A 61,778-nucleotide genomic window follows, 5' to 3' on the forward strand; every position below is an offset into this window, starting at 1 on the left:
TTCCGGTGACAGAAGGAGGAATCGCGAGCCATGGAGACTCGTTCATACGGCGTAGGTCGGCGCGATCATCGCCGGCGCGGTGGTGGTCGACACGGCGGTCGCGCCGGCGGACGAAACAACAACCGTCCCGTACTGGACGACCAAGAGCAGGAAGCTTCCTCGGAGGGGGTCCACTCAGTGGCGCCGTCGCCGGCGTCATTGGTGAATGCAGCTCCGGGAAGACCTTCAGATCTGATCGCTAAATCAGATCCAGGTGTTCGGCGGCGTTCAACGCCGCCTGACTACGTGAACTTGGAAGATCTTAAAACAACTGCTCCACGGAGAGCGCAAGAGGCAGTGACAGGTATCACGCCTGCGGCTTTGCAACAAATGTTAGATACCTTGCAGAAGGTGCAGTCCCAAAACGAGCAGTTGCAAGCCCAAGTTGAGTATCTTACTCAGCGGCAGAATTTTAAGCAAGAACAACGCCTGGAGGCGGAGGATGTAGTTGAATTCCAACCTTTTGTTCCAGCCATCACTAGGGTGGACATTCCAAAGCACCTGCAAACCATGGCATTAGACGCCTTTTCGGGCGAATCTGATCCTATGGAGCATCTTAGATACTTCAATACTAAAATGGTGATCGGCGGGGCGTCGGATGCGGTAAAATGTCGATTATTGCCTTCCACGTTCAAGGGCATGGCGATGCAGTGGTTCATTCGACAACCGCCCTTCTCCATTGATAATTTCACTGATCTGTCCACTAAGTTTCTGACTCAATTTTCCGCCAATAAAACCACAAAAGCAACAATGTTTGATCTCATCAGCATACATCAGCAACCAGGCGAGAAATTAAAAACCTACATGGCACGCTTCAGCAAGATGGCGGTGCAGTTGGAGGATGAAAATCCAGATGTCTGTTTGGCGTCATTCAAAAATGGCCTTCGGGCGGGAGATTTGAATAGAGACTTAACAAGGCGACCGGCGAAGGATATGATGGATCTTCGCGCTCGTGTTCAAGAGTTCATATTGATTGAGCAAGATGACCAGAAGAAACAAGAAAGAGAGGAAGGACGTAAGCAGTCTCAATCTGGCGGTGTTTCACAAGACAAATCTAAGGCGGGGAAGGAAACCAGGATAGCGCAAACCCCCCGTGTACCAAGACCGGGACCATACCACAACTCTAAACCTGGCTTTCAAAATACATGGCACAGAAACTCACAAGGTCCCGCTGCTGCCACAGCTGGTCAGCCTGGTGCTTCGCCAACGCCAATCCCACTTACTAAGTTGAATGCACCCTTAAGTACCATTTTAAGGGCGGTTGGACAGACCAACGTTGTGCAGTACCCACCACCCCCACGGCGGCCGCCAGCTAACGTGGACACCAATAGGTGGTGCGAGTACCACAGAGCGTTGGGGCATACGACAGATAATTGCTGGAATTTAAGACGGGAAATTGATCGCTTGATTAAAGCTGGCCATTTGGCAAACTTTGTCAAAGACACAGCAGCGCCGGAGGTAGCTAAAATCACTCAAGGGGACAAAGGTAAAGGTAAAGAGATAGTTGAAGAGTTGGGCGATCCTGCTGGGGAATGCTTATCTATTGCAGGAGGATTTGGCGGGGGTGCAATTTCAAGTAAGGCTAGAAAACGCTACGTGGCGGCAGTACACTCAGTACAGGAGTCGAACGAAGGCGAGTGTTGGGTGAATCATTCCCCTATTATATTCACCCCTCAGGATTTTGCGCATGTAATTCCCCATGACAACGATCCAATTGTGGTAACAATTAGGGTTAACAATTATGTGACAAAGAAGGTATTCTTAGACCAGGGATCTTCGGCAGATATCATCTATGGAGATGCCTTTGATCGCTTGGGACTAAAGGAATCAGATTTGAAACCATACAGGGGAACTTTGGTGGGATTTACAGGAGACCGTGTCAGTGTGCGGGGATACGTCGAAATTCCGACTGCCTTTGGAGAAGGAGAGTTTGTCAAGAAGTTTCAAGTAAAGTACTTAGTATTGGCGTGTAGAGCCAATTACAACGTACTCTTGGGGCGAGACACCCTCAACAAGGTCTGCGCGGTCATCTCAACTGCTCATTTAACTGTTAAATATCCCGCCTGCAACGGGAAGGTCGGGATATTGCGTGTAGACCAGAATGCAGCAAGGGAATGCTATTTGAGGAGCGTGGCGCTCTATGGGCGGAAGGCCGCCAAGGAGAGCCACCGAATTACAGAAATCTTCCCACAAGAAGGATTTAGCTTGGACCCAAGAGATGATGCTGATGATTTTCGCCCACAACCGCTGGAGGAAACCAAGCAGGTGCAAGTCAAGGACAAGTTTCTAAAGATTGGCAGTGGTTTGACAACAGAACAAGAGGACAGACTAATCACCCTTCTGGGTGATAATCTAGATCTCTTCGCATGGACCATCAATGATGTACCAGGGATTGATCCCAAGGTGATCACTCATAAACTAGCCATACGACCAGGGGCGACCCCGGTCATCCAACCAAGGCGAAGAATGAGTGAAGAAAAGAACAAGGCTGTACAAGTAGAGACTGAAAAATTGATCAAGGCCCGCTTCATCCGTGAGGTACAGTACCCAACGTGGCTCGCCAATGTGGTAATGGTCAAGAAGGCCAATGGGAAATGGCGAATGTGCACGGACTACACGAGCCTGAACAAAGTGTGTCCCAAAGATTCGTACCCACTTCCCAATGTTGACAAGCTTGTGGATGGAGCTTCAGGGAATGAACTTTTAAGTCTCATGGACGCTTATTCGGGCTATAATCAGATTATGATGCATCCCTCGGATGAGGAAAGTACAGCATTCATGACCAATCAGGCGAACTATTGTTACAAGACAATGCCTTTTGGTTTGAAAAATGCAGGAGCTACGTACCAACGGCTCATGGACAAAATTTTTTCAAAGCAAGTAGGCAGGAATATGGAGGTGTATGTGGATGACATGATTGTAAAATCCGCCAGGGCTAGTGATCATGGTGGCGACCTTAAAGAAGCGTTTGATCAGTTAAGAACATATCAAATGAAGTTAAACCCTGAGAAGTGTTCTTTTGGGATCCAGGGAGGAAAATTCTTGGGATTTATGTTAACATCAAGAGGAATAGAAGTAAACCCAGATAAGGGAAGGGCGATCTTGGAAATGAAAAGCCCAACAAGTGTAAAGGAGGTTCAGCGTTTGACAGGGCGAATGGCCGCCTTGTCACGTTTCTTGCCAATGGCGGGTGACAAAGCAGCCCCGTTCTTCACATGTTTAAAAAAGAATTCAAAGTTTCAGTGGACAGAGGAATGCGAACAAGCTTTTACCAAATTGAAAGAAACATTGGCCACATTACCGGTACTCTCCAAGCCAACACCAGGCGTTCCATTAGTGCTCTATTTGGCGGTTACTGACAAGGCGGTAAGTACGGTTTTGCTCCAGGAAGAAGGAAAAAAGCAGAAAGTTATATATTTCGTGAGCCATACTTTACAGGGGGCAGAATTGCGGTACCAAAAAATTGAAAAGGCGGCTTTGGCGATTCTGAAAACTGCAAGGCGCCTCAGACCTTACTTCCAAAGTTTCCAAGTCAAAATTAAAACTGATGTTCCCTTAAGGCAAGTACTTCAGAAGCCTGATTTATCAGGGCGATTGGTTAGCTGGTCAGTTGAGCTGTCAGAGTATGACTTGCAATATGAGCCAAGGGGCCAAGTCACAATCCAGAGTTTAATTGACTTCGTGGCGGAATTAACACCCACTGAAGGAGAGAAGACTCAAGGAGAATGGGTCCTGTCTGTGGATGGATCCTCTAATAACACTGGAAGTGGGGCGGGAATAACAATCGAAAGTCCAGATAAAATGATCATTGAACAGTCTCTCAAGTTCGAGTTCAAGGCGAGCAATAATCAATCTGAGTACGAGGCTCTGATTGCCGGCTTAAGGTTGGCCATTGAATTGGGAGTCCAGAAGTTATTTATCAAAGGAGATTCGCAGTTAGTGGTTAAACAAGTGAAAGGTGAGTACCAGGTGAAGGATCCGCAACTGTCCAAATATTTGGAAGTGGTGCGCAGATTGATGATGGAGGTCAAAGAAATCAAAATAGAACATGTCCCGAGGGGACAAAATGAGAGGGCTGATGTATTGGCGAAGTTGGCAAGCACAGGGAAATTGGGCAACTACCAGACAGTCATTCAAGAAACCCTGCCTCGCCCGAGCATTGATTTGGTAGAAATAAAGTTGAAAGCTGTAAAGTCAGTCAATGAGGGCGAGCTATCTTGGATGGAATCGATTAAAACCTTCTTAGAGAACCCACCAAAGGAGGATGATTTGAACACTAGAACAAAACGCAGGGAAGCCAGTTTCTACACACTGGTGGATGGTGAGTTGTATCGGCGAGGAATCATGTCTCCCATGCTCAAATGTGTCGATACCAAGGACGCCCTCGGAATAATGGCGGAAGTCCACGAAGGCGTGTGTTCTAGTCATATTGGCGGGCGATCCTTGGCAGTTAAGGTGATAAGAGCAGGATTCTATTGGCCAACCATGAAGAAGGATTGTTTGGAGTATGTTAAGAAATGTGAAAAATGTCAAGTCTTTTCTGACCTGCACAAGGCTCCACCAGAAGAATTAACAACCATGATGGCGCCTTGGCCGTTCGCCATGTGGGGGACCGATATCTTAGGACCATTCCCTGTGGCGAAAGCACAAATGAAGTACATCATCGTGGCGGTTGATTACTTCACTAAATGGATAGAAGCCGAGGCGGTGGCGACTATCACAGCTGCCAAGGTCAGGAACTTCCTGTGGCGAAGGATCGTTTGTAGATTTGGGGTCCCCATGGCGTTAGTAATGGATAATGGGACCCAATTCACAAGTAGTGTTACCCGGGAATTCTGTGCAGAAATGGGAATCGAGATGCGATTTGCCTCTGTAGAACATCCACAGACCAATGGGCAGGCTGAATCGGCTAACAAAGTTATCCTGAAGGGTTTAAAGAAGAAACTGGATGAAGCAAAAGGGCTTTGGGCGGAGGAACTACCAGGCGTTCTTTGGGCATACAACACCACGGAGCAGTCAAGCACAAAGGAAACCCCGTATCGTCTAACTTATGGAACTGACGCCATGCTCCCAGTGGAAATTGAAAACCAAAATTGGCGAGTGGCTCGGTTTAATGAAAATGACAACGGAGAAAACTTAATAGCAAATCTAATTATGCTGCCCGAGGAACAACGAGAGGCCCACATAAGAAATGAGGCGGGAAAAGTGAAGGTGGCAAGAAAGTTCTCAACAAAAGTGGTGCCAAGAAAAATGAGGGTAGGAGACTTAGTGCTCCGAAAAAATACAATACCCGATAAACACAACAAACTCTCACCCAACTGGGGCGGGCCTTACAGGATTATTGGCGATGTTGGAGGAGGAGCTTATAAGTTGGAACAACTAAGCGGTCAAAAGGTTCCACGAACATGGAACGCCTCTCATCTAAAGCAGTATTTTAGTTAGTAGAAACAACAAATGTGAATGAAGTCGCACTCTTTTTCCCTTTCTTTGGAAAGGTTTTTAATGAGGCGACAATTGTAATGAAGGGACAATTGTTCCCATACGAAGGAAAATTAATGAAAAGATCATTTCAACAGAATCGTATGTTTTTTGAATTTTTATTACGAGTTCATGCAATGCAAATCGTATCAAGGTATGCAAATACCGCGAGTAAACCTTTCGGAATAAGAAAGTATCGCCTTCAAAAGTTAAAAGCCTTGGCAATTCTAGTGGCCACTAGAAACCAAGCCTCGTCGAAAAATCGGCTAAGGTATATAACAACGAAAGTTGGGAACAACTAAAAACAACGAATGAACTTAAGATGATATCCATTTAAAGTAGAGAAAAGGGGGCGATGCCCATACATGATTTGGAATGAAAATAAAACGGGGCAATGCCCAAAGAAAAATTTCAACTTCATAAAATAAAAACAAATTCAAGCCAGGTTCTCGTTGTTGGCGTTGTTGCCCTGGCTTGTCCCAGCTTGAGGATCTTCCTTCCCTTGATCCTCATTCCTGTGCTGCTCATTCCCATCCTCACCATCTTCTTCAGGCTCACTCTCATCATTGAATTGGGGAAGGAGATCGAGGCTAATGTCATCATCACCAACTACTTGACCATCCTTGATCTCCTTCAGCCACCCAATGCGGGAAAGATCAAAGCCCGGCTCAACTACACTGATCTGCTCTTTGGCCGCCAGAAAGCCTTGAGCATATTGGAGAGAAGCACGCCCTAGGATGGAAGCATTCAGGCGATCATGTTTCTTCTCCAACTTTTGATATTTGGCTTGAATGGCAGTGTGCTTGTCATTTATGGCTTCTTTAAGAGACTTGGTCTTTTGAAGAAGCAGGTCCGAAGCAGCCAAGTCTTCAGTTAATTTCGCACACTTCTCCTCAGCAGATTTCAGCTTGTTGTTGGCGGTCTCAGCATCAGTTTTAGCCTGTTCATAGGCTGCCTTGTAATCAGCTACCTTCTTCTCAAAACGGTTTTTGGCTGAGATCAACTCTTTCACACACTGAGCCATTCCCGCTACAGTACTGGCGGCAGAAAGCGCGTGATGGATCGCCATGGAAGCAATGTTGGGGGGACCTTGACCGGAAATGTCCTTGTGAATCCGGTTGTCAAAAGTACGGGTCATGAATTCCAGCCCATTGAAGTGAGGATCCGACAAGCTCAGCAAGGGGGGAGGAGCTTCGCCACCAATGGCTGAACTAGGGCCAGCCTGGCCAAATGGAGTTGATGGGCGGTTGATCAGCGTGCTTGGATCTTGTTGAGGGGGCGGGACATTGTCATGTCCCTTCTTTTTCTCAGCTGGACGAGTTTTTGAATCAAGAGTTGATTGGTGGAGAGGCTTACCACCAGCAGCACTTGAAGTTTTTTGACGTTTAGGGTCCCTGACGTTGTCAGAACCCGAGGTACCTTCATTCTTCTTCTTCTGCTCAGTTTCGGCGGCCCTCTTTTTCGCCGCCGCAGCAGACTGGGCGAGGTACTCCTTCATCTTGAGTGGGTTCGCGTCAACCTTGCCTTTTCCCATCGTAGCTGTACGGAAAACATCAATTAGACGAGATACATGAACAAAAAGAAAAAGAAGTTACGTACAAAGATTATAAACTTACTAAAAAATTGATTTAAAGTGCCGGACTTCGACGCCTCAATCAAGTCATGACCGGAAATTACTGGTAGTGTGCGGAGGTAATCGGCGACGCCTTGTTCAGATTCATCCAAGGCGTCGTATGAAACAGATATTTTTCGGCGAGGGTTCTTTGTCCAGTAAAAAGGGAAGAGGGGGTTATTGTCAGAATCTCGGAACAAGTTCTTTATTTCGGGCGACTCCACAACTTTAAAGTATTTCTTCTGCCATACTTTGTAATGGCTTTTAAGGGCGGTAAACCGACTCATGTTCTTACGGGCTAATAGTGGAACCCATTTCACAGAAGTAGGTTTAGTGGTGACTGATTTATAGAAAAGGAAGAACAAGGGATAGGTTGGAGTGAAACTCAAGTGTTCACAAAGAATTTCAAAGCAGCGGAGGAAACCCCAGGCGTTGGGCTGGAGTTGGCAAGGCGCCACATTCAGAAAAGAAAGAACGTGACATATAAACGGCGAGAAAGGAAGTTTAATGTTTAAATCTAAGAAGAAATAGCCATAAACAAAGAAAAAATCGGGCGATCCATCGTCTGGTTCTTTACGCAACAGAACACAGTCATCTTCGCCACATGGGAGGACATTCAACAGATGATCTTCATTATTCGAGGTGGCGGGATCTATCTTCGTGAACCCTTGAGCAGAAATTCGAAGCGAACTAATGCTCCCAACGCTGCTCCAGATAGAATGCAACAGACATTTATCTTCAACTAAATGCACGTCAGAGCGCCATTCAGGTGAAGACAAATCTCCATTAGAGGAGAGAATTGAGTCTACAGAGCCGGCGGGACCGGAATCATCATGGGTAGAAGGCGAGGAATGAATTTCAATTATAGAGGGGGCGACAACTTCCTCCTCCGTGGAGGGTGAAGAAAGTTCTAGGGAAGAAAGGCTAGCGTTTGGTAAAGACATGCGAGGCAGTTTCATAAAAAGAAGATGAACAGAGTTAAAAGAAGAAAGAAGATGAACAGAGTCAGAGAAAAAAGAAGTAAACGAAGAGTCTCAAGAAAGAGAAAAACTAACCAGAGGGAGAACCGTGAATTTGAGAAAGGAGAACGTCGGCGATAGGGGAGCACCGCGCAATGACGACGGCCGGAGGAAGAAAAGGTTCACCGGAGTTCAAAGAAGAGAATGAAAGCTGCGGTGAAAAGGGTTTTCAGAGCAAAAGTTTTAAGAAAGTGAAAAATGAAAAGTGAAAAGGGGATTTTATAGAGAGAAAGGAAGAGAGAGAATGAGTGGGGGAAGATCGTGGGATCGTGGGATTTGAAATTCGAAAAGTTAGGAAGCGAAAAGACATTACTCCTCGAGACGCGCAACTGAAGATTGCATTTATAACAAATGATGACGAAATCCCGGAAAATAAGGATACGTGCGTCAGTTGAAAAGACGTGGTTGGCGGTTATGATTAATGGCGACATATCTTTGAAACGGCAACAAAGGTGGCGAAGCGTGAAAATGGCGATGTAACAACGAAGGTAAAATGGCGATGAACGAATAAACAATAGCGGCGAACTACTAGGTAACATGATGAAGACATTTCAACTCTCTACTCGAGTCTCATGTCTTGGGGGCATGTGGACTGGGCGGGACATAAAGAAGATTATGTCCCGCCCAAAATGAACAAATAATCATTGAAGATAGCCATGGCGGGAAAGGCAACATGACGAGCTTCATTGCCCTCCCTTAGGTGATGGACCCACAAGCCAGCTGGAAGATTCCTTTGGATTTGTCTTATATGTACGGGGATTTGGGCCCTGATTGTCAGGCCCAAATATAGGAAAGATCCATATCATGACCACCCCCTCTATAAAAGGGGAGGTCATCCACTTGTACGAAACCAACTTTTTCAGCATTAATGAGAATATTCCTTTTATGGTAGTTTTGCTATTTTAGTGCTCTGCTAGGGTTTACTTTTTGTCTCTCTTACATAAGCTTGCCCTAGTACAGAACAGGTGTACATAAGAAAGGAAAGGTTCTAGAACAAAGGAAATTCAAACTCCAACCTAGAGGGGATGATCCATTTCAAGTGCTGAGAAGATCAATGACAATGCCTACAAGATAGAACTTCCCGGTGAGTATAACATAAACTCAACTTTTAATGTGGCTGATTTGTCTCTCTTTGATGCAGATGGTGGAGACTTTGATGTGAGGTCAAATCCTCTTCAAGAGAGAGAGGAAATGATGAGGAAAAGATCAAGGGCAAGGACCAAGGGGAACTTAAGGGACTTGGAGGAACAATGACGAGGTCCAGAACCAAAAAGACCAAAAAGAGGCTCTTCAGCAAGTTTTGGCAACAATTCTTGAAGTTGGAGTCAATTTGGAAGATGTGAAGCTCAAATTAGTTAATTGTCTCATGGCAAATGAAAAGAAGGGGCGAACCATGGAGGCTGAGTTATGTTGAATAAAGGCCCAAATGAGAGTAAGAGTGGCAGCCAAATTCCTTGTGAATTGCTCCGCTGAGACTGTTTGTTTTAATTTGAAGTTGTTAAGTCCAATAAAGCCTAAACCATCAAGGGTTGATTTCGGCCTATGCAACTGATGGGGAGGGCGACATGGCGTGAATGAGACTTCTTAAGGCTTAGAATTTCAGTTTCCATTGGGGTTATTCAGCACCATGAATTTCCATCATTGGAGTTAATGCTTTGTCTTGTTTTTTAATGTAATAATGGTCCAACCATTAAGGCTTTCATTCAGCCTTTGTAGCTGATGATGAGGAGCCAATTAGTGTCTTAAAGAGTTAGTTTTCCAGTTACAAGTAGGAATAATTGGCTCCATGAATTAGTCTTTCCAGGAATAATAGTGTCTTATTGTCTTGTGTCAAGTTTGTAACCAAGAAAGCACAATGGCAGGCACCTTATAAGCTGCGCCCTCTTTCCTTGTTGAACACATCATGAATTTTTTTTTGAGTTTTCAAATTCAATTCTTGAGAGTGATTCTCTTGTTTCTTGAGTGATTCAAGAAAATTGACTCGGCAAAGGATTGTCATCTCTTTTGTGTGACGTCTTCACCTTCCATTTCATGAAGACGTACTCCTTCCTTACCACTTTCAGCCCTAGCACGTTACAAGACCATCACCTTCCTTTATTTTCTGTGCTTTTTCTGGCAAAGACCAATTCCTAGGCAATCCCTTTCAGCCCTTGAATCTTCTTAGGGCATATCAAAGGTCGAAAATTCATGATATTTAAGTCTAGCCAATTAAACTTGCCCTTTAGCCTCTACACAATAAGGTAGAGGTGCTCCACTTATCTTTTGCAACTCATCGTTTATTTCTTCCCAAATTGTTGTCTTAAATGTTGAACTTTGCAACTGCCCCTTTTACACCAGATTATAAATTATTTCAACGAATGCCTTTGTGTTTTGGTTTGTCCATTCGATGGTCTCTCCCTTCTTACTTTTTCCTCCCTATCTTATGCAAATAATTTCATATTAAACCAATACACTAATGATTTTTTAATGATTTTTTTCATCCAATAGACAACAAAGCATACTAATATATCAAATCATACCGACGCCGCAATGAAAATATTTCAGTTAACAATAGCAAAGCAAGGAAAAAATGAGACAATAATACCAAACCATCAGATCTATAGCATGTTCAGTACATGACCTCTGGTATTTACATCGGCCTAAAAATCAACTTCTTAAATTTCAAGTCTGTATTATACCCATGATTAATGTTTCACAGCTATTGGCAATAATCCACTGGAAATATTTGAGTGACTAATGAATTTCAAAACATTGCTCAATGACAACATGACTCTTTTAGAAACACAATTTTCCTCTCAAAATAGATGGGAAGGCACAGCACCCAAATAAACGTGCGTGAAATCGAGCAGTACTGCAGAGGTCACACCATCAAATATACACATTCCAGGTAACACTTGAGCAGATTCAAAATTATAATGTGCAGACTTCTACTGCAACTCTCAATAGAACAGTACTGCAGAGGTCACACCATCATAATTCTTTTTTCAGACAACACAACATTATTCAATCAGACATAACATAACACACTAAGCCTATAGGAGAGTTTCTGCTCACTTCATAAATGGGTTTGATGGATTACATACAAAGGTGGTGAGAAACTTTTAATTCAGTTTTGAGATGAATAATTTGACAGTGAGACATAGACTAACAATACCTAAACTAAATAGCCCACAGATATAAAGATATTGATTGCATAAAAAAATGAAAGGCATGTGATTTGAAATTGATTGCATAAGAAAAGAAAAACATGTGTTAAGACTGCCTTAAAATATTTTCCTGGCCAAGAAAATAGAAACCCCCAGGATAAACATTAACTGTCGACTAAAGCTATGGAAAACATCTTTGTGGAATGGTTTATGAAATATGGAAAATAGTCAAAGAGAATGATCTCATATTAGTCCAGTGTCTGATATGTTCATCAAACTCCAACCTTCCAGTCCACCACTAGATCTGTAACAAAACAAACAAGCTCCCTAACCCAAAGAAACATTAGAAGAAAAAGGGGAACACAAACAGGAAAATAAATTGTGGCCACAGGTTTAGTAGGGAGAACGTATATGCGATCACATATTTGAAGAGAAGGTCCATTCGTTATAACAGTGAGACAGTTAAATAGTTCAAATAAAATCACACTATGGCCTTCAAAATGCTAAATTAATCTCATAAATGGCATTAATTTGAGGTGAAGTAGTTAAGATTCTCGACCAGATAACAAAGTTTACTATCATGTAAAAAGTTCACAACCTCTTAACTTACATGCACCCTTTAGGCTGTGCCAACTACTCAATTTCTCTTAATGATCTAAATATGAGAACAGGAGAACCCAAAGACGTTCAGATTTCTCAACCCAAAAATATTGGCAGCAGATTGGAGAGACTGCTAGGACATGGACAAAGCTGCAACTAGTTGTCATCATCATAGTCCAATATGTGGTGCAGAGGCAAAGCTTGAAGGACGTATCTAAAATAGTGAATATTGTAACATGCTTCCAGAAAATATTTGTCTAAACTATCATGAGAAGGACCCTGCTAAATGTGACCCCATATTTTCCAAACAGGTAGCACAAACTCAACTGAGAAGTTTCTCAGGATTACCTCTCTCTCAAACTTATGCTCTTACGCTTCTGACTTATAGCATAACGTCTTGCCATGGCAGGATTATAGAATTTCCTCATATGATCTGAGAGCTTATGAATGGCATGAAGATCACCAAGATCTGAAAGTTGGATCAAAAAGGAATCAAACTTTTTATAAGGCAATTTTATTCCCTTGTTTATCACTTCTTCTAAAAGAGAACAAGCTTCTTCTGTTTTATTGCAGTTAAATAGCCCCTCGATCATCACGCAATATGTGTCAGTGTCCAGATTGCAGCCCCTCTTTTCCATTTCCTGCCAAGTCTCAAATGCCCCATCAGGATCATCCATCTCAAAAAACATTGAGATCAGCATATTGTAAGTCTGGACACTAGGGATACATCTCAATTCAATCATTCTTCCATATAGTTTAAGGGCTTCCTCAGACTTTTTATTGTCACAAAGGACCCTGAGGAAACAATTATAAGTAACAATATCAGGTGGGTAACCTTTGTTTCCCATCTCTTCCAAGAACTTGTAAGCTTCATCTATCTTTCCACACAAACACACTCCTTCAATTATATCCTTGTATGTTGTGACATCAGGAAGACAACCACTGCTGATCATATACCCCATAAGTTTAAAACATTCCTCCATTCTATCATTTTGAGCAAGAGTGACAATCATAATTGCATAAGTCTTGGCAGTGGGAGATGATATGGTTGAACCTTTTGTCCTCATGAACTCAAAAAGATCCACTGCCTCTGTAATCATTCCTGCTTTGCAGTAGGTATCAAGGGCTGTGTTATATGTGAAATTGTCAGGCCTATGACCCAGTTGAATCATTTCTTCCAGCAATTTCATTCCTCTAGTTGGGCTTCTAACTCTACACCACCCGAAAACCAATATATTATATGTTTCTGCATTAGTGTTGATTATCTTTCTCATTTTCTTATATAGCCCTTCAGCATACTCAACCAAGCAACACTTGCAAAGTGCATCCAACAGCAAGTTAAATGCATTTATTTCCGGTTGCGTCTTCACTCTTATCCTCTTCTTCTTTGCAAACTTCTGCACATGAGTTAGATACTTCTCAGTATATTTTCTCAAAATGGTCATGAGAACTTCAACCGGAACTGTACTCTTGTTCTTCCTCTTCATATAATCCAACATATCACAAACTATCCGAAACTGTTTCACCTTGTACTTCGTGCTCGACAAAATGTCCATCATATCATTGTAAGCACAAGGCTCATGTGAATAATTTTCTTGATTACCAGCCCATGTGAAAAACCTAAATGCAATTTTCTCATCATATCGGAGCCTATGCAGCACCCCCGTAACCAATGGGGTGGACAATGGGATGGCTAATTGGTCAAGAGCTTTCTCCAAATTGTTAAATCCATGTAAGTTATCCATCATGGTATTACACACCTTATCAACATCACTGTCTAACTGAACAACATTACTCATACCAGAACCAAAATCTGTGGTTGTGGTCGCGGTCGTGGTCGCGGGGACAGTCTCCGAGCAATAACAGCGCATGGAAAAATGATATGCAACAGAGGAGTTCATGGGAAACGAAGATTGAATCAAGGGATTACTAGAAGCATATGATAATGGTATTATTTGGCTATAAGTAGAGGAGTAGTGAAAAACAGAAAACCTTGATGATTGAAGTGTGGTTTCAATTTGTGGCAGAACTTTATTTCTAAAGAGACAATAATAATGATGGGTGGATGATGAAAATGAAGGGTTATTTAGAGAATTTATGTACCTATGAAACATGCCCATCAACATCATTTTGCTATTTGGAATTGAAGGCGTTGTTCCAAACAAGAGGCAGGCGAAGAAGATGCACTTTTGAGTTCTGGATGTAGGTTGATTTTGTCAGGAACGGAGGAAGGAGCTTAGTGTGGTGTTGGTAATGGTGGATGATGAATTGTTGGGAACCTTGTGCCCTTATGTTCAGACCCGAGAACGGCAACCGGGGTGAATAATGGAAAATGAAAAGTTATGGGTGTTCAAGGGAATTAGATTTCCCACCCCTGGTTTAGAATTCCCACCCCATTTAAAAGTGGGGAAAAACCAATATTACCCCTCCGTGTTTTAGTCCGAATGTTATACATTCGGACTGTTATACATTCGGACTCCTCCGAATGTTCAAATGTCGGACTCAGTTAATAATAGAACAAAACTATCAATTCAGATTCACATTTGTAACGGGACAGAACATCAACTCTCGGAGGTCTCAAGAGAAGCGACCCAGAGGCACCCAAATCGACCCACACATCACGACCAAAAGCGACCAAGAATCATCTGTGTTTCAAAACCGACCACACTGAGGTAATTTGTTGGAATCCACGACCAAGAATCATTTGTATTTTGAATCATGTGTATTTTGATGAGTTGGTGTTGTGATTTCAAATTTAGGGTTTCAAATTTAGGTATTTCAGATTAGGTTAGGTTTCGAATCCCTTTTTATGAGTTGATTTGGTGAAATTTCATTCCTATTGTGATTTATGGAGTATTTGGGGTTCTGAGGTGCGAATTTGGGGATATTCGTACTCCGAATCTTGAAGATTCGGAATGGTTCAGGACTTCAAGATTCGGACTGGTTCAGGACTTCAAGATTCGGACTTGAGAGATTCAGTACTGTCTCTCATATTGCTTCTGTTATTGTTTTTCATGATAAGATGAATGGGGTGAAGATAATTTCCATGTTTTTGGCTATCTTAGGGTAGTGGTTAAGGACATAACCAACTTGAGATTTCACATTTGAATTTCATAACATTATTTGAATTGTATTGAAATTTCATAACATTAGTTTACTGTGTATACTTGTGGATTGCTTCAACTAGTTAGTTACTCATTACATAGCTATTAATCTGTTTTCCTTATTTTTTCTGATAGATTATGGCGAGGACAAAGCAAACTAAGAGGGTATCGTCTGAAGAGTTGGCCGATCGTCGTGCCTATCTCCACGCTTCTCATAGGCGAGGTGATCATGATACAGATGTGTCGACTTCTCGGAAGGGGGCTCCGAAGGCGACCACTGAGGTTCCTGCCCCTGCCACTGAGGTTCCTGCCCCTGCTACTGAGGTTCCTGCTACTGAGGTTCCTGCTACTCAGGTTCCTGCTACTCAGGTTCCTGCTCTCTCGACGCCTGAGGTTACTGCTACTGAGGTTTCTCCTCAGTCGACGCCTGAGGTTACTGCCCACGATACTGTTGAGCCTTCCACCTCTTCACTTGATATTGATGCAGTTGAGGAGCCGGAGTCGGAGTCGGGGTCTGAGTCGGGGTCGGAGTCGGGGTCTGAGTCTGAGATTGAGGGTGAGGATGTAGAGGTAGAGGATCCGAATATGCCGCCGCTCCAGAGAGATCCACTGTTTCCTGGTGGGCCGGTTGAGTTGTCACTTCTGCAGCATTACCCGGATCACATAGCGCCGTGGACGTGGCATACCCTACTAGGCACCACTGACCCTCGTTATTCTGAGCGAGGTGATTTGAGGCTTGCCACTGCTGGTACGAAGCTCGGGCTGATGACGTGTGATGGGGACAATTACAGGGAGGTCCGCTTGATTGTGGAGAGGAGCGGACTGTATCCACTGGTCAGGTGCAGCTATGTAGAGACGGATCTAGGGCTTATATCGGCCCTTGTGGAGAGGTGGCACGAGGAGACTAGTAGTTTCCACATGCCATTTGGGGAGATGACTGTCACCCTTGACGACGTCTCCGCTCTTCTTCACATCCCGGTTGGTGGGAGATTCTACACTCCAGGAGTGGCCTCGAGATATGATGTGGCAGAGACCTGCGCTTTGCTGTTAGGGGGGGATGCAGATTTGTACATGGCTGAGTTTGATAGGCTTAGGGGTCCGACTATGAGGTTCAGCTTCTTGCGAGACCTTTACCCGAAAGCTGTTGCAGGTTTGTTTCATTCATTATCTGAACTTTTTCCAACTATTATTTATATTTACTTAATCATAATTGGTATTACATTGTAATGTAGAGGGGCGGTACGAGCATGCAGCCAGGATGTACCTGATGCATCTTGTTGGCGCGACATTGTTCGCCGACAAGAGTGGGGGGCACTCATTCTCCGCCCGTTGGATCGGCATGCTACATGATCTTGAGCGGGTGTCGGAGTTCGCGTGGGGCGCCATGGCCCTTGCCACGTTGTACGACCAGCAGGGACAGTCTTCTCGCAGCGGGGTCAAACAGATGGGCGGTTACACTTCCCTGTTGATGGCCTGGGTCTTTGAGCACTTTCCAGACAGGCTCGTTCGCCGGTATGCGAACCCGGCTTACACAGAGGACCAGCCCAGAGCTCGTAGGTGGACAGAGTCACGGTCGGGGCATGCTAGGCTTGACGAGAGGCGAGTACTACTTGATGAGTTGACGGCCGACGACGTCACTTGGACTCCATATGAGGCCCACAGGGAATGGCGACAGCGGGATGAGAGGGCTTTGTTCTCAGGCTACATTCGGTGTCCCTATCCCCCTGCTGTGCGACCTCATCTTCCGGAGCGGGTCATGCGACAGTTTGGGTATATACAGACGATCCCGCGCCACCCTAGTGAGATGGATAGATCTCCCGCAACTGAGGCTGTTGATGCGGCATTCGCAGATTATGTGCAGTACTTGTTCCCTGAGGGCGACCCTGCTATAGAGGAGGGACATGCTCTGGGCGGTTACATGGATTGGTACGCTAGAGTGTCTCATTGTTTCATCATACCGGATGAGAGGAGGATTGATCTCAGTGCCGTGGTAAATTTTAAATTTTATTTCTATTTTCTTTATGCACTTGTGGTTTTCTGTATGTGATTTACTAACAACGTTTTTTTTATTATTTACTTTCAGGCTGCTTTGCATAGGGCTTTAGAAGTCCTTGAGTTGTCACTTGAGGTGGATGATGCTTTGCTGCCAGGCACACAGGCCCGCGCTTTAACGGAGAGAGCACTTCGCATCCTCCAGGACTTGGCTGGGACACAGGGCATTGCTTACGCTGCTGGGAGAGGAGGTCTGGGAGCAGGTGGCCGAGCAGGTGGCCGAGCCGGTGGCCGAGCAGGTGGCCGGGAGGGCGGCAGGGCAGCAGCTGGCCGGGAGGGCAGGAGCCAGGGGAGGCCGTAGGGGTAGGGGAGGTCGTCGGGGTAGGGAACAGTAGGGGACATTAGTTGTATGAGCATTTTGTTGACATTACTATTACGATATTAGGGGACTATGTATTTTTCACTACTATTTCGGATTAGTATGAGTTTTATGTTCACTTTAACGTATGTTTTTTTTTTTATTTTTCACTTTTACCCTAAACCCTAATAATTTGTGAGCTTTATCTTCACTTTAACATTTTTTTTTCTTTTCACTTTTAAAATCTATTACTTTTATAATCAACCCTAATAATCAACCCTTGTAATGGAAGCCAAAACCTGGCACTCAACAACACAAACCCTTGTAATGAAGTTTAATCTTCAAGATATAATCTGAAACTTCAACCTTCGGATCAGTATGAAACTTCATCCTTCAGATTAGTATGAAACTTCAACTTCCGGACACCTCTGACAGATTCTACCACCTTTTTCAGCACCATTACTCCATAGCTTCACCTACCTCACCACCATTATGGCCTCCATAAACTCCTCAACCACCAAACCACCCCCCATTACATTTCACTTCTGATCACCCTCACTCCCTCACTTCCTCTTTTCTTACTACCCCTCAACCCCCCACCACCATCATTGCACCACCAACAACAACCTTCATGCACCACCAACAACAACCTTCATCAACCAGCACCACCTTGGTATGTATCATTGCATCCATTATAATTTGCCAATAATATACGTTTGTTTATATTTTCTACTATTTAAATTTCTCTTCATTTTTTGCCACCACCATCACTTCAACTTTTCTGCCTCGACATAAATCCGAATGTTCAAGTCTCGGATTAGTACGAAAGTTATAGTCTCGGATTAGTACGAGAGTTATAGTCTCGGATTAGTACGAAAGTTACAGTATCGGATTAGTACGAATGTTCATTATACGGACTGTTAACCAGTGGCAGATTGGTTTATGCAGGCAGTATGACGAGCACATTTTTCTATGATGATGAAATGCTGCTTCTAAAACAAGATAATGATGTCAGTGAAGGAATGTTGCTTCAACAACAAGATAATGTTCAGCCTATAAGTGTGGATACCACTCATTTATGGTCGACCGATCAGGTATTCATTGCGTATACCATAATGACATTATTGTTTAGTGATGCTTGAATTGATTACTAATTTTAAAATGATATGTTACCACTGTACAGATATTTGAAACGGTTGATGACCTTAAACAATGGGCTAAGAATGTTGGGAAGGACAATGGATATGCGATTGTGACTGGAAGGTCTGATTATTCCAGAAAAGGTGGAAATATGTATATTATTCTGCGGTGCTCGAAGCATGGTGTGTATATCCCGTACAAGGACCCTAAGTCCTTCAAGTACAACTCCACCGGATCACAAAAATGTAATTGTCCTTTTAAACTTAAAGGACGACCTACGGAGGGTGATAGAAATTGGTGGCTGAAAGTGTTGGAAGGGGTACACAACCATGAACCAGCTAGATCTTTGGTTGGCCATTCCTATGCTGGTCGACTGACAGAAGAAGAGAAGGTTCAAGTCGACAACATGAATAACAATTGGGTCCCACCGAGACACATGTTGGCCACTTTGAAGGAAAATAATCCGGGTAACTTGTCTACCATCACTCAAGTGTATAATCGCATCAAAAAAGTTAAAGAACTAGACCGCGGGCCACTTACAGAGATGCAATATTTGCTGAAGAAGTTGGCAGAAGCCAACTATGTTCACTTTGAAAGACATGAAGAAGATTCGGGTGTCATTATGGAACTTTTCTGGGCTCATCCTAATGCTATTAAACTCTTCAACACATTCCCTCACGTGGTAATCATGGATTGCACATATAAGACAAACAAATTTCAAATTCCATTGCTTGAAATGGTTGGCCTCACTTCTACTGGTCTGACTTACTCCATTGCATTTTGCTACATGACTCGTGAGCGCACACCTGACTATGTTTGGGCCTTGGAGTGCATGAAATCTCTACTTGCTGACCCTGCCCGATTACCTGGAGTGATTGTGACTGATAGGGAATTGGCTTTACTCAGTGCTGTTCGGAATATTTTTCCTAAGGCTACCCATTTACTATGCCTATTCCACATAAACAAGAATGTTGAGGCAAAGTGCAAATTGTGGGTTGACACAACGGATTTTAAAGCCTTAGTGATGCAAAAGTGGAATGAAGTGGTATATGCGGAAACAGCTACACAATTTGAGGAGGAATGGAGCGACATGTGTGATATGTGTAAGGATCATCCAAGGTTCACATCGTACATTTATGACACTTGGTTGGTTCACAAGGAGAAATTTGTGAAGGCATGGACAAACAGAGTGAAGCATTTTGGAACGACAACAAGTAACAGGTACTACGCACATGCAATCTTGATAGACTTGCTTCATTTGATAGTATTGATTCATTTGATAGGCTTGTTTCATTTTTTGTATGCATTTGATAGACTTGTTTCATTTGATAGAATTGATTCATTTGATAGGCTTGTTTCATTTTTTGTATGCATTTGATAGGCTTTGATAGACTAGCTTCATGTTTGTATGCAGGGCTGAAAGTGCACATGCAAGCTTGAAGAAGATGCTTAGGAACGGCAAGGGTAACCTGTGCGATTCATGGGAAGCAATTGATAGGTTGACCATTGTACGCCACAATGCAATACAAGCATCGTTTGAGCGCAGTATTAACATTGTAGAGCACCGTTTCAAGTCTCCAATGTATAAGAATATGAGAGGATTCGTTGCTAAACATGCACTTCACCTAATGTATGATGAACAAAACAGATTTTGGGGTCATGGTGAGAAATGCGGTTGCGTGATGAAAGTCACTCATGGACTACCTTGCGCTTGTGCACTTCAGAGTATGGCCTCAATTCCGTATGCAGCAGTTGATCCATTCTGAAAGATACTTTCTTGGGAACAAGTGCCTGTTGTGGAGAGTCAAACCTCAAACAGTGGATGCATGCCGCTAGAGATTGAGGCTTTGTGGGCTCATTTCAATACCTTGGATGATGCGGGCCAAAGTATGCTGAGAAGGAAGCTTAAAGAGCTTTATTGTCCTCAAATCAGTTCATTGTGTCCTCCTGAAGTGAAGATAAAGCACAATCAATCGTCCAAGGAGAGGAAAACCAAACCTCCCAGAGGTCAATCAATAGGATCCACCTAGCGTGACCTTTCACATTGGGAACTTGTTGACAATCAGACCAAAGAACAAGAAGCGAAAGCTAGCAAGAGGAAACCTAGGCTCACCAAAACTCCTAAAACAACTCCAACATCGCAAGCTCCTAAGTCAAAGAACAAGAAGGTTATGACAGCCACCGGCTCCAAAATCTACTTACCGGAGTTGCCATCTTTTTTATGGCCATATATACATGAAGTGATAGATGTTGTCGGGGATGGTAATTGTGGATACAGAGCCGTCGCTGCATTGCTGGACCTTCAGAACGGTCAGGACGGTTGGCCTCGGGTTAGGGAAGAGCTGATTGTAGAACTCACACTCTATGAGAAACACTATACACGCATGTGGGGTTATGATGTGGTACAAGCCATGCACAATCGTCTCACTCTCCCTCCTGATGGTAGAGCCACTAAAGCCAAATGGATGCATCTACCGGAGATGGGGTACCTTATTGCTAACCGGTTTCGGGTGGTTTTCATCTCCATCTCGTTAAAATCTAGTTACACTTACCTTCCGATGAGAGGAGGTGCCCCACCGTTAGAACATCCTGTCATAGCTATTGGTCATGTGACCAATCACTTTGTACAGGTATATCCTCAATTAAATACATATCTTCTTTTTTATTAATACACTCTCTTGTCACGTTAAACAATTTATATTGAAATATATCTAATTTTACTATTATACTCTTAAATGTAGCTGAAGTTGGTGTCTGGACATCCTATGCCGCCAATTGCTCCCCAATGGGAATACAACGTTGAAGAACCCGAGTCCGAATGGTGTAAACCGTATAAAGAGCGTTTGGATAGATTTATGGCTGAACACACTGTTTGGATTGGTCCTCGTGTTATTACCAACTTTGATTTAACAGACATAACAGAAGATTGATAATATGATTCATGTTTGTAATGTTGTAACCATGTGTGTAACCATATTATTAGCAAGAATATTTTCCTACATGTATTAAGACAATGCTCCAGTATTGTTACGAGGTCTGTTTGTCCCATATTATTGTCACTGCATTTTCACGTTTCTGTCTGTGACAGTATCTGGTTTGAGAGGTACGAATCTTGAAGTTTCATATTAATCCGGGTTTTCAACTCTCGGACGTCTTAAAAAGGGGGGGTGGTAAATTTAATTATGAATCAGTCCGGAACTTATAGTCCTGGATTGATCCGGAACTTATAGTCCTGGATTGATCCGAAACTTAAAGTCCTGGATTGATCCGAAACTTATAGTCCTGGATCACCCTTACCAAGCAGCAGAATGCCTACACAACCAACTCTGACCACCATCAATTACAATCTCAACCACCATCACTGCCTACACAACCAACACTGACCACCATTAATCTTCACCACCAACCCCATTACTCATTCATCCTACACCATAAATCCCTTTACTTCCTATATTAGTCCCCTATGCACCAAAGGCATCCTACACCATTACATTACTTCCCTTCTTCCCTTGTTGCAGGAAATAACCAAAAGAAATGGAACAAGATCCACCATCAACCTTCATCCGCCCTTGCAAACGCCAAGACAACCTTGCCTCCAGCTCTCGTCCTCTCATTCCCGGCCCAGCTGGCGCCGTCCAGGCCGCCATGATTCACCGCAGATCCACCGACAACAAACCAAACATTTCAACCCAACAATTCGTTAGGCAAGTCCTCCAAGACGGCCACGACACCGATCCCGATTTCCAATCCAATGCTTGGCTTTCAGCCCTGCAATTAAACGGATCTGCCACTCCTCTGGGCGCAATCACTCACCATCATGAAAGAGTAGATCACGTCATCGGTGTTATCAAATCCTGCAATCCCAATGGGTTTGGAGATGCAACAGTTACACTCAAGGTATTTCCTTATTCCTCCTTATATTTCAGTGAAATGTTATATTCATGTTTCTCTCATGACATCTGAGATTGAGATTCAGGACCCTACGGGCACTGTTGGCGCTAGTATCCATCACAAGGTCTTCACTGAAAGCGTATTTGCGAAAGACATAACTGTTGGATCTGTTCTGCTTCTCCAAAAGGTTAATCTATAGGCAACTTTAACATTTTAAGCTTCTTTGGACAACTTGGACATCACATCGTTTCTTCACTTTACTTTCAGGTCGCTGTGTTCTCTCCTAGAAAGTCTAATTGTTATCTGAATATAACCTTGTCCAATGTAGTCAAGGTATGATAATCTTCTTCCACATCTAAAATAAAGCATTTGAATCTTTTCCACATCTACAACAAAGCATTTGAATTTGTTTTCATTATACAGGTATTTCCAAAGGACAGTGCACCTCCACCTGGAAGCTTCACAAACATAACAGAAGATTAATATTAGTTCTTTACTAATTCTATAGGCTAAAAAACACTTTTGACCCCTAATGTTTTAAGTTTGTGCAAATTCTGCCCCTGCTCTATTTTTGTCGATGTTTCTACCCCTCATGTTTTCAAACAGTGCACCGTCTACCCCTCCGTCAGTCAGACGTTAAAAAACTAACGGAATGAGCTGATTTGACTTTTTTTTATATTTTTTGAACCTGCCACATGAAAATTACAAGTGAAATTGGAAAAAATGAGCATGGGAGATTCAAACTCAAGACCGGTAAGTAGCAAAACATGCATTTAACCAGCTCAATTACATACATAATTGATATATACATCAAGCAAATTTAATTTATATCATTTCATTAATCATCATCAACTTCATATACTCCTCTTCATCTCTCCAATTCATTCAGGAACATCTCCTGAGAAAACCTGACTGACTGAGGGGTAGACAGTGCACTATTTGAAAACATGAGGAGTAGAAACGTCGACAAAAATAGAGTAGGGGCAGAATTTGCACAAACTTGAAACATCAGGGGCCAAAAATGCTTTTTAGCCAATTCTATATTAAGGACTATTTGTGTAACTTTTGAAATGCTGAACTTAGATTATGTATTGTTATTTTGCTTTACTTTTCCATTGCTTAACTTGGATTATGTATTGTAATTTTGTTTAAATTGGATTATGTAACTTTTCAATTTTAAAGTCATGTTATATTTGCTGCAATTGGACTATAGTCATGTTATTTTAACTGTAACTAAAGAATCCGAACTTTTAACTCTCGGACTAGTCCAGAACATCAACCTCTGGACTGGTATGGAGGTTTAAGTCCCGGAGGGTATTCCCGACATTTTTTTAAAAAGGCTAGGGTGGCAATTCTAAACCAGGGGGTGGGAAATCTAATTCCCGGTGTTCAATTGTTCGGAGGTGCGTACCACAATTATATCATAACTTACTTAAATGATGTGGACCAATAGGAGTTGCTTTGAGTGTAAACTTTGACTTCTTTATTTTTCTTTTTTTTAAAAAAAGAAAAACAGAAAAAAAATATATGTATTAATTATGTTATGGTCCTAACATTTTTGTAATTTCGTTAAGTGGTAATCCAATTTCATGAAATTTCTTTTTTGTACGTTTTAGGGTTTTCACATTCTAAAAAAGAGATTAAGCTTTATCTTAACCCAGAAATTCATCCTTCATCATCATCTTCTTCATCAACATCTCCCTTACCAAAGTCAAAACCCCATTGAACCGGGAAAGATGAACCGGAGTGCTTCAGAGTGGGCTTTTCAACAGTTTCTGAAGGAAGCTTCTTCTTCTGTGGCGGCTGAACAACCTTGTTCTTCTACTTCTCCTTCTTCCTCTTCTTCATCTTCAATGGTTGATGTTAAAAATAAAAATGATCCAACCGTTCCAGTTCCTACTGATTCTGAGGATTACCATGCTATTCTCAAGACCAAGCTCAATCTTGCTTGTGCTGCCGTGGCTATGACTCGGGTATGTATGCCTTGGCTTGATGATTTTTCTGTTCTTTCATTTTTGCCAATTCTTCTAGCCCACATGTTGTTTGTTATTATGCTTAGTCCAAAATCAATAAGAATGATGATTTTTCTGTTTAATGCGATCGAGTTGTTTCATTAGAATCTAAAGGCGACTCTTAGCACTTCAGAGCTTGGATTCAGTGGCCATCAAAGCTCTAAACAATGATTTGACCTTGGATTCAGGAAGAGGAGATCAAGAGCTCGAGAAATTGGCCTCCTTTATCAGAACAAAGCTCGCCGGAGAAGACGCCAGTGGCGGCGGCGGCGGTCGCCGGACTGACGGTGGCCGATCATCGAATTGATTGAGGGGTTTTGTTGCGGACGGTGAGGGGAGTTCAATTGCGGTGTTGGTTTTTCCAAAAACTGAATGGTTCGCCGGAGATCGGGTGAAAGGTGGCGGTTTTAGGGTTTTGTTTTTCTCCCTTGCGACGGCAGTGGTGGTGCGTTCGCGACAGAGGAAGCAAGAGGGACAATGGTGGCGGCTGGTGAGGTGGGCATGGTGGTAGCGGTTGCCATGGAAGGAGAAGAAGATGAGGTTGATGTGTTTTTGTTGCAGAGGAAGTAAAATGAAGAAGAAGATGGTAGTGAGGGAGGAGAGGAAAGGTCGAGTGGAAAGGAGAGAGTGAGGGTCATTCTTAATTGATACATTAACTGAGGACTATTCAGTAAATAATGAAATTAAAAATAATATTTATTTCATAAAAAAAAAATAAAAGGAGAAAATGATTAATTAATGCCACCTAGTTGATTCTAATTGGTCCCTATCATTTCATGTATCATACCCAAACTAAATGTTTTGGTATGGTAATTTAGATGTTAGCGAAATAAGATATAAAAGCACATAGCTTGATGAAGAATGTTAGTTGTTTTTATTTCAACTTACCACTCCACCATGTTGTGCACGCACATACCTCGGTATGATGAACTAGTGTGATACTTAGTCATACCAAACATATAACCCTCGACCTGCTCTGCGGGAAAAGCAACCCGAGGGTCGAGTGGGATGACTGATACGTTATCCTCAAGTATACGGTACGCTAGAGGTAATATAGAAGATTGTCGAACTACATTGATTGTGGGAAATACCAATTCACACAAAGTAAGAGTTGTTTAGAGCACAAGTAAATAGAAGATAATGTATATTTGATTGGTAGATGAACTAGTTTTAGAAGCAAACAAGTGATTATGGCGATGTTTGTTTTTCTGTTTGCACACCTCAATGTGCTTTTGATCTGCACTGAACATTGTGTCATTTTGTTTGGGTAGCTTAAACCCACTTTCATCCTAACTCAGTTTTGGTTCAAAACCACTTTAACCCAACTTGACACAACTCTTACTTCTACATTAGATGAATGTTGGTTGGTACATTGATGTTAAACTTTTATAGTAATTATACACATGAAAGTGCTTTTGATTAAAATTATCCAAACATGATTAACTCATCAAACTTACTTTTAAAATAAAAGTATCCAAACATAAATCACATTACAACAAACTCACATTCACCCAAACTTTATTTTGCAAACCCACATTGACTCAAACTCTGTTTTGCAAACTGAAATCCAAACACACATTGTGTTTAAAGACTAGCACTTGAGTTTAGTTTCACCAAAACAAGTTATGTTTTAAGTAAAAGAGAGTATATATAGTTCATGAAATTCATTCTATGGTTTATCTACCCTAATTCTTTAAGTGTTGATTTCGTAAGTTAAATAAAGCTTTCAATCAAATCTCATTAGTCTAATTCCTTAGGTACCTATGAAAAATTCAATTGAAGATTAAGTTCTGATTTTCAGGCCATCAACTACCAACCCTCGCCCTCATTCCTAAGGCGCAGCCAACTAATCAATTCAATCTCAAGTCCCTTTTTCAAAACCAAACTTCTATTTGTTGAAAAGAATAAGTTAAACAACTTGCATGCATTCAAGCTAATATTAAAACAAGAATATGAACTCATAGAAGAAACCTTTATTCCATTAATGAACTCATAAACTAAAACATAACAAAGTTAAGGATTCACATCCCAAGTGCTAAAATGAAATTAGCTAAGCATGGCTAAGAAAGACATAATTTGTGGTGAATGCCTTTGTATAATGCATAGAAAGTGGCTCGTCTTACACATCCTCAGCGTTTACTAACTTCTCAGATAATGACTTCTCTTTCGGGCTGTCAACTTCATAGGACTTAACTGGACTCATGGTAATACCTTTTACAATGGCAAAAGAAAAAGGTAAACAAACATACAATTTTTTTCTGTATTCTACTACACCGCGCACTTTAACATGTGTTAACTACGCACTTTAAGCACACTTTAAAGTGCATAGTTAACGCAATGTATATTCACACCTAACACACTTTAAATTGCGTAGTACACACACTTTAAAGTGTGAAACATTGCAGAAACGAACGCGAAAGCAGTACTTTCAACAGAGACGATGATGACGAAGGCAACGGTGAGGGAATCGACGACGGGTGTGAGGTGGAGGAGGAAATGGAGGATGAGTTTGGAGAGAGAAATAGAGGATAATGGGAGGTGTTGGTATCTTGGTGAAGGAAGAAGAAAGATGAGAGGGGATATGAGGAAGAAGGGGTGGTGGGTGGAAGGGGGAAGTTTTTTTATTAAAGGGTTTTTTTTGTCTTTTCACCATTTTAAGGGAGTGGAACTAGATGAAAGGGAGGTGCGAATAACAATTACCTTAGTATTTTTATTGAAGGTATGCAACATTACAACTAGAATTAGGCTCGTATCCCTCATTGTATCCTAGTTTTGTTTATTATCGTAGTGCTAAAAGCAAATCCATAAAAATATATGGTGCAAAGCAAAAAAATTGGATTTCTTAGATGACCAATTTTGAAGATTTCTATGAAGACATTCATCTACTTATTGGAGAGAAATCATGTATACATGATTATAGGGTCGCTGAAATTTAATTCTCTTATCATTTGTTAACTATTGTTGTTTCATGTTGAAATCTTCAATTTGGAATATTTTTTTGTATTTGTTATATTGAAATTATAAAAGTTTTATCTTCATTCTTAGACTACCCACAATGGTGTTGAAAGTGGGTAGCTGAAAGTTGAAATGGGGTTTTAATGGTGTTGAAAGTGGGTGTTGAAAATTGGAAGGAGGAGAGAGGTGTTGAAAATTTTCAACACAGCTGAAACCTGCCCGCGGTGACACGTGGCACGGCCTGGTTGGCGAATGCCAGGCGCGTGCTACACACGCGCATACAAGGCGCGTCTCTGCAGGCCGTGGCAGCAGGCGGGTCCCAACCCATCCGGTGGTGGGACGCGTGGCACGCGTCGGTTAGGCACCGACAGGCGCGTGCCACGCACGCGCGTGAGGAGAGAGAGACGGTCTGACGAGTGACGCGTGTCGCGATTTGATTGGTCCGGGCGATTTTCTTTTATCCTAATCTTTCCAACTCAATTATTTCATTCAAAAAAAAATTTTAAAAAATATAAAAAAAATTACCAAAATTCATGATTTTTTTTTCTCTATAAATAGAGACTTGGTTCGTTTGATTTGGACACAGAAAAAAAAACCAAGTTTTCCATCATCTTATTCATCTTATTATCTTTCTACTATCCCCTTTGCTTTGAAATGGATCCCAACAAGTACCATTTCAACACCCAGAATTCTTCTAACCAAATTCCCAACAATTATCAACATCCAAATCAGTTTCCCAACAACCAAATTCCCAACAATTATCAACATCCAAATCAGTTTCCCAACTACCAAAATCCCAACATTTATCAACATCCAAATCAAATTTCCAACTACCAAAATCACAACAATTATCAAGATCCAAATCAATCCAACTACCAAAATTAAAACAATTTTCAAGATCCAACCCAATTTCTCAACCAACGTCCTCATCCCCATCATGGATCTATGTTCAGATATCCATCTCCAACACCGCCGTCTAATGATGGTGCACCTGAATTTCCCGAGTTTTCAACACAAATGAATCTTGCTGGCATGACAGCTGGTAATGAAGCCACTCTAAATTATGAGGATTCAACTCCTACGAGCAGGAGAAGTCACTTACCAGCATGGAACACTGATCAAAATAAATTTAATTTAAATAAATAAAAAAACATTAAATTAAATTAAATCGATAATAGTTTATTTAATTTAATTTTTATCGTAAATTTTAATTTTATGAAATCATAAAAAGAAAAATATAAAATTAAATCAAAATATGAAATAAAAGTGGTGAGGTAGGGGGTAGGGTGTTGAATAAAAAACCATTGGAGTGGGTAAAAGTTGAATGAAGTGTTGAACTGGAGAGAGAAGGTGATGTGGAGTGTTGGGAAGAGAAAAAGTGGAGTGTTGAGGGTGTTGAATGTTGAAACCATTGTGGGTAGTCTTATTCAAACATTGTTTTCTCAATTTTTTTTTTTAAATCCTCAAATATTAATCTATTCACACATGGTTTAAATCAAAGAGCAAAATTCACCGATGCACATACATGTAAGCACACTAGTCATCATACATATAAAAAAGTAAACGGCAATATTTGTAAAAATAGGTCACCTCAGCAAAAAATTAAAAGGAACATTTGCAACAAAATTATATTTTAACAGTTAAAACAAACGAACTGCAATTATGAAAGTAAGAGAAATGATAGCAGCTCTTTGTTACTCCCTCCGGTCCTATTTATAAGCATGAAAGAGAAGAAAAATCTTGGTCCTTTTTATAAGAACCAAATGAAAGTTTGAGCTATATTAATTATTTTTTTCCAATGATGCCCTTATTAATTCTAACTTGTAAAATGTGTCTCATTAATTATTCTCTCTCTTTCCCACTTTCCAATACTAATAATAAAGGGTAATTTTGGAAGTTTATTTTAATTCAAGACAAATTTAATGCATTTTATCTACTTTAACTACATTTCTTAAACTATGTGAATTTTTTTTTTGTTGCTTATAAATAGGACCGGAGGGAGTACCAGATTTGGCGTGCCCGCAATATCCTGTGTTTCGGTGGGAAGAACTCTTCTGAACTTGATGTGGTTTCTCAAGCTATGGGAACTATGCATTCTTATCAGCAATCTCAGAGACAGTTACGGGGTGAGGGTTCTGGAGTGGCGGTGAGAGTAGAGCAGCAATGGAATGCTCCTCCGAGCCCCATTTGTTAAAATTAGTGTTGATGCTTCTGGGTCCGGCTCGTCTTGGGGTTTGGCTGTAGTTGTTCGAAACCATTTTGGCAATGTGCTAGCTGCTGCAACAATGTCACTCAGCTGGGTTTGGAGCAGAATATGCGGAAGCGTGTGCTCTGAAATTTGGCCTTGAATTTGCTCTAAATCATGGATTTCAATCAGTTATGGTGGAATCAGATTGTAAGAAAGTAGTGGATGCTGTGTTAAATAATCAGTCACATGGTTCAAATCAGTACTATATTATGCAGGATATTATGTTCTTAAGCTGTAGGTTCTTATCCTTTTCCCTTACTCATATTAGTAGAAATGCAAATATGGTAGCCCATCACCTCTCTAAGTTCTCTTTGGAGAATGATAATTGTGTTTGGGTTGGGTTCACTCCTTTTTGCATTCAATCCTTTGTACTCAAAGACATTATATCTCTTGTTAATTAATGAAATGTTTATGTTGACTGTCAAAAAAAAAAAAAACAAACGAACATCTTGGGTACTGAAGCTGAAGAGCCCGTTTGTTACCAGGTTTTCTCCCTCAAACGCGCCTAATTGGAGAATCTATAATCTATAAGACGAAGGTTTGGAAAACAATACGCTTATATATCACGACCGTTAGAAAGGTAATCTTATGTGAGAAAATGAGAATAAATCACGACCGTTAGATCTAACAATCAACTGTTAAGATTAAAAGAATTTAATGGTCATGTGATTGTCACATGATCACTTAAAAAGTCACATGACTTAATGTTTTAATCTTGACCGTTGATGGTTAGATCTAATGGTCGTGATTTATTCTCATTTTCTCACATAAGATTATCTTTCTCATAAGATACATCCTATATATATATATATATATATACACATATATCATACCAACACGTATACAACAGGCAAGAAGTATTTTTGAAGCGCGAGGTTTACTGGACAATGATTCACTTGTCACTGAAAATAAAAATAAAGCCATAATCATATTAAATTAAATACAAATGATATATCCTTTCTTTATTCATGAGCTATTAAAAAAAGAATACTGCTCAGTTATCAAAAAAAGAAAAGAAAAGAAAAGTGTACAGCTCAAAAAACTTGTCGGATATTGATATTGATTCTTGAAGTTTGAATGTAATTTAAGATACACAGATCATCTTGGTGTGCTAGCAATGTCTCAAGATGGCCTATTTCAGAATTCTCTTTATCTGTGAATATCCGAGGAACACCTGCAATCGATACCAGACCCATTTTCAACAGTTAAATGGAAATTTGAAACTAAGCGAGTCAGCACTAGAATATAGCTGGATAATTAAGTGAATTGCCAATAATCATCTTCATCAGTGACATACTTCAATTGATCATATAAATCACTATTTGATTCATGGTGCATTTAGGCAAAGAGTTTAATTAAGCATGATAAGCGCTTATTCATAAGATTATTCAAGAAGCTTATTGAAATAAGCTCAAAATAGATCACAGGTAATTTAAGTGCTTATCCATAAGTTAATCTAAGAAACTTATGAATATTAGCTCAAAGTAATTTACAGGTAGGCTATTCACATAAGCTCTCGCAAACACTTGCATCAACGCTTATGCTAAAGTTAAACTAAAATAAGCTCCGCCAAACAGAGCTGCAATATTTACTAAATGGAGCCACAGTACTTACCATGAAAGCATTCCCTTGCTTCTCCAGCCATGAGTACAACATCACCGCTTCGAAGGAACATTGCCAGGGGAAGATCCTCTTTCGATTTTCCTCCCAAAAGAAAAATAGCTTTGCAGCCCAAACTGAGGAAACGAGAACAATAAAGTAATTAGAACAAAGCATCCAGGTACATGTTCAACCTTTCCTTTGATATGTTTGTATCTAGAAACCAAAAGACAAAATAGTCAAAAAGAAATCGGCATATTACCTTAAACTAACTATCGGCTTGCTCCAATCTGCTTCCATGTCATCAAGGTGACCGCCAAGTGTGTCCCCTGAATTAATATATAAATCAAGTGAGAGGTTAATCAGTGAACTATGTGGTGCTGACTCTTTAAAAAAATAAAAGTTTTTTTAATAACAGAAAAACTCATTTGTTATTACAATAATATGCCAGAATATAGTGTGAAAAGTTTTATGATCACACCGTAGCAAAATTAAACTCAAAAGGGGAGTAAAGAAAAGAGACATGGAATCATAACAAAAGCAAATTTATAATTAAAATATGCTTTAATCATACCTGATGTGAAATAATTCACAATTGCAGCTTCAGGCCGGAATTCAACACCAGCAGGCAATGCAGGTTTCGCTAATTGTTTAGCAAGCTCACAGAGTGCTTCAGGAATTTTGTTATGCAGGAGAGAGACATCATAATTCCTCTATACACAAATATAATTCTTGAATTGTGAGTGATTTCCCCGAATATTAGTTCGAACAAACTTTTTTCCGAAGTTGAAATTATACCTTCCAACAAAGACCTAATGCACAACTATGGGGCACACAACTATAATAATAACCTTAGCAAAACATGTTTAGTTTTTCTTTTTCGCAACGGGGTAGAATGAATATCTAATAATAAATCTATTATCTTAGCCAGGCACGGATCTACTTAGGAGCATGTGGGGTCAAATGCCCCCATGTGATTGTGAAAAAAATTACTAGTAGTAGTATTAAATATTATGATATTTAGTGTTATTTGTTTTACACACTAGAAAATGCCCCCACATAATAAAAATTGCCCCCACATAATAGAAAGTATCCCACACAAGAAAATACCCCACATAAATATGATGATACGCCCCCACATAATAAAAATTGCCCCCAAATAATAGAAAGTATCCCACACAAGAAAATACCCCACATAAATATGATGATACTAAGGATTATTATTCTTATTTTTATGTAATTATTTATATTTCCGTTAACTTAGACTTACTATTTGCGAACAAGAAATTAACCATGTTATAATTATTTAATTTTAGTTATGAAAAAATGTTTAATGGCTTCAAAAATCAAGTGCATGTTTTGATAAATGGTGAAAAGTCACGGTGAAGTTTTGTCATAACTTTCTTCATACAAGTTTTTTTCTAATTGTTGTTTATCGAATTCGACTTTCGAAGGGAAAAGTTTACATCTACTGTAATTTTATCTTCATTGTGATTTCTAAATGTGTATCAAAACATGCACCAAAACTCGTAGAGTACAACTATAATACATATTCAATAAAGTTATGATAATATATAATGTTCTATTTTCTTTTGAAAGATAATATATTATGTTTTTAGTAAGACAAATTCACATGTATATATTGCCCCTACAACAAAATATTCCTGGATCCGTCACTGATCTTAGCAACATTAGAATAACAATAATGCATGAATCAATAATCTCAAATTTATAAGCAATTGTTTTATATCTCAGTCACAACTATAAAAACAGTTCCTCTATAGCTAAAAACGGATCATATTTAAGTCAGGTAACATACTTCATGCCATATCAATAATCTCAAACTTAATAACATACTTCAGTAGCTATGATGGTATTCTCCCAAGACCAAGTAATGTGAGAGCGAAAACTTAATTGGTTTGATGAGAAATGCAGCTGGAAATATTTGCAGCGGCAAATCATAATATAACTTACCTTGGACCAATCAAATTGTAGGCCAAGGGTGCTCCATCGCAACTTTCGCAGTAAAGCAGAAGCAGAAATGGACCTGCACTTTTTCAAGGAGCAATCATTTTCAGTGGTAAACTTCCACTCCTTACTGTCGGCTTCTATACAAAATGAATCAGCACTTGGTTCCGATGAGGTAACAGTAACCAGAGGAGATTCCTCCTTTACCAAAACTTTCCCATCTTTAGCCGCAACGAACAAATCGTGTATAGGACCATAGATGACATTGTGATTTGTTCTGTTGGGTGGCTGTGGAAAATCAATCAAGCTCTCCTTGATCAAAGTACATTGTTTCTCTGTGCTTAATGCTCCAGGAATAAAATAAAAGCCTGCACTTGTGATTAGTTTCTAGTTAGTTATCCCAATCAAATAGTTCGTCACAGGGACAGAAGCACCTATACTTTAAACGGTGTAGTCGCCTTAAGTAATAAACTCTTAATAGCTCAAATACACAAATATTTTACACTGTCCTGTAATTGAACAATGTTGGTTTTTAGGGGTGTTCAAAAAATCCAATTCTATGAACCAAACCATGACCATATCAAAAAATATCCAATTTATGGATAACCGGTTTTAACTTATCCATTTTACAACATGTATACCAATTAAATAAAACCAGTTTTATCCAAACCAAAACCAAACCTTAGTGATTTTACAAATTACATAAAACTCTAAAATCAATATAAAACCCTAAAATCAGCCCGAACTCTAAAATTCGTCTCAATTCCTAAAATCGGCCCTAAATTTGAAAATCAGTTTGAAACAGTAAAATCAACACTTAACCCTAAAATAGGCCCTAAACTTTAAAATCAGCCCGAAAAACCTAAACCCTAAAATCGCTCGAAAACTTTTGCCGAGTTAGTTGAAAATATAATCAAGTCACCTGGTTCTAGTTGTAGTTAGTTAGTTGATGAGTGATTACAAGAAAGAATAGCATACCAGGGCGATTTTGCAAAGAAAACACTGGAGAGCTGAACTTGTCATGAAAAACGGTAATTCCCGGAGGAAGCTCAGCGTTGCGGTGATGGCATTCCTGAATAGATTTGAAGTCCAGGACTTGAGTTAAGTCTACGGGTTTCGCTTGTTTTTTGGTTTTGTTCTTGTTCTTGGAGAAAGCGTTGTTATCGTAGTAGAGCTTGTACTTCTTCTCCGCTATTCTGAATGCCGTAGGCTCCGAATCTTCTCCGTTATTCTCGGATCCGTACATCGGAAAATTATCCAAGACCAAGAGAGAAAGGGGCAGCAGAATCTGCAGGGGTTAGGGTTGTAAACGCAAACAGAAAAGAAATGTTTAGCTGGATTTGAATTGTCGATAAAACCCTTTGTATAATATAATTGTGACGAGTGCGTGTTTGGATCATTGTTAAGCAGAATTTGATTTTACTAGAATTGGAGTCGGTCATAATTGGATTCGGTAACGTGAGTTTAAGTGACGTTATTTTTATTTAGATATATTTACTCATAATTAATTTTCGTACCTGAATTATAGTACAAAACTACAAATATACAAAATCGGATAAGGCAGATGGAGGGGCTAGCTCAAGTCAATTATGCTAGATTCGAATCAAACTCGTAGAATCAATTTTCAAAATTGGTTCCCAAACATCTCAAAACGATGATGGAGATCTACCTTTGAGACTCTGATGGACGTTTGAAGCTCATATTCACGTTTGAACCAAAATTGGAACCAAACATGCCCTAACTTACAGACAGGGGTATTAATGGAAATTCAAGCTGGACCCTTATCTGGAAAAAAATCAGTGTTTGATTTTAATTTATTGATTGAAGGCAGAGAGAGGAAGAAGAGAAGAGAAGAGAAAAACAGGAAAGTAATGGCGTGCAGGGGCATGCTTGTGGTGGAACCGTTCCCAATATTTCAACGATTTTGTTTGAATTTGAATCCGAATAATCACAGAAGAACCTTCAAATTCAATCCTCGTCCGTTTCAGTTTCACGGTGCCAATGGAGGAGGAGCACTCCGTTGCTCTCATGATGAAACGCCGTCGTTTCAGGACGATCAAGGTGGTCCCCCTCAAGAAGCTGTATTGAAAGCCATTTCTGGTAAATCAATCTCTCTCTTTTTTCTTGAACTAAGTAACTAAAAATTTGGTTTGATTGATTGATTAATTAATGGTCATGGTTACATACAGAGGTGTCTAAGACGGAAGGGAGGGTTGGTCAAACTACCAACATGGTTATTGGTGGCACCGTGACCGATGATTCTACTAACGAATGGCTCGCGTTGGACCAAAAGGTTTGTTTTCCTCTTTTAAGCTTAGCAACTTTGTTTTGTAATCGGAATGAATAATTTACTTGTGTTTGTGGCAGGTGAACTCATACCCGACTAATCGGGGCTTCACTGCGATAGGAACTGGAGGTGAGGATTTTGTGCAAGCCATGGTTGTTGCCGTCGAATCTGTAATCCAACAGCCTATTCCTCAGGTGTGTACTGTATAATTGAATTGCTGTTTCATGCATTGAATTATTTTATGATCCAAGTCACATGTTTATTTCGTTCCTTACGAGCTTAGCATTGCTATATTTGTAATACATCTTTAAATTTTTCTTTTCTTTTTTGCTTATCTATGATTATTTATTACTTTATGATTGATTTTGTGCCTAGTTTTGCTTCAGTCTAACATTACGTGAACATGGCTGTTTCTTGAAATTGATGTGATGCTTATTGCTGGATAACATTTTTGTTTTGTTTTGTTTGCTGGACTTGTTAATTAGACTTCCAATGCAACGTGTAAGATCATGCCTCTTCGACTGTCAAATAAAAGTAGAACACATCCAAAAAGAAAAACCAACAAACTATAACCTGTGTTAACACTATATATATAATACATCTATTATATTTTATGTAACTAATCATTCAAAAAATCTTACAACTTACTTTAAATAAGAAGGAAAACCTTCTTTCCAAGGGTGAAACCCTTGCAAGAAAAAATCCCTTAGAAACTCTATTGCTCAAATCATACTCAAACAATACAACAATGCTGACCTCTATTACCATGGATTTCCCCTCTTCAATATTACTAACCCACGATGACCTGGGACTAAGCCTTTATTTTACTGTCCTGTGAGTAACAGTTTAATATCTGTCACAGTACAGAATACAATTTAGAGTTTTGATCCTCTATTACTCCCCTAACATTCCTTTCATAGACCCTCCTAATTGGAGTTCAATTCTTATCAATTCCCCCTAAAAGCTCTGTTAGGACCCAATTGCAAGGTATGGGACTTGAGTCCCACATTGAAAGTATGAGATTCTAATGTGGGGTTTATAAGGCCTTGGGCTCTCCAACTACAACAGCTAGCTTTTGTGGTGTGGTTCTCCCAAGGTTCTTATCAAGCTCCTCCTGTCCTCGAGATGGAGGGTAAAGAAAGCTTCCTCCACCTTAGATACCAGCTCCCAACTATTTCTCAAATTCTGGAAGGGACTGCAGCTCCAAGTCACCATTTGATGCAGCGCAGGTTGCAAGCTTTGCCTCCTGTTGCACCTTCAACTCATAATCTTTTGACAGTAAGGGAGGGAGTTGCTGTGCCTGCTGTCTCGAAACTTCCTTTTTCAACAGATTGACATGGAATCCAGGGTAAGTTCTGCTGTGGGAACTGGGAAGGTAATTCCAGCCTATAAGCAACTTAGTCAATCTTTTCTACCACTTTAATCAGGCCACTAAATCTGGTGCTAAGCTTCTGGTTGGGCCTTTTAGTCAATTATTTAATTTTGTAGGGTTGCCAGTTAAGAAATATCAAGTCAAGCTGTCTCCTATGCTTATTGGCTTGGGCCGTCATCTGATCCTGAGCCTCAATTAAATATCCTCTAAGTTCCTGTAACAGCTCATCTGTTTCTTGAGTTAGCCTGTTCACTTCTTCCACCTTAGTTCCTTTAAGAAACTTAGTAGAATCTTGGCCATACAGGGCCTTAAGTGGACATTGTCTCGGTTTGGTCTCTATCATTTATCTCAAATATGTCACTTGAATCTGATGAAAATATGTCTCTGTATATATCATGAATAGACTTGTACAATTTATAGATATAAAGAGAAAAAAGAAGTAAATCTATCTAATTCTGTCTCTATTTTAATGGATGCTAATCTATATAGAGAAACAAATCTTATCTCTATTTCTAATCTATCATCACGAAATCATAATAATATAAAATCTTATTAATGGCTTCAAACGGCAACAAGAGGAGAAATAATCCTTCCCACAATGGGAGGAAACAACTACGTCGAATTAGTAATATAACAAAGAGACAACTTGAAATCACATGCTCCTACAACGAGGAACAACCAATGGTTCGTCAAAGAACGCCAAACAGCAATACAAAAAAGGAGACTCACGTTTAAGTGCAGGGGCTCCAAGAACATCCAACAGTACTCCGAATCTGGGGCAAAAGGTCCCCTGGAATAGAACAACACCAGGAGGGGAAGGGGATCTTGTCTGTGCAATCGCGTCGGTGAACGAATGCTTGGAGGGTGGCGCGTACCGCTCACGTGCAGGGAGCGAAGCCACGAGTGGAACTCACTTGTAGAAAGAAAAAGGCGCGTCACTACTTCTCTGGTGACGGAACTTCAGGGAAAAAGGTAGATCGGGCACGGTGAGTCCAATGAAGGTATCTCCGGTTCTTTCGGAGCAACTTCTGAAACGACGGTGGAAGGATGTTGACGGTGGCTGCTAAGAACGCAACAAGGGCCACTAGGGTTCCAAAGAGAAAGAGAACTGTGACGGAGCAACAAACGAGTCACAGGGGTCACTAGTGTTCCATGAGAGTGGAAATTTGACCAAGAAGAGAACGGCCAAGGTAACGAGCACGGAAGCAGAGAATGAGAAATAAAAAATCCAAATAGATTTGGAAAGCCTCCGTGAGGGAGGAGAAAGTCCCTTGAGGGGGATGAGTCCCCTCACAACGGTTGCGCTAATAGAATCCCAACTAGCTCAGATACCAACTTGTATCTGATGAAAATATTTCTCTGTATATTTCATGAATACACTTGTACAATTTATAGATATAAAGAGATAAAAAAGAAGTAAATCTATCTAATTCTATCTAAATCTATTTATGAATACACGTGTACCATTGGCCTCCTGTTTGGATACCCACAACTCCTAGGTGGAGCTTTGATACCAGTGATAGGAAACTAGTATCATGAAAATTCAAGAAATGAATTGCCGCTATAATTCCCCTCTCGTGCAGCCGTTTCAAGAAGGTATCAGAAACTAGCAGAGAATGGGTACAAGAGTTACAACACAAACTGTGTATTTGACCCAACCTCTCCCTACATACAACAATTCTTATCCCTACTACCATGGGTTGCCCTCTTTTATATTACTAACCCACAATTACCCACTAATTCACACTTTAGCTAACTGTCCTATCAGTAAAAATTTAATATCTCACAAGTTAGAGACAGAGTTTTAATCCCCTTGCCAAGCCATCTTCTCATAGACCCTGCAAGTTGGATATCTAAATCTGAGGGGTAAACATTATTCCTATGAGAGAGAGAGAGAGAGAGAGAGAGAGAGGGAGACGTCTTGATCTAAAACATAAACCTAGAAGTCAGCATCAGCCAAAGGTTAGAAGGGTATGCTTGTGATCTTGTGACTGGATCTAAAAATTGCTTTTATTCTGTAATCTTGGGATAATAATTGACGACAGGCTGCCCCAAAATAAGCAAAATCTTGGCTAACCTTGCGTTTGTGTTCCAGTCTCCCTTCACTCAGATATTTAGGAATTTGGGACAGGATTATCATCGGGAAGGGACCTGCATTGTGCATATTCTTAGAAGCAGTTAAACATTAAAAGTTGACAGTTGCATGCCAGTCAGTGTCAATGAACTCCTTAAAAGAACATCAACTCTATGGGGACAAGTAGAGTAGTTGATTATAAGAAAGGAGTCGCATAATTGACCGAGTGAGTTCATTAACACTGTTATTGATTACATGAAATATTAAGAGCTTTATTTGAAATTTTTTTTTGAAGTATGATTGTTTTACCTTGAATGGTGTGATTGCCTTCAAGAGTTTCCCAAAGGAAGAGTGTTATATGTTGTGTCATTAACTTGTTAATATATTTCATCAACCCTTCTATTTTGCGGTTTATTTTCATCTTTCCACTTTCCAAAATTTTTAACATCTTTGATACAGGGACGTGTTAAGCAGAAATTATCAGCAAGGGGCAAATATGTGTCCGTAAACATAGGGCCTATCCAAGTTGTTTCCAGTGAACAGGTATTTTGGTCTTGCTTCCTTCATTCTTTTTCCCTCTCTAAATTAATTCCTTCTGGTTACCTTTTTCCTAAAGAACATGATATTCCATTTGTTTTATAGTAGATTGTGTCTCAATGCAGATTTTACCAGCTGAGCATACCTTGATAAGGAATATTTTTGTATTTTTCAGGTCCAAGCTGTATATAATGCCATGAGGAGGGATGACCGGATGAAATATTTTTTGTAGTCTGTTTGTTAGGATGTGTATAGGATGCATTTTCAAAGGATATATTAACATGCAGGCTTTCTAGTTGTTAGGCTGATTTTAATCTTTGATCAATCCATGATTGGATCTCACGTATTTTATGAAGATGTTACTTAGTATGATTTGTCTCCAATCTTAATAAATAATAGGGTTAAATAACTTTTTGGCTTAAATGCACATTTAGTCCCTCACTTGTACCCTTTGTGCAAAAATTGTCCCTAACAAAATAAAAATTGTAGATGAGTTTATGGCAGTTAGATTATTCCCAAATCTGCCCCTTCCTGTCAGGTAAAAGATTCACTGGACTGAGCGGAGGGACATCAGTGGCTCACCGTGGCCATGGTCTCTCCCCCAATTCTGAAATTTTCATCCAAACTATGTAAATTTTTAATCTGGCCCCTGTCACAGTGAATTGTGAGAGGTGGTGAGTGAATCTTTGGATAGTCAACAAAATAAATGATCATCAACTAATAAAAATAGCAAAAGCACCTGATTTAGAATCGATCTATTTAGGAAACTATTATGAATCAAAATAATTGACCAGTAGGCCAATTATAATGTCTATGGGTGAGCATTTTATTATATATAATAGCGTCATTAAATTAAATTTCGGATGTAGCAAAAAAAAATATATAATAGCGTCATTTTTTGCTACTATATTTTTTTACTTTTATGTCAACTTTTTTTCTATGTCATTTATCCCCAATTTTTCTTATCTAATTCTTATTTTCTTATCACATCACTTATAATATCTTACATTTATCTCTTTTGTATTCATATTGCTGTCTTGTATTCACCTACAACTTGAAAACACATTTGTTGATTTTTTTATCCTTATGTACACTGTCAACAAATTAAAATTGGTTAGTATCTATTATACTCAAACTAATTATATACTTCTTATGCGTATAAAAATTATTACTTATATATCAATTAATACATATTGTAGTGTTTACGAAAAACAATCTTATAATTCAAATTCCATGTTTGGATATGAAGTAGAAAATTACCGTGAGGCTAAATCATGAGGATATAATAAATTCTTATAATTTTAGCTTTTCTTTACCATAATTTTGACTTTACCGTAATTTTTATTTTTGTCTACCATAATTTTTACTCATCCTGATGTTTCATCATAAATCCAAACATGCACATAATAATCTGTTCGATCTCAGCCCCTATGTAGTTGAAATCTTGGCTCCACCCCTTACTAGACATGAGACAAAGTAAAAGTAATTAAGAAAGAGAGATAAAGCAACGAACAAACTAGTGAGAAAAGTATCAATGTGTAAGGACGCATGTATGGTAAGTAATCACAGGAAGACATTGATTAAAATGAATTCTGGAAGGATAATAGAGAAATTATCTGCCTAGAAATAAATAAAGTTTTGAGTCTCACTGTAATACAAGACAATGGAAAAAAAAAAATGACGATGAATATATCAAGTGTAACAAACAAAAGTTACGTTCTAAGTTCTAACAGAAACTCTTAGCATCGGTGCGGTTATAGGATGGTGGTATCTGGAAATGCCAAAGCCTTCCAACTCCCTTCACCAAGTTCTTCTTGCAAAGGAACTCCCCAGCGTAAACCTTCTCCACCTTCCGATCCACGTCGTGTAGGAACACGTGCGTTACACCGGATCCCTTCCGGTTCCTTGCCATCACTGCGGCCGAGAACACGGCAGCCATGCGGCCGGGAGCCTCCGCGTAATACCCTTTAGGCGCGTCGATCATGATCAGATCCCACTCAGTCTCATACACCTCGTCAGGTAGATTCTCCAGCGCGAGCCTGCAGGCCCGGTTGCCACGCAGGAAGGCTTTATTCGGGGAGCACGCGGGCTCGGACCGTGACGACGAGAGTAGCGCGTGGGCTTCCCGAAGCTGGGTGCGGTACCGAACGGTGTGGGCTCGCAGGCCCGGCTCGTCCTTGAGGACGGTCTGGACCCACTTGGGATCCTCCTCCAGGAACAGCGTGTTGCCACCTGGGTTCATTGAGGCCCACATGAGGGAGTCATGGCCCAGCCCAAAGACTAGGAAGTTGCTGGGTCGGCCCATTGATTTGAGCACGTCGAAGCTGATCTTGATCTCCGACACTGATTGTTGAGGGGTGACGCGAGAGGTGGCGTAGTGGAGTATGGCCCTCAGCTGGATCGGCGTTGGGTTGTAATCCTCACCAGTTTGGGTTCGTGTCTTGATGATCCCCGGCGCTAGCTGGCACATGAACCGTCTGTCGGAGGCTGTGATCGCGGTGGCTATGAACAGCACCGCTCCTATCAAGCCCACTATAGCCAATCCCAGGAACCACCGTCTCTCAGGGAGAGGATACCGCTTCTTCATTTCTCAAATCTTGGCAGCTCGATCGTGTCGCATCTAGTGATGGTTTTGTGTTGTGTTGTGTATCTTTGTGTGTTGTAACGAAGAGAAAAGGTAATATAATATGGCTACGTTGTGTAGCATGTAGCACTGACAATGTGGTGTCTTGTGTTTTAAGGGAAGTTGATGAAGGTGGTTTGATTTTGTCAAATGATGGATGAGGATGAGAGCAATGGCAGGGTAACGAGTATAAGTGGGGGTTCAAGCAAAAATGAGATCTGGGAATATGACAACTTTTTCTTTTTGTATATGAGAGACATTATTTTTGGTGATTGGTGTTTAAGAATTATAAATTATTGGCTTTTTATTTCTTTTTTGGGTCTGTGGGGCCTGAGGTTCGAATGTCCCAATTGGTGGGAGGTGGGCTGCCGCATGGCAATGAGATTGGAATGTCAATATGTCATTATAGGGTAGGAACCGGGCATAGAATGATGTAATTATTCAGTCTGTACTTTTTTTAGTTAATTAAATATCATAATTTTTTTGAAAAAGGAGAATAATATAACATAGAAAGTAAGAGTGAGTACAAAACCAGGCTAACAGAGAGCCAGCCAAAGGAAACAACAACAACAAGAAACTAAAAGTAAAAGAAGATGGCAAAACAGTGCCAAAAAACAAACAAAGCAAAGGACAAAAAGCTAGCACTACAACAGCAAAGGAATTAAAAGAACTCTAAACAGAGGAGCAAAGGACGAAGGCATTGCAAGCAGCACAAGGCACCACGCAAATCATCACAGACCAAGTCAAATCCACCATTCTCGGTTGCCATCCACCACCGTGCGACGAGGACAGCTTCCAAATATTGAAACCGCTCAAGTGCAGCAGGAAAGAAACACCCCTAGGTGAGGGGGAAACTGCAACATAACCAGAAATAAACCCCTGCAATATGACCTCAACCCAAACCGAACCAAATTAGCAACCGCAACAAAACAGTAAAACACCAGCTCCATTATATATCCGAAAATCAGAGGTGTGAACAGCTAATTTCTTATCAAAGACCAGATTTCAAACTGGCGGTTGCAGCCAGATTTGGCAAGATAGTCAGCCAAGTGGTTTGATTCTCTGAAAATATGTCAGAGCCCTAAGCAATCAACTTCAATACAGAGGGAATCAATCAGATTAAGGTCTTGAATCAATTTCCAATGCCTATTGACTCTATTATTAACCCATCCTACGGCGAGTGCAGAATCACTCTCAATGAGGATATGCCTAAGCTGAAATTGTCGGCAGAAGATGAGTGTGTGTATGAGTGTGTGTACGATAGCTTTCACCTCCGCTTCAAAGGCCCATAGCTCCCCAATAGGTTTTGAAAACATACCTCTGATTTGTCGTCCTGCATCTTTGACAATTCCCCAAATACCACTCTTTCCGGGTGTGCCATGTGAGGATCCGTCAACATTGAATTTTAGAGTCCCCGCCGGTGGAGGAATACATTGATTGCTGCGAATTTTTACCTTTGGAGCTTTCAATCGAATGTCCACAAAGTTCAGTAAGAAATCGCTACTAGCATACGGACATTCTCTCCACCAAGCTTTGATCCACCAAGTAATCCGAGAAATATGCAGGTCTCAAATCAGTTCCAGCAAAAATTCTTTATCCTGAAAAATGAAATCGTTGCGTCCCAACCAAATGGACCAGCAGAGCGAGTAAGGGATCAATTCCCATAAACCCTTGTCTGGTTTTACTCTTAAATCTTCCCATTCATCCAGCTGACCTTACTTGGAGCCTGGACACCACCATGCCACTCCTTCACGATTGAGAATGTTGTACCACAAGGGACAGGTCTTACCGCAGGCTAACATCAAATGAGTGACCGGTTCAACTTGCAGACCGAATAAACTGCAGCGGCCTTCGTTGTCAAGTGCTATCCCTCTCTCCACAAGATTACCTTTGACTGCAATTTTATTATTCACCGTTTGCCAAAGGAAAAGTGTCACTTTTGGCGGGATGATTTTGCGTAGGCGTTTGGGAATGTTCCAAACACCCTGTATAGGAGATAAGAGTCGAAGTTCCATGGCTTCACAGATAGTCTTGACTGAAAAAAGTCCTCTATGATCGCCACTCCACAGAATTAAGTCTGGACCAACACTTAATTGCTGTTGGTTTACAAATAGTTATTAAAAATGGTGCGGCGCTGAGAAACCAACATAACGATTTCATGATCAAGTGATTACTTGATGAAGAATTTTTTTTCCTCAATGCAAGTTGCTAAAACACTCCAAAAAGCTCTTAATAACTATTGAGAAGTTGTGGACAATATACGACGATAAAACTAAGGGAGTTGAACGAATGAAATGGATGAATAAGAGACTGAAAATAAATGGCTAAAAACATAATAAATAGAGCATAGGAATGGTAAAGATCTAAAAGGTTGTATAGACAAAGTAAGGTGCTGAAAGGTCAAGTGCTGAAAGTATAAGACAAAAGGAAATGCAGAAAATTCGTAGATTTCGATTGATTTTTGAGTTGTGTCTTATATAAATGACTCTTCCACTATTTGTAGAGGTAAAATTCAGCTAACTTACAACATTTGATAATTACCTGCCACACTACTTGAAAACAGTTTAGTGACGACCGACCAAATCTGTCGCTACATGGGTTAAATCGATCGCTAAAGCTAGTAGCGACCGATTTAGCAATCGAAGTTGGTTCATTGCTATAACGTGAGTAGCTAATCTTAGCAACTGATTTGTAGCGATGAAAATTAGCAACTGATTTAGCGACATAAATTAGCGTCAAAAGTTAGCGACTGATTTAGCGATAGAGATTAGTAGCGGATTTTAGTGACAATTTCATCCATAATTTAGCGACGGATTTAGAAATTTAGTGATGAGTTTAGTGACGAAAATCAATATAAAACTAGCAATAACAACTTATTAGTTTTCTGACGGATTTTATTGTGAGAGAAATATGCATTTAACATCAAACATGTAATAACCATAATCATCAAAATGTTTGGAAACGACAAGACACTCAATTTTAACATATCCACAAATTCATCACAAAAAAATATCATGCACTACTTAAACTAGTCTAGTAGTTACAAAGTAGTCTATTACATTAAACAAAGTCTGTTACATTAAACATAGTCTATTACATTAAACATAAAAACAAAGTGTGGCAAAGTTTTAATAATTCATCAATTACCACCAAGATCCTCCTCAATCTCCGACTCCTCTTGAATTGTGGTTGGCATTGGTGGTTGTTGCATCGTTTCCATGATTTGTAGTATCATTCTTTGAGTCTCTCCAATAATGTGTTTCTTAATTGATCAAATTCTAATCTCCTTAATTGATCAAAACCTTTGCCCCCTAACTAAAGCACCCCACCTGTTGCAAAAAACAGACAAAGCTCCAAAGCCAAAGTTACAAAAAAACATACAACATAAAAGATAGAAAGACGCCACAAGAGTAACAAGTTGAATTTCTAGAATCCTTGAAGCACAAAAGAAAACGGAGACAACGGCAGGAACAGTAGTAATTGTAACACCCTCTAACCCCCGTGTAAAAATTATAGCATAAATCAGAGTAAAATGCATAATAAAGAGGGTATCACATTTATTCTCCAGAAACATAAATCAAAACATCTGCCATGCTCATAATATATATATAAATTTCAACTTTGATGTCTCATCATCATATGCATAGCACAACGGATTTGTTTCAACTCTCAAAATAAAACATAATCCAAAAATAAATAAGAGAGTTCATAAATTATCTCCTAACATCCAGGTACAATACTAAACGTTTCTCCGTGTTACATAACAGAGCATGACTCCCCTAACTAAACCATAAATGAAAGACTAGCTCCTCCAACTAACCCTCGCGAGAAGCTCCATTATCCTCGGTACCTGAGCGATGTCGCATATAACATCATTCCAACATAAGGGTGAGAACTCATATCGTATAGATAACCATAATAATAAGTAATTCAAAAGCTTATAAAAATATCCATAAATACCTCATACACAATTAAGAAAATAAATCATGAAATTTAATATAATCATTTAATTTCACAATATGCCAATACTCCGTAATTATAGCTCAGATAAAGCAAATATAAATATCTCCAATTACCACAACAACAAATTCTCCAAAAATATTGCAGTTATCATTATTTAACATCAACGGCTCCCTACCGTAACATATATGACTCAAGTGTGACTCCGTGCAAATGCCTTTGGTACCAAAGTTGTTATCCTTAGCGATATCACCGCGTCCACTCCAGACAGATAACCACCAATAAAACCCTCTCTCTAGGATTTCAAAACCATCCAGTTTTAGGATAAGTCGCTAGGCTTCACGAGAACTAGTAAACATTGCATCTTGACAATTATACAGTGTATTATGCAAAACTCAACTAACATATGCATATTCAGACCATCTCCAAGTCTTAATTATTTTAGTATATTCATCACCAACTCAACAATTCAAATCATCTCCAATTTCACAAAACGCACACTTACATGTTATCAATCACACAACTTGCAATCACAGTAACTTAGCAACTTAACACATAACATCAATTCAGAAACATCATATAATGAACTACTAAACAAATGTAAAGTAAATATAATTCATATATAACAGGTTCTGCAACTATTATACAAAAACTGGTTTCTTCCTAATTTTCCCAAAAAACTCGCCATCTCCCTGCACCATCCCCCTCATGCGCGCGCTACCGCGCACACCACTACCTACATGCGCCACCTCCCTCGCGCGCAACCCTCGCCATGGTCGCGCACCACCGCGCCTTGCGCATCACCTCACACGCGCACCACATCTTTTTCCGAAAACAACATTTGCACCTAAAATGACTCATTTTATTCAAAACAGTTATAAACTGTACGCAACTTTGGCGAATTTTTAAATGCCTCAAATACACTCATAAAAATTCAATTTTTTTTATCATGACTCCGTATACACGTTTTGTAAATCCCTGTGAATTTTCAAGGCGAAATTCGAAATACAAAATTCAGGAAAAATATAACACTAACAGTGGTTCGTAAAAAAAAGGGACACCTTAACCCATGCGCACTGTGGATACTCCTTTTTGTCCGGGTTAATAGTTTGAATTTAAAAATTATTAATAACTTAATTAGGGATATAAAGTTAGAGTGAACTCTTTAGTATTAGTGATCAAGTGAGTTAATTTATTTTTGATTTCTTAACCATGTAGCAATAATTAAAAAAAATAGAATGTCTGGTTAGTGGGTCTTTAGCCCATATTTTTTTTTTTACCAGAAATGCTTTGCCAATTAAAAAAAGTGTGTGGTTAGGCCCATTTTCGACCAAAAATTGCTCATGAGAAGAAAATGATAAAATTGATATAAAAACAAAAAGAAAAGAAAAATAATGGGATAAAGATGATCAGCAGAGCAAGTGGGTTCCGAATCCTTCAGAAGTAAGTATAGCCATCCCCTATAAATAGAAAGTTTTTTTTACTTTCTGGGGGGACCTAAGATTGAATACACAAACCATTATTAAAAAATAGAAACTTGGTCTGATAGGGGGGAAGCATTAAGATAAAAAAAAAACGTAAGATTGAGTCTGAAACTGAAAAGAGAACAAAGCTTTCACTAAGTTATTTTTCTTTCTTCCTTAAGACTTTATTATATCAGTTGTTGTTCTGTAAATCCATTTCCTTTTCACTTTTGTGTTGTTCCTGTTACATCCTTTATAGTAAAAGAGGAAATAAGAAACCAGACTAAAATAGATACATGAGGATTAAAAAAAAAAACTAAGAAATACTTAAACCAACAAAACAGAAATACAGTGATAAACAAGTCAAGAACAGTGCAGGAAAGGGGGAGGCCAAGTCCTTCACGCCCTCAGTGAGTCACCGCCAGAGGATGGTGGCTCGGAGTTGTGGCGGTGTGTTTTCGGATCACCTTCACTAACCCTCGCCGGAGCATCGCCGAAAGGTGGTGGCTGCGTTGTGGTTGTGTTGCTGCTCTGATTCTCCTCTTTCCCCACTCAAGACAGATCTGAGTGTTTTGACACCCCTCTCAGATTCGCGTTGCTCTCGCCGGACCGCCGCCGAAAGGCGGCGGCTTCGATGTTGTAGCGGCCCTCATCAGCCTCGCTGTGCCCTGCCATGGCTGCGGCCACCGTGGCCATGCGCGCATAAGAGAAGGCCGGCGTAGGCTAGGGTTTTAAAAAAAAACAGAGAAAGGAAGAAGAAGAGAAACAGGAACGAAACAGAAGAGAGAGAGAGAGATAACGTAAAAACAAGAAAAAATATGAGAAAGGAACCGTTTGGAAAGGCTTGGGATTTATTCCCTTTTATGTCTCAATCGGTTATCTTACTTTCTTTTATTTTTTTTACCCAATGAACACATCTGATTTCACCATGGCCAAAGGCCCGTTCCTTTTCTTTCTCTAGTTTGTTTCTAATTTTTATTTTTTTCCTTTCTTTCCTCACTTCTTTTTGGGCTAGTCCGCTGCTCCCTTTCTTGGTCTCTTCATAGCATATTTTTATATGTATATGATGGGCTTTGTTTTTGAATCATGGCCTAGTTTCGGTTTTTGATACCATTATAGGGACATATTGCTCTTAACCATTAAAATGTGAATAATTAGGGGCTGTATTTGCTTTTTTTTTTTTTTTTTCTGATTAATTATTTTCTTAAGAAAAATCCCAAAATATGTTTTCTTCAATGATGTCAAGAACTCATAATGAAATGTTAAGGTTAAACCCTCTTTGCAAATAAAATCATAAAAACAAATCATTATCATTTTTCAAATGAATTAATCTTTTGAAAACTAAAAAATATCATAACCAACTCATGTTTTTTACCAAGAACTACGTAGCCTTGATTTTCTCTGTTGATAGAGAATACGTAGGCCCGGGGTCACTCCCGCCAGGCACTCCAAACAAAAATCTAAATTTTGTTCTTCTTTGTAGAATAATCTTTTCATCACACTAGCAACTTGTAAATATATATATATATATATATTTTAAATAAAATACAAGACGTTTTCTTAAGGGTAAAATAAATGATTTAGAAAGCTAAGAAATTTTGCATAATTGACATAGGTAACCGTTTCTTAACGGACGTTGTAGGGCGCTTTCGCCCTATACGTAACCGACTCCCGAATCTAGATTTGGTTTCTATTATTTGGGTTCTCTTATGTTCTCCCTAAAAACATTAGTGGCGACTCTTCTGATACTTGATTAGTCCCGCTGCGACCCCCGGTTGCGACACTCACTAAAATGCGTATAGCTTGAGCTACATAGGTCGGAACGACGTGAAACCAGTGGAAAAAAAATTTATAACAGAAAGAGCTACAACTTTTACGAAGACTACTTCTTCAAATTCGGCCATTAACACAGCTCGATCCTTATTTTTCTTTTCTTTCTATTTTTCTATTTCACTTCTATCCCCTAATATAGTAGTACTAGTGGGCTCCACTCCATATATCACCTAAACCGAACAACCTTATCTAATTTAATCTTATATCACTCAAATAAAAATTAAGTAAATTACTCACTTCATATATCACATAATCACTTAATTATCTAATAAAATCACATAATTACCATATATCATAATAATAATAATTAAAATACAATAGTAAATAACCTAATAACGGAAAAAAATAATGGGGTGTTACAGTAATGTTTTTCAAAACCATAATAAACAATCCAAAGCCTAACGTTAGTTATTCAATTAACCCTCTTAATTGAAAGTTCGTTATATTACAGTCTATGTTAAACTAGGGTTAGTTATTCTAATGACCCTCTTTACTCAAGGTTAAATAAATGATAGTCCTAGTTAAATTATGGTTACCTATTCTAATGACCTATTAACCTAAAGTCAAGTATTCTACAACCTCGGTTAAATTAGGGTTTGGTATTTTATAATCTATAGTCCTGACTAAATTAGGGTTATGTTCTAGTGACTCTCTTAACCTAAGATTAGTTATTCTATAGTCTCTAGTTAGGGTTATATATTCTAATGACCCTCTTAACTTAAGGTTAGTTATACTACAGTCTCGATTAAACTAGGATTAGTTATTCTAATGACCTTATAAATTTAAGATTATATCCTGATTAAACTGGGGTTATCTATTTTAATGAACCTCTAAACTTAATGTTAAATGTACTATAGTCTCGGTTATACTAGGGTTTTCTATTCTTTTGACCCTCTTAACCTAAGCTTCATCATTCTATAGTCCCTATGGTTAGTAATTAGAGATATTAAATATAGGGTTTTCTTTGATTTAATTATCATATTTGAGCATCTCCAATGAAGATCTTAAGTTGAGATCTTAAAATAAGATTTGAATTTAACAAGATCTCATTATTGGAGTTATCCTACATGGCATGAGATCTTCGCCGCCTTAACTCATAACCTTCAAAAGTTGGATCTTAAATAAAATAATCTGTTTTCTCTTTCATATGATTTGCTTCGTTTATTTTTATCTGAGTTTTCAAATAATGTGATGCAAATGCAAGTTAGATGTTTTTGTCACTGCATTCATATTCTACAACTGTTTTCATGCTAAAAACGCTAAATGGATCGATTTTATTTTTCTCTTTTGGCTGAGTTCTAACTCTTAATCTATGATATCGTTTTCTTGTTTTTGTCATTGCATTCATATTCTACAACTGTCTTCATGCTAAAAACGCTAAATGGATCGATTTGATTTTGCTCTTTTGTCTGAGTTCTAACTCTTAATCTATGATATCGTTTTCTTGTTTAAAGTGTAAAAATAAAATAATATGTTGCTTTTCGTCGGCCACTAAATGCTTGTAACTACAGTTTCCGTTCGACTATATTTGATAGTCCTCCGGCGAGGGACCCCGACTCGTAACTATACTTTACGATCATATCGTTGAGCTTTTGGAGTTGACTCAAGATCACAATGACATATAGGATGAGCAAATGCAAGAAAAAAAATTGTAGAAGCATTTTGGTTGATTGTATGCCCTTGAACAAATATGTGACAAAAAGTGGCACTCATGCTGATAAACTGATACGTTATCCACAAATATATGGTATGCTCGAAGTAATATAAAAGATTGGTGAACCACGTTGATTGTGGGAAATACCAATTCACACAATAAAAGAGTTGTTTAGAGCACAAGAATTTAAAAAGAAATGTATATTTGATTGGTAGATGAACTAGTTTCATAAGAAAAGAAGAGATTATGTTTAAAGACCAGCACTTGGGTTTAGATTTCCCAAAACAAGTTATGTTTCAAATAAAAGAGAATATATGAAGTTCATAAAATACATTATATGGTTGATCTAGCCTAATTCTTTAAGTGTTGATTCCTAATTCATTATATTGAAGATGAAGTTCTGACTTTCAGGCCATCGACTACTAGTCTCCACCCTTAATCCTAAGGTGTAGACAACTAATCAATCCAATCTTAGGTCCCTTATTCTAAACCAAACTCTCATTTATTGAAAAGAATAAGCAAAACAACTTGTATGCATTCAAGCTAATATTAAATAAGGGATATAGACTCGTAGAAGAAAACTTTTATTCCATATAAACTGATAAACTAAAACATAACAAAGTTAAAGGTTCACATCTCAAGTGCTAAAAGGAAATTAGCCAAGCATGACTAAGAAGGTCATAATCTAACCTGAGAAGAAGCCTTACAAAAAGCTCAAAGACAACTTACAAAAGTCTAATTTATAGGAAAAAACATGCGAGCAAGCACCCATGTGCGTCCCACTTCTGTGCGCACATGCGTGCAAAGAAGCAAAGGTACTGTCTTTGCATGCATGTGTGTGCCATATATGCATGCACAAGCGTGCATCTTCAATTCCAGCTTCCAAGCCACTGACCTGACACACATGTGTGTGAGGCTTGTCCATCGGATGAGTTCAGACGGATTCAGGCCAATATGTCAGTTTCAAACAGTTGAAATCACAAAATAGTCTAGATTTGCCACTGTCCACTGATGGTCTTGGTTTTCGCAGGTTTCGAATTGAACAAGCTAGGCTTTTCGGGTGGGTTCAATCGAATATCATAAAACCAGAAATCCAAATAAATCACTAAAATGAAGATGAGATTGGGAAAGAAGGAAAGCAATAAATCAGCAAAATCATAATCTGTTCAACAGAACCTTAAACAACTCATTAATACAAAACACAAATAACCCAAAATCTTCAAATCGAAAGGGAAATTTCTACATAAATAGGTCCCAAACACAGAAAATCACCACTTATTGTAGAGATCTTCATCACTGTCTTCTTGCATGCTTCACCAGTACGATGGAGATCAAGCACCACAGTGACAATGAGAGAGATCTTCATCATCGACGCAGAAGGAAGGAACCTTAATCAACCAAAGTGTGGCTAGGATTTCTTTGATGCTGCGAGTGGGGAGAAGAGAAGAACGGTTGTGGGTGGGTTTGAGAGAGTGTGGCAGCTAGGGTTTAGGGTTGGCGATGTTGAGAGTGATGAGAGATTGAGAGAGACAACAACTAGGGTAGGGAAAGATGTTGAGAGTGATGCGAGATTGAGAGAGACGACTAGGGTTTGGAATAGTTGAGAAACTGAGGGTTAAAAGAGAGTATTTATAGTGGGTTGGGCTAAAGGAGACTAGGGTTAGTATTGGGTTGGGCCCTTTTTTGTTCTCAGACCTAGTTCAGTCGATTCGATCAATCTGGAGCTCAAACTGAAACCACATGAACCTAGTTTTTTCAACCGAACCACTCGAGAACCGAACTGAACCGCCTATTTCTTCAAAACAAGTTGTGGTTTGACCAGGTTTGGTCGCTCTGATTTTTTTTGGACATGCCTAATGTGCGTGTCATATGTTCACGCACATGCGCACCAACCTTGCTGGAATCATCTTTTCTTCATTCTTCAGCTCACATTACCCAATTTAATGCATTTCAAGGCCTTCAACAGCTCTTACACCCTTTATTTCCTAGTTCTAAAACCTCTTGGTCCTTAATCATCATCAACCTTTGTCATTCTCCTCCGAGAAAGATTTCATAGGCAAAGCTCCATTCTTCCATCAAGAGCTATTAATGAGGGTTGCACACTGAACATACTATCAAGCCATCTTTGTAACCATAAAACACCAATATAATGCACATTAAGCCATGAAAGTTCATATTATGGTTAACAAAAACTTCCTTCACAAAATACCCTCAAATGCTCTAACCACTACACCAAGGACTATAATGCAAAAAGACTCAATCCTAAGGACTAAAAAAGCAATTAAAGACTCAAAAAGAACTATTATGCAAATGATGACTCTAAAAGACAAAAAGACTTAAATATAACTGAAGACTCTAATTAAGAACTAAAAAGATAAGAAAAACTAAAGAAAACAAAAGAAATCAAAGGGAAAAAAAAGGCCATATAATTCTTGGTCATCATATGCCTTTGAAATTTTCTTTTTAGGTAGTGATTTATGTAAGCATGGTGCTCATTTACGTTAATATTTGATTTTGATTCATAATGAAGGTGATTGGTTTTTTTGAATGGTTTGAGCATGATGAAGCAAGATCTTCTTCAGCTGCAACCTTTAAATCGCCTCCTGCAACACCTCTATCTACGGAATTTGGTAGTATCGCTATGTGTGGTTATCCGTACATGGTGCTGCATGCTTGGACGAAGAAGGTTGAGAATGCGCAGAAGCAAATTGAGGCTAAGAGAAGAAAAGTTCCTGACAAGAATATATTGTTGCTAATTTCATGGATACTCAATGTAATCTTGTTCAAGTAGATGTTTTAGAAATTTTCAATATGATGTTGATCCCCATAGTTTACAAGCTATGGCACAAAAGAATACGTCAATCTATTTTACTATTGCAAAATAGAATACGTCAATCTATTTTATTTGTTTTCTATGTCAAGTAATCTTTCATTGTTAGTTTGTTAACCATGGAAATTCAATCTTTGGGTTGCAGTTGATTGTACAAGTTTACGCATATTTATTTGTTATACAAAATTTACGAATATTGAGTTCTTCTATCCTACTCCACTAGTAGAGGGTGGCGTATGAATGTAGAATAGTTGGGCCGAGGTCCATTAAACGTGTGACATAAAGTTAAAGTACAAGCTTGTGATATGAAGTGATTGTGTACAATGATGCAAAGTTGAAATGCAACGTGTGAACAAAAAACTGAAGTGCAAATTGACATAAAGTTAAAGTGCATAATGAGACGCATGGACATAAAGATAATGTGCATCCTGAAAAGTGTGAACATAAAGTTGAAGTACATTGTGAAGTGCATAAACATAAAGATGATGTGCATCGTGAAGCACATTTACTTAAAGTTTTCAAGTGCTTCGTGAAACGCGTTAACATAGTACTCCATTGCGTAATCTTCCATTGTTGGTTTTCTTGTGTCTTGACATCCCCATGTATATAGTTTTGTGCCTTCAACATAATAGAAGCTGGAGATTGTTTGAGGTACTCTTCTTGATTCTCTTGAGCATCGATTTCAAAAGAGGGACATTGAAGAACTTGTCTTGATTCAACCTACGGACTAATGATTGTGTACATTTTGAGAAAAAATTCCAATTAAATTTAAGTTGTTTATAAATCTGGGGATATTAGATTTCTGCTCTGGTGAACCCATAACACTTGCAAGTGCCCACCTTTTAATTGAAACTGTAATTCCTTCGAAGACCCATTTGGGTACCCTGTTTCTTGTCTCCATTTTTTTGCTGCAAGTTTCTTAACGTGACACACCCTCAATGATCTTAGACTCTAGTGTAAGAGAAATCTATTAATTCATAAACACAAGAATTTCTCTTTCGTTTGATACCTGATGGGAAATTTGGAATGTTGGAAAACGGAAACAAAAATACTTGTTGGGGATGCTGAATAGTAAAATCTGTAATTTTAATGTAGAAAAGTGAAATAGTTCCCATTCACAAATAACCAATGCAGCAACAACAAATCAGCATGAAGAAAATAATTAATTAACACAGTTAAAAAACTGCAGCAAAAAGATGGAGGATGAAGACCAGAAATTAGAGAGAGAAGAAAGAAGATGAAGAAATGAAAGCAGGAAACAACAGCGTGAAGCTAGTTTCCATTCCAACAGCGTGAAGTTTCTGCTTCCGCAATAAAAGGATGTCATAAAGAGAGATGCAGATAGTCAAGGTAGAGCTCCTAATCACAATAAAGGTGCTGAAATTTAAAAAAGGAAACAACAACGTGAAGCTATTTTTTTTTTAAAGGCCAAAATGAATTAATGGGGCCCATTACAAACAAATCGAAAGAAAGAAAAGAAATACAAAAGGAGAAAGGACAAGAGGAGTAATCTAAACGATCACGCTAGATCAAGAATAGATCAATATAGATAGCAAGTATTAATTTATAAGGCCTTCATTATGAGAGCTTAGGCACGAGACATCAGAAAAATTAACATGCTGGTGTACGGTCAGCAGTAAGACCGGTTATGAGGAACCCCTTCAAAAAATTCTCACAAATTCTTTGCAGTTTCTATCCGATTCCAGAACCAAGTTATTTAATTTCTTGCCAACCGTCCTCTGCTTAGATTGGTCCAAATTAGTAGAGTACAGACCAATACGGTCGAAATCTTAATGAACAAAGAGACATCTAACTAAGCCCCTGAAATTATCTCAGATTAGTCCTTTAATTTAATAGTGTACTAGTTAATCTTTATATTTACCATACCCTTATTCAATCAGTGCTTACGAAATAATCTATACACGAATGACTAATATCTTTCAAAAGAAAAAATGTCATACAAGTTTCATAAACTGATACTAAACTTGTAGACAAACTAGGGGACTATTGCAAGTGAAGAATAATTCCTATGATTAAGGATAAGTATGCTTTTACGTCATAATAAATGCGAGGAGGAAGAGCTCCTTTCACGTTTCCTCCACTGAAAAGCAAAATTTAGCTTTTCCATGTAAATAATCGGAAATCAAACTGCAACCCAAACAAAGTTGCCTATTGACGCAATGTGTAATTGACAAGCTAACCCCCTACTTGATATCTCCATCAACAATATTGGTCAGACAGGGAAACAAAATATATACGCAAATGGCAGAAACATGTCAAACACTAGTACTTTCAGTAATGACACACACAATAAAGGACTCCCAGAAACCTAATATCATCATCTGCAAGGGGTGCTAAACATACATGACCCTGTAAAGATTCTACGATCATTAACATCAATTCAATGATACAACATGAATTATCCACACACTGCTTCACACAATGACACGACAGAAAGGTTTTCGTAATGCCTGTGCATACAAACCTAAACGTGGAATAACAAGCAGACATGTTTGGACTAAACCCAGAACTATAATGTTATCCTAAATAATATCCAAAAACCTGGAATCTTCAAATGCGTTTGAGGTATCTATTTATCTGAAGTTATACTTCAAACAGACAGTTCAGAACGAAAAAAACTTAAAACTGGAACCTGCAATCACCTTTCTGCCAGGAAGGCTGGCAGACAAATGAATCATAACAATCCACAAAGACTAAAATACCATCTAAGTTAATACAACAAGTTGACACATAATGAGAAGGTGCCTGACTTGACAACTGCTGCAACATAGAGGACAACACGACTCACTGTCAGACACCCAAATTGAGCAAAAGCTGGATGACAACTCTGGACCTTCTCAACCCTCAAACATGTCCTAGTACTCACTGGAACAGTAAATAGTTGCAAATCAAAAATTGCACTGATACGAAGGAAATTAAATAGGCACATATGAAGTTTTAAAAAAAGGCCAAACAAATGACAGGAAGAACAAGCAAAGCTTATCCAAAGAATCCACTTAACTGACTTCCCAACAGCTTGCCATTTAAAAATATTCATTACGTTACAAAGCTGCTCTAGGAAAAATAATTGCTGCAGTAAGGAATGAAGGTTGGTAAAATGAAAACGCTTTACACAACAAACCTGATCATTTTGATCTGGAGATGGTGAAGAAGATTTTTCTGACTCAGCTGGTTTGTCAGCACCACAGTTCTGTCTGTTGCATTTGGTTCTAAAGGGATAATTAATGTTATTACATTTTTCGCACTTCCAGCTTCCCTCAGGCATCTTTTGCTCTGAATGGCAAGTACAAATAAACAGTTATTAACAGTTGCTTTTGTAACAGATAATGGAAGTAGAGACAAATTTCAGATGCAACTTACTAGAGTTTTTGTCAGACTTTGAGGCCTGCATCACAATATTCATATCCAACAAGATTAAAAATCAACCACAAACTTAATCATTAATGACATTTTTTCCTGGATAAAAAAAATTAACGATGATCCATCAGAAAAAATAGAGATGAAGGTTGCATACCTGGGATCCAGGCTTTGGTGTGTTGCACTTTCTCATGTTGCAGACAGTTCTGAATGAGAAATTGACGTTACCACATTTTGGACATGTCCAGTCATTGTCACGAGTTGCATCTACATGGAGAAGGGGTGGATAAAACAAATAAATAAAGAATAGTCCAATTGAACCAAAGAAGACACATAAGCTATACGTAACAAACCTGCGCCCTTTTTCTGTGCCTTGTCATCATGAAAAAATCCTGGCCTGATACCCTGCATTGGGAAGTACAAACTATCAAATTCCATCTTGCAAGTAAATCCATGAAATTGCAGTTTCAAGAAGTATAGCTTCTTCAGCATATCAATGGATCTATCACTATCCAACTTTAAAGAAGAAAAAATGAATATACATCCTGACTGTGCAACCATAATGAATGCTAAGTAAACCAATTTCGACTACCTATGAATGATTATAAAATCAAATTAGTTCCTCTCATTTCTCAGGTCTCACCTACTATACCCCATGTATATGTTTATGTTTGGGTGTGTCTGTGTGGCTTGCAGTATATTTGTAGTAATATTTAAAAAAAAAACTACAAAGTTTGATAAATGGCAATCCATGTGAAGATATCAAGAAAGGAAACAAAATAATTAAAAAATGCATCATTCCAGCAGTGTTGTGAAAAATTGAGTATTCTTCAGCTCATACCATTGTTCCAGGTCCAATAGGGACACCAAGGCCATAGCGATCCAATAGTTGCGGCATGCCATAGATGCCACCTGCCAAAGAAACCTAAAGTTAATATTAACTGCAAAAGTAGTATACCAACAAAACATATTACAAAAGAACATGAAATCAACAATCAATATAAAATGTGAATTCCAATAACTTCTTCGTTGTTTTCCCTTTCAATAATTTCCTTCATTAATTGAAAAAAATTATATAATTAAAGAAGTGTGACATACCAAATTAAGAAACTACTTTGACTTGAATGACAGAAAATAATAAAAGCAGAACATACCATTTCCCACCATGGATCCACTAGGGTAGGGTGTTGGTCCAGATATATGCAATGGTCTATAAGGACCGCCACCAGAAAGACGACTTCCATAATTGTATGGATATGCTGATCCCCCAGAAAATGGAACATCATAGGGAGGAATGGATGATCCATTGAATAGAGAAGACCCGTATGGTGGGACACCAAGATATATTGACGATGGAGTATTAGAACCTAAATAAGGAGCTGCGGATGAGTAACCCTGAGGAGCTTGTAGCAGCTTGGCAGCAGATTTCTGTAAAGAGGTTTATGAATAAGGAGATCGGGAAATATAAGTAACTTCAAAGGAAAGAATGTGCTTAGACCAATGCCCAAGCCCACCTAAATTGTTATTAACTTATTACTAAGCTCATCAAGAGTATATGAGCATGTCATAAGCTCATCAAGAAGTGCACTGTGTAAAATATATGTACATCCTTTGTTATGCATGCATAAACAATCAATTTTCCCGCCCTCTATTTTACCCTCCATTTGGGAAGAACAAGAAACACAACAATGAACAAAAATAGGAATATTAAAAACACAGTAAAAGAACCATAAAGAAATATAGAGAAGAGGGGATGACTACTAACAAGGCTACTGACAAGACAGCACTTATTCATCAAATAAATGAATCTTTGTAAATCATCTCCTAGATGAAAATCACATATCCTCTTACCGAATTATGATCAGCCGGCCTTGGTTGGGTGCAATTACGCATATTGCAGGTTGTCCTAAACGAGAAATTGACGTTGCCACAGCTAGGACATGTCCAATCATCTTCCCTACGACTCCCTACAAACAAAAACCAATTAAAATGCACCAGAGAATCATGTGAGACATGCCACGGAGGAGAATCACATTGATAGAAGTAATTTTCGGCATTTGATTCTCATAAACAACTATTGGTAAAAGTGAGTTGAAAGTTATGCAATTACATTTGCATACGTTTACCACAAAAGTAATTTTAGTACGAAAATAATATAAATTTTTTAACAAGAGCTAAAATCACTGTCATGTTAACTCAAAAGCAAGGTCTGTTTGCTTTGGTCATAACCGGATTTTGAAAACCCGAAGTCCTTCAAAGAATTTCGCGTTCTAATAACGAAAAACCATGTTAGGGAAGATTAAGTGCTTTAATACATGAGCAACGAGAAAAAAAACATATACTACATCTTCCATGAACATAGAACAAGAGTTTGCATCAAATAAAGAAAATGTGTCCAACGGTGAAACCGCGCACGGTAATTTCAAGTATTCAATAGATATAGTAAACTATGCATAAACAATAGATATAGAATTCAATCAATAGATATAGTAAATCAAGACCCACCATCGGTCCTAGCGCGCTTGGAAGCAGAAGAATTTCTGTGATCAACCTACAAAGCAAAGAGAAAGGCTAAGGTTCTGATTTACAAACATCTACAACTCCAATTAGATTGGCTTAAACATGAGAAATTGAATAAATAAATAAATCCACATGATAGAGCAGATTTAAACAAAAAGAATAAAAATTATAAAGGCTAATTCATTGGAAAAGGAAAGGAATAAAAAATTACGAAAAATGATCGATAAAACCCTAAATCCCCAACCGGAAACAAGATCAATTGTAAAGCACAACGAGGAATGCAATGAAAGGAAGGGAATCGAGGATTGAGAGGCGCGTTTTTACCTGAGACATGGCGATGGGGAGCGACTACTGCGAGGGAAAATCAAGGGAAACAGAGATCCTTCGTCTTGTACTCCTTCTTCTCTGGCGAGGCGGTAAAGAGAATGCGAAAAGAACAAAGACAACAGAACAGGTAAATAAATAATGAATAATGAATAATATAATTCTTTCTTTTTCCAAAATAAATAAATGATCCAACATAATATAATTCTTTTTTTGGTCGAAAAAATAATATAATTCTAATTTAACCAAAATATGTGTCATCATTCATCATCTTTGGAGATTTTTAAAATTATGGGCCATATATCACTACTCATTTGAAAATTAGCTTTTAACTTTCCTCTTGTTACCAAAAAAAAATAAATTAAAATAGCCTTTACAATGTGTTCCGACGGAGCATTTATAAATTCCTTCAAAAGTTGTATTGTCTTCTACAAATGTTTCAACATAACATACTCCTAGTTTTTTTGACAAAATGAAAATATTTAATAATCAAGAGAAATTGAATGATCAAGCTCACGGCACTTAACAACATGAGGACAATCCTCAACCCAAATTGACTGAAAAAGACTTGGCTTATTTAGCCATAAAATTAGTTGTCATATTACTTGTTCAGGAATGAACTTTCAGTAAGTAACACAAATGAAAAAGACTAGTATATTGCTATGGTATGGTATGAAAAGGGTCGATCTTCAGACATACATAAACATCTCTTTTATAGTGGGTGGACATCCTAACCCTAGCTCCTACGCCTATTACATGGTTGGTTGACTAAAGGGAATAGTTGCGCTAATTTGGTCGGACGTCTTGACTTCTTCATTGACTCTACCGTTATTGTAGTATGTCCGACCGTTACTATGATTGGGGGATGTGTGACCGTTGCTGTGATTGGGGGATGTCTGACTATTGTGTTGACTCTGGCGTGATTGCGAAATGATCTCTTACTACTATATTCACTCTGGAGTGGTTGTGGATGGATGGAGTCTCTTGAAGTAGCTTGACTGTCCTGGTAAAAGTACCATGTCTGCCCGGCCCAATTCGCGAGACGATCCATTTGACTATTGCGTTGATTCAAGCGTAACAATGGAAGGATGGGCCTCTAAAGTAGCTCGGCCAACCTAATAAAGGTACCACGTCTGCTCAACCAAAGTCGCAAGACGGTCCATTACCATTCTTATGAAATAGAACAATGTGGACTTCTCCGACCATTAACCAAGATCAAGCAATATAATTCAAAGGACACAAACTTTTTAGAAAGCAGAAATATATATTAATTAATTAATTAAGGTCTGAGAGCATGACTCTCAACAAGAAAAATCAAACGCAGTTGATTTGGTATAGCAAAAAAGCAAATCATCAAAAAGACCAAGACAAAAAAACCCTAAACGCGTTAGAAGCGGCTAAAAGGACACACATTAGAAGAAAAAAGATCACGAGTAACCTCCATGGACCATCGAAACACCATATGTAACATCCCAATTTTTAAATTTAAGTGATTATAATTAATTATAGTATTTTAATATTGTGTGTACTAGGGTGGTCCCTTTATAAAAGCGATCATCGGTGCTCCTTTGCATTTAAATAGTTCGATCGAGGAATCTAAGAATATTCGTTAAATTGGTGGTTCAGATTGATTAAGAGATAAAAGGGTAAAAATGTAATATCTCATCCCTTTTATTAATTCAAAAATAAAGTGCAAATCAATAATTTAAGAATCCCAACAAATCTGGTCTCATTTTCTTCTTGGTCATCTTCATCTTCACAC

The 61,778-nt window shown here is 39.1% G+C and overlaps 10 protein-coding genes across 12 annotated transcripts; 6 read left to right on the top strand and 4 right to left on the bottom strand.

Moving 5' to 3' along the window:
• Positions 1–11,788: 11,788 nt before the first annotated feature.
• On the bottom strand, positions 11,789–14,226 carry LOC130726118 (pentatricopeptide repeat-containing protein At1g73400, mitochondrial). Its single transcript, XM_057577348.1, has one exon. The coding sequence runs from the start codon at positions 14,021–14,023 to the stop codon at positions 12,239–12,241; it is 1,785 nt and encodes a 594-aa protein (XP_057433331.1). The 5' UTR covers positions 14,024–14,226; the 3' UTR covers positions 11,789–12,238.
• Positions 14,227–14,366: 140 nt separating this feature from the next.
• Positions 14,367–18,392, top strand: LOC130727030 (protein MAIN-LIKE 1-like). Of its 3 annotated transcripts, XM_057578362.1 has the most exons (5): positions 14,367–14,566; positions 15,134–15,337; positions 15,368–16,148; positions 16,231–16,988; positions 17,082–18,392. In XM_057578362.1, the coding sequence occupies exons 2-5, from the start codon at positions 15,137–15,139 to the stop codon at positions 17,349–17,351; spliced, it is 2,010 nt and encodes a 669-aa protein (XP_057434345.1). In that variant the 5' UTR covers positions 14,367–14,566; positions 15,134–15,136; the 3' UTR covers positions 17,352–18,392. The 3 variants fall into 3 exon arrangements, with proteins under 3 accessions (XP_057434345.1, XP_057434343.1, XP_057434344.1); XM_057578360.1 differs by having other exon boundaries at positions 15,134–16,148; XM_057578361.1 differs by lacking the exon at positions 14,367–14,566 and having other exon boundaries at positions 14,956–16,148.
• LOC130725086 (protein FAR1-RELATED SEQUENCE 5-like) lies at positions 18,302–19,510 on the top strand. Its single transcript, XM_057576342.1, has 3 exons — positions 18,302–18,442; positions 18,532–19,398; positions 19,505–19,510. Exons 1-3 carry the CDS (start codon positions 18,302–18,304, stop codon positions 19,508–19,510), a joined length of 1,014 nt encoding a protein of 337 aa, XP_057432325.1.
• On the top strand, positions 19,462–20,508 carry LOC130727032 (uncharacterized). Its single transcript, XM_057578363.1, has 2 exons — positions 19,462–19,709; positions 19,903–20,508. Exons 1-2 carry the CDS (start codon positions 19,513–19,515, stop codon positions 20,252–20,254), a joined length of 549 nt encoding a protein of 182 aa, XP_057434346.1. The 5' UTR covers positions 19,462–19,512; the 3' UTR covers positions 20,255–20,508.
• Positions 20,509–20,951: 443 nt separating this feature from the next.
• Positions 20,952–21,446, top strand: LOC130726065 (uncharacterized). The gene is made up of 2 exons (XM_057577285.1): positions 20,952–21,118; positions 21,230–21,446. Exons 1-2 carry the CDS (start codon positions 20,954–20,956, stop codon positions 21,416–21,418), a joined length of 354 nt encoding a protein of 117 aa, XP_057433268.1. The 5' UTR covers positions 20,952–20,953; the 3' UTR covers positions 21,419–21,446.
• Positions 21,447–21,809: 363 nt separating this feature from the next.
• On the top strand, positions 21,810–22,764 carry LOC130726107 (uncharacterized). Its single transcript, XM_057577336.1, has 3 exons — positions 21,810–22,385; positions 22,465–22,566; positions 22,647–22,764. Exons 1-3 carry the CDS (start codon positions 22,023–22,025, stop codon positions 22,716–22,718), a joined length of 537 nt encoding a protein of 178 aa, XP_057433319.1. The 5' UTR covers positions 21,810–22,022; the 3' UTR covers positions 22,719–22,764.
• A 7,706-nt stretch (positions 22,765–30,470) lies between these two features.
• Positions 30,471–34,495, bottom strand: LOC130725889 (alpha-ketoglutarate-dependent dioxygenase alkB). The gene is made up of 6 exons (XM_057577076.1): positions 34,140–34,495; positions 33,168–33,529; positions 31,768–31,906; positions 31,456–31,522; positions 31,209–31,330; positions 30,471–30,768 (listed from the first exon to the last, which is right to left on the bottom strand). The coding sequence occupies exons 1-6, from the start codon at positions 34,405–34,407 to the stop codon at positions 30,629–30,631; spliced, it is 1,098 nt and encodes a 365-aa protein (XP_057433059.1). The 5' UTR covers positions 34,408–34,495; the 3' UTR covers positions 30,471–30,628.
• A 400-nt stretch (positions 34,496–34,895) lies between these two features.
• Positions 34,896–40,124, top strand: LOC130724650 (uncharacterized). The gene is made up of 5 exons (XM_057575928.1): positions 34,896–35,261; positions 35,351–35,454; positions 35,529–35,642; positions 39,354–39,437; positions 39,607–40,124. Exons 1-5 carry the CDS (start codon positions 34,922–34,924, stop codon positions 39,661–39,663), a joined length of 699 nt encoding a protein of 232 aa, XP_057431911.1. The 5' UTR covers positions 34,896–34,921; the 3' UTR covers positions 39,664–40,124.
• Positions 40,125–40,964: 840 nt separating this feature from the next.
• Positions 40,965–42,258, bottom strand: LOC130726784 (probable methyltransferase At1g27930). Its single transcript, XM_057578091.1, has one exon. The coding sequence runs from the start codon at positions 42,016–42,018 to the stop codon at positions 41,158–41,160; it is 861 nt and encodes a 286-aa protein (XP_057434074.1). The 5' UTR covers positions 42,019–42,258; the 3' UTR covers positions 40,965–41,157.
• A 13,901-nt stretch (positions 42,259–56,159) lies between these two features.
• LOC130723482 (ranBP2-type zinc finger protein At1g67325) lies at positions 56,160–60,163 on the bottom strand. The gene is made up of 10 exons (XM_057574552.1): positions 60,017–60,163; positions 59,678–59,723; positions 59,024–59,139; positions 58,327–58,600; positions 58,014–58,084; positions 57,526–57,577; positions 57,330–57,439; positions 57,176–57,200; positions 56,937–57,088; positions 56,160–56,680 (listed from the first exon to the last, which is right to left on the bottom strand). Exons 1-10 carry the CDS (start codon positions 60,023–60,025, stop codon positions 56,678–56,680), a joined length of 858 nt encoding a protein of 285 aa, XP_057430535.1. The 5' UTR covers positions 60,026–60,163; the 3' UTR covers positions 56,160–56,677.
• Positions 60,164–61,778: the final 1,615 nt, after the last annotated feature.

This window comes from Lotus japonicus, chromosome 6, assembly GCF_012489685.1.
Source record: "Lotus japonicus ecotype B-129 chromosome 6, LjGifu_v1.2".
Taxonomy (NCBI): domain Eukaryota; kingdom Viridiplantae; phylum Streptophyta; class Magnoliopsida; order Fabales; family Fabaceae; genus Lotus; species Lotus japonicus.

What these genes read in the sequence shown, in the direction of transcription:
- LOC130726118 (XM_057577348.1), bottom strand. Translation starts at nt 14,023, where the DNA reads ATGATGTTGATGGGCATGTTTCATAGGTACATAAATTCTCTAAATAAC.
- LOC130727030 (XM_057578360.1), top strand. Translation starts at nt 15,137, where the DNA reads ATGGCGAGGACAAAGCAAACTAAGAGGGTATCGTCTGAAGAGTTGGCC. An exon ending in TTACCCGAAAGCTGTTGCAG is followed by an intron (nt 16,149 to 16,230) that starts GTTTGTTTCATT and finishes ATTGTAATGTAG; the next exon opens with AGGGGCGGTACGAGCATGCA. An exon ending in GGATTGATCTCAGTGCCGTG is followed by an intron (nt 16,989 to 17,081) that starts GTAAATTTTAAA and finishes ATTTACTTTCAG; the next exon opens with GCTGCTTTGCATAGGGCTTT.
- LOC130725086 (XM_057576342.1), top strand. Translation starts at nt 18,302, where the DNA reads ATGACGAGCACATTTTTCTATGATGATGAAATGCTGCTTCTAAAACAA. An exon ending in ATTTATGGTCGACCGATCAG is followed by an intron (nt 18,443 to 18,531) that starts GTATTCATTGCG and finishes ACCACTGTACAG; the next exon opens with ATATTTGAAACGGTTGATGA.
- LOC130727032 (XM_057578363.1), top strand. Translation starts at nt 19,513, where the DNA reads ATGCAAAAGTGGAATGAAGTGGTATATGCGGAAACAGCTACACAATTT. An exon ending in GGAACGACAACAAGTAACAG is followed by an intron (nt 19,710 to 19,902) that starts GTACTACGCACA and finishes GTTTGTATGCAG; the next exon opens with GGCTGAAAGTGCACATGCAA.
- LOC130726065 (XM_057577285.1), top strand. Translation starts at nt 20,954, where the DNA reads ATGCATCTACCGGAGATGGGGTACCTTATTGCTAACCGGTTTCGGGTG. An exon ending in TGACCAATCACTTTGTACAG is followed by an intron (nt 21,119 to 21,229) that starts GTATATCCTCAA and finishes TCTTAAATGTAG; the next exon opens with CTGAAGTTGGTGTCTGGACA.
- LOC130726107 (XM_057577336.1), top strand. Translation starts at nt 22,023, where the DNA reads ATGGAACAAGATCCACCATCAACCTTCATCCGCCCTTGCAAACGCCAA. An exon ending in ATGCAACAGTTACACTCAAG is followed by an intron (nt 22,386 to 22,464) that starts GTATTTCCTTAT and finishes ATTGAGATTCAG; the next exon opens with GACCCTACGGGCACTGTTGG. An exon ending in CTGTTCTGCTTCTCCAAAAG is followed by an intron (nt 22,567 to 22,646) that starts GTTAATCTATAG and finishes CTTTACTTTCAG; the next exon opens with GTCGCTGTGTTCTCTCCTAG.
- LOC130725889 (XM_057577076.1), bottom strand. Translation starts at nt 34,407, where the DNA reads ATGTACGGATCCGAGAATAACGGAGAAGATTCGGAGCCTACGGCATTC. An exon ending in TTCTTTGCAAAATCGCCCTG is followed by an intron (nt 33,530 to 34,139) that starts GTATGCTATTCT and finishes TCACAAGTGCAG; the next exon opens with GCTTTTATTTTATTCCTGGA. An exon ending in TACAATTTGATTGGTCCAAG is followed by an intron (nt 31,907 to 33,167) that starts GTAAGTTATATT and finishes ATTTGTGTATAG; the next exon opens with AGGAATTATGATGTCTCTCT.
- LOC130724650 (XM_057575928.1), top strand. Translation starts at nt 34,922, where the DNA reads ATGGAAATTCAAGCTGGACCCTTATCTGGAAAAAAATCAGTGTTTGAT. An exon ending in TGTATTGAAAGCCATTTCTG is followed by an intron (nt 35,262 to 35,350) that starts GTAAATCAATCT and finishes GGTTACATACAG; the next exon opens with AGGTGTCTAAGACGGAAGGG. An exon ending in TCCAACAGCCTATTCCTCAG is followed by an intron (nt 35,643 to 39,353) that starts GTGTGTACTGTA and finishes TCTTTGATACAG; the next exon opens with GGACGTGTTAAGCAGAAATT.
- LOC130726784 (XM_057578091.1), bottom strand. Translation starts at nt 42,018, where the DNA reads ATGAAGAAGCGGTATCCTCTCCCTGAGAGACGGTGGTTCCTGGGATTG.
- LOC130723482 (XM_057574552.1), bottom strand. An exon ending in CAAGCGCGCTAGGACCGATG is followed by an intron (nt 59,140 to 59,677) that starts GTGGGTCTTGAT and finishes TTTTGTTTGTAG; the next exon opens with GGAGTCGTAGGGAAGATGAT. An exon ending in GGCCGGCTGATCATAATTCG is followed by an intron (nt 58,601 to 59,023) that starts GTAAGAGGATAT and finishes ACCTCTTTACAG; the next exon opens with AAATCTGCTGCCAAGCTGCT.